The sequence below is a fragment of the Rhinopithecus bieti genome, unplaced genomic scaffold (genome assembly GCF_001698545.2).
Source record: "Rhinopithecus bieti isolate Rb0 unplaced genomic scaffold, ASM169854v2 scaffold_15368, whole genome shotgun sequence".
Lineage (NCBI taxonomy): Eukaryota > Metazoa > Chordata > Mammalia > Primates > Cercopithecidae > Rhinopithecus > Rhinopithecus bieti.
The window spans coordinates 107,747-177,439 of NW_016808463.1; the positions used below are offsets into that span (position 1 = coordinate 107,747).

Sequence of the window (69,693 nt, forward strand, 5' to 3'; positions counted from 1 at the left end):
ATATAAATTAATATATATTAGATATATAATTTAATATATCTAATATATATATGTATTTCCACTTTAATCTTCATTCTACCTTTGGGTGCCATGGCCAAACATTCAGTTTGCCAAGGGAGACGTTGTTTGGAGACTGCTGTTTTGGCTTGTAGTGGACTCTCGAACAACATAGGCATTAGGAGCACTGACCCCCGTGTAATTAAAAAATCTGTGTACAACTCTTGATTCCCTAAAACTTAACTACTAGTAGCCTACCTTTGACTAGAATCCTTACCTATAGCATATAGTTGATTGACATAAATTTTTATGTTATATGTATTATATACTGTATTCTTACAATAAGGTAAGATAGAAAAAAGAACATGTTATCAAGAAAATCATAAGGAAAAGAAAATATACTTACTATTTATTAAGGAGTAATGAATCACCATAAAGATTTTCTTCCTTGTCTTCATGTTGAGTAGGCTGAGGAGGAGAAGGAAGAGGAGGGGTTGGTGTTGATGTCTCAGGGGTGGCAGAGGTGAAGAGGTGAGGAGGTGGAAAGAGAGGCAGAAGAAGCAGGCACGATGTAACTTTATGGAAATAAATTATAATTTCTGTGTAACTTTTTTGCTTTTTCGTTTTTCTGAAAATTTTTATATATATGGTACCAATCATTCTTCCATCACTTGCTTTAGTTTCAGTGCCCATGTTGTAGAGGGGTCCATGTCCTAAAAGAAGCCAAAAGTAGTCTTGAATAATCAGAACTCTTCTGCCAGATTGTCTAATGCCAATTTGTTTTCTGGCACTGCTTCTCCTATGTTTTTCTTCCTCATTGTCTGGCACTGGTTCAGAAGCACTTATCTCTGTCAAGTCATCTTCTGTTAATGCCTCTGGTGTGGTGCCTATTAGCTCTTGAATTTCTCCAATATCTATATATTGAAACCTATTTCATTAAGTTGATCTTCAATCTCTGATATCCTTTCTTCCGCTTATCAGTTCAGCTCTTGACACTTGTGTATGCTTTGCGAAGTTCTGGTGCTGTGTTTTTCAGCTCCATCAGGTCATTTATGTTCTTCTCTAAACTAGTTTTTCTAGTTAGCAATTCCTCTTTTATCAAGGTTCTTAGCTTCCTCGCATTGGGTTAGAACATGCTCCTTTAGCTCGGAGGAGTTTGTTATTACCCACTTTCTGAAGCCTACTTCTGTCAATTCATCAAACTCATTCTCCATCCACTTTTGTTCGCTTGCTGGTGAGGAGTTGTGATCCTTTGGATGAGAAGAGGCATTCTGGTTTTGGAATTTTCAGCGTTTTGTGCTGGTTTTTCCTCATCTTCATGGATTGATTTACCTTTGGACTTTGCTTTTGGTGACCTTCAGATGGAGATTTTCGTGGTCATCCTTTTTGTTGATGTTGATACCATTGCTTTGTGTTTGTTAGTTTTCCTTCTAACAGTCAGTCTCCTCTTCTGCAGGTCTGCTGGAGTTTGCTGTGGGTCCACTCCAGACTCTGTTTCCCTGGGTATCACCAGTGAAGGCTGCAGAACACAAAGATTGCTGCCTGCTCCTTCCTCTGGAAGCTTCATCCCAGAGGGGCATCTGCCAGATGCCAGCTGGAGCTCTCCTGTATGAAATGTCTGTCAACCCCTGCTGGGAGGTGTCTCCCAATCAAGAAGCATGGGTGTCAGGTACCCACTTGAGGAGGCAGTCTGTCCCTTATCAGACCTCGAGCACTGTGCTGGGAGATCTGCTGCTCTCTTCAGAGCCGGCAGGCAGGAATATTTAAGTCTGCTGAAGCTGGGCCCACAGCTGCCCCTTCCCCCAGGTGCTCTGTCCCAGGGAGATGGGAGTTTTATCTATAAGCCCCTGACTGGGGACACTGCCTTTCTTTCAGAGATATCTTGCCCAGAGAGAAGGAATCAAGGGAGACAGTCTGGCTACAGCCGCTTTGAGGCATTGCAGTGGGCTCTGCCCAGTCCAAAATTCCAGGCAGCTTTGTTTACACTGTGAGGGGAAAACTGTCTACTGAAGCCTCAGTCATGGCAGATGCCCCTCCCCCCACCAAGCTTGAGTGTCCCAGTTTGACTTCAGACTGCTGTGCGGGCAGCAAGAATTTCAAGCTAGTGGATCTTAGCTTGCTGGCCTCTGTGTGGGTGGGATCCACTGAGCTAGACCACTTGGCTCCCTGGCTTCAGCCCCCTTTCTGGGGGAGTGAATGGTTCTGTCTCACTGGTGTTCCAGGCACCACTGGGGTACAAAAAAAAACTCCTGCAGCTAGCTCTGTGTCTGCCCAAATGGCTGCCCAGTTTTGTGTTTGAAACCCAGAGCCCTTGTGGTGTAAGCATCCAAGGGACTCTCCTGGTCTGTGGGTTGTGAAGACCATGGGAAAAGCATAGTATCTGGGTCAGATAGCACTGTCCCTCACAGCATGGTCCCTCATGGCTTCCTGGGAATCCCCCAACCCCTTGTGCTTCTCGGATGAGGCAACGCCCTACCCTGCTTCTTTTTGCCTTCCATGGTCTGCACCCACTGTCTAACCAATCCTAGTGAGATGAACTGGGTAGCTCAGTTGGAAATGCATAAATCACCCACCTTCTATGTTGGTCTCTCTGGGAGCTGCAGACCAAAGCTGTTCCTATTCCTACAGTAAGTTTTATTCTTTCATGTTTTTATGTTATTAACTAGAATCCTTTCATTCAGCTTGAAGAATTCCCTTTAGGATTTCTTGTAAGTAGGTCAAGTAGTGCCATCCTACCTCAGCTTTTGTTTGTCTGGGAAAGTTATTTTCCCTCATTTCTGAAGGTCAACTTTGTTGGGTAAAGTAATCTTGGTTGGCAAAAGAAACTTTTAAATATATTGAACTAAATGAAAATAACACAACTTAACAAAAATTTGTGGAATCCAGTGAAAGCAGTGTTTATAGGGAAATTTATAGCACTGAGTGCTATATTAGAAAAAAAGAAAGTTGTAAAAATTAATCATCTAAGCTTCTGCTTTAGGAAAGTAGAAAAATAAGAGCAAAGTAAATCCAAGGTAAGTAAGTAAGTAAGTAAGTAAGTAAGTAAGTAAGTAAGTAAGTAAATAAATAAATAAGTAAATAAATATTAGAATAGAAATCAAGAAAATTGAAGACAGTAAATCAATAGAGAAAATCAACATAAAAAAGCTGGTTCTTGAAAAGATAAATAAAATTGATAAGCATCTACCTAGGATAATTAAGAAAAAAAGAGGACACAGATTACTAACACCAAAAATAAAAGTGGGAACATCACTGCAAATTTTATAGGCATTGAAAGTGAATTAAAAGAATACTATGAACTATTCTATGCCTACAAATTTGATAACTAAGTAGAATGAACCAATTCCTTGAAAGACATAATCTGAAAAATGTAAAAAGAAGAAATAAACAATCTGAATAGCCTATATCTATTAAATAAATTGAATCAATAATTAATAATCTCCCAAAACAGGAAACACAATGCCCAGATGGGTTCACTAGTGAATTCTATCAAATATTTAAAGAAAAAAATTATACCAACTTTCTACAATATCCTTCAGAGATAGAAGCAGAGGGAATACTTCCTAAATCATTCAACTACGCCAGCATTACCTTAACACCAGAACTAAAAATGACATTACAAGAAAAGAAAACAACAGACCAATATCTCTCATGAACAAAGAGACAAACATTTTCAACAAAATATTAACAAAAAGAATCCAAGAATGCATCAAAAAATATACACCACAACCAAGTAGAATTTATTCCAGATACGCAAGGGTGGTTCAACATTTGAAAATCAATTAACGTAATTTGTCCCATCAACAGGTTAAAGAAGAAAATCACATGGTCATATTGATAGATACAGAAAAAGCATTTGACAAAATTTAATACCCATTCATGATGCCATCTCTCAGTAAACTAGGAATAGAAGAAAACTTCCTCAACTTGATTGTACCTTCCTCTCAATTTTGCTATGAACCTGAAACTGCTCTTAAAAAGTAAAGTCTTTCATTTAAAAAGAAAACAAAAAACATGGAGGAGAGTTAATGTATCTCATTTTAGACCAATCAGCCATGGACAGCTAGGCGACAGCACAGGTATCTGCTGTACTTTTGTTTCTGGCAATATTCCAGATTACTTTAAAAAAATTTTTAATTATAGACTTGTACTTAATGGTCAAGAAAAATATGAAAATGGCTTTGCCGTTTTAATGCTACTCTTTTTTTTAAAAAAAAACTAAAGGTCAAACTTCATTTACATTTCATTAATTTTTTAGCGACTGTTCTTTTTCTATTCTGGGATTTCATTCAGAATGCCACATTACATTTAATTCTCATGTCTCCTTGGGTTCCTCTTAGTTTTGACGGTTCCTCAGACTTTTCTTATTTTTGATGACCTTGATAGTTTTGAGGAGTACTGGTTAGATATAGGGTAATGGTTTTTAAAGTATATTTGTCATGACTTATACTGGGGTAAGGGTTTGGGGAAGAAGCCCATGGGGTAAAGTACTGTTCTTATCACATCATATCAAGGTTATATACTATCAATATTGCCATTGATGCTACTCAGACTTTTAATATTTTTCTAATTTAGTGTATATGCAGTGATAGTTCTCTGATTTCTGAGACTGAGTTTCTCATGTGTAATGATATTTAGAGTTTCTCTTTTGTCTGTTGAAATTTTTGTCTAGTTTTATTTTCTACTGATTTGTAAGACTTCTTTTTATAATCTGCATATTATAATTCTCTTTTCTGGAGTGTTACAAATATTTTCTGTCATTCTATGGCCTGAATTTTCTTAATGATTTTTTAATTTTAAAAATAAGTCTTAATATTCATACCATCTAATTAACAATCTTTTCTTTGTGGTTAGGACTTTAAGTCATAAGACATTTTTCTCTACACTGAAGTCATGATGGCATGCTTCTATATTATTTTCTAAAAGGTTTAAAGTTTTGCCTTCTCCATTTAGACTTATAATTCACTGGATTTTTTGTGTGTGTGCATATGGTATGACATATGGGTTCACTTTTTCTTTTACATATAAATATACAGTTATTTCCCTGTTTTTCTAAAAAAGCAAAAGATCATCATTTTCCCATTGTAAAATGCCATATTTTTTCATAAGTCATTTACATATATCAATGGGTCTTTTTCTGAGCTCTACTCTATTTTATCAGTCTCACTGTCTATCCCCACACATCTCATGCTTTGTTCTAAATCTTGATATTTAGTGGAACATTCTTTCCCATTTTGTTCTACAAGAATATTTTTGTTATTGTCTTTTGGACTTCTATATAAATTTTAGAATGAGGTTGGCAAGTTAACAAACAGCTTTTTTTGGGGGTGAACATATTGACTATAAATTTATGTGGAAAGAAAGTATACCTTCACAATATTAGGTCTTTTAGTTCATGAATATGGTATGTCTCTCTGTTTCTGCATTAACTTAGATATTCATTAATTTCTCCACAATTTGTAAGTTTATTTAGATCTTCATTCATTTAGATCTTCACTAACCTCTCATTTACAATTTGTAAGTTTTCTGAGTAACAGTCTTGTACTTCTTTGCCTAGATTTATTTCCAAGTAGATTATTTTTATACATTGTCTATGGTGTCATTTTAAAATGTAATTTTCGCTTTTTTGTTGCTAAAGAGAGATGATTGATTGTTAATATTGATCTTGTGCTTGGCGACCTTGCTGAATTCTAATCGTTTATCTATAAATTCTTTTGTATTTTGTATGTAAACAATTACATCATCTGCATATAATTTTTAAAATCTGACAAAGTCAACAAGAGATTGAAACAAGCTCTTCACAAAGAAAATATCCAAATGGTCAATAAACATATGAAAAGATGTTGAAACTTATTAATAATCAGAGAGATGCAAATTAAACTATAATGAAGTATTATTGTACAACAATAGAATGGCTGAAATTAAGACTGACAATATCAAAGTTGGCAAGAGTCTGATACAACCGGAACTTCTCAAATACTGATAGTAAGAATGTAAATTGGTACAAACATTTGGGAAGTCATTACAATATTATCTGCTAAATCTGAACATATACATATTCTATGATCCAGTTACTTCATTCTAGGCATATACTCAAGAGAAGTATGTACTAATGTGCAGTAAAAAATACAGACAAGGAATTTCATAGCAGCATTAATCATCATGGCAAATATTTTTAAAAATTATTAGTAGTAGAAGGGATAAAACATTGTGGTATACTTCTAAGACACATTAATGTAAATTAATAAACTATAAACACAAGATAGATGAATTTCACAGATACTCTATTGAGGGCAAAAAACCATTTATACAAAGCTCAGAAACAGGTAGAATATAGAATGTTAAAAGACTACATGGTAGTGATGTTGGGAGAAGAAAGTAGTGACGAGAGAGGAGAAAGAATAATGATTGCGAGGTGCTATAGTCTGAAGGTTTGTGTCCCTTAAATTTCACATGTTAAAACCTAATCCCCAATGCAATCATTTTAAGAAGTGGGTCCGTTAGTAGGTAATTAGGTAATGGGAGAGGAGCCCTAACAAATGGGATTGGTGCCTTATAAAAGAAGCCTAAGCCTGAGGGACCTTGTTTCCCCCTTCTACCATATGAGAATGCAATGAGAAGGTGCTGTATACAAAGCAAAGAGCAAGCCCTCATCAGACACTGAATCTGCTAGGGCCTTAATCTTGGCTTTTCCAGCTTCTAGAACTGTAAAAATAAATGCTTGTTGTTTATAAGACATTCAGTCTATGGTGTTTTGTTAGAGCAACCCAAAGAGACTAAGACGAGGGAATAAGAGGGCGATTTCTGTTGTGTTGATAATGTTTAGTTTGTGGTTACAAAAGAGTGCAGATGTTTTTATTTTATAATAATTCATTGAGCTATATACTTAAGATTTATGCATAATTTTCTATGTATATTATTGTTTTATAAGCTTTTTCTTAAAAGAGGAAATGGGAATTCTCCTGTTTATGTATTAATCTCTTATGAAAGAATTTGTTGGCCTCCCAAGATATTTCTGAAAGATTATTTTTGGCTTCATTTCTGTTCTGCCACTGTTTATGTACTTCTTAATAACTCTTCATCTTGTATAATTTATCATTCTTTGATAGGGACCCTCTTCCTTGAGAAATAACTGAAGATATGAGAAGGGAGAGAAGACAACTGAAATGTTCATTTCTAGATACATAATAGTCCTGTATAGATAATTATATTCAAAAGAGAAGGACAAATTTGTTCCTATCTCTGAAATTTATAGAAAAGCATTTCCAAATTAAAATGATTTCAAATGACTAGAAATGTCATTCAAGTTTTACTTTCTAAATGTCACTCTGTCTCTCCAAACCTCATTAACCACAAGGAACTGGTACAGGGACTGGAAGTAATTTTTTCATACAATGGAAAGTTAACCAGGGGAGGAGAGGATATGTACAAAAATAATGTCCACAGAAGGGACAAACAACAAAGGGAAAGACGGCCAGGCGCGGTGGTTTACGGCTATCATCCCAGCACTTTGGGAGGCCAAGGCGGGCGGATCACGAGGTCAGGAGATCGAGACCATCCTGGCTAACATGGTGAAACCCTGTCTCTACTAAAATACAGAAAATTAGCCGGGCATGGTGGCAGGCGCCTGTAGTCCCAACTACTCGGGAGGCTGAGGCAGGAGAATGGCGTGAACCCAGGAGGCTGAGCTTGCAGGGAGCCGAGATCGCACCACTGCATTCCAGCCTGGGCGACAGAGTGAGACTCCGTCTCAAAAAAGAAAAAAAAAAAAAAAAGGTGGGGGAGGGGAAGATGACAGGAAAGGGTTGGGGCATTAACCCTTACAGTGCAGATACACACTGGGCTGGTCTAAGAAATAGGTTTCCCTGGTAGACAGAAGGTTAAATAAATTTTCCTGGTTATTCTGATACAACTCCAATAAAAGAAGAGAAATGAAGCTAAAACTTAAAATGATGTCTTTAAAAGGAAGAAACTTTAACCCATTCGTAGGTGAGCTTCTGCCAAGATTATTACTAATCCTCAGGAGAAGGGGTAGAGGAGAAACTCCACAAAGGCAATGGGAAGTGGAATATTAGGAAGCGCCTCATGAACACAGGAAGTAGCTAGAGAACAAAGAAAAGAAACCAGAAAAAAAAATTCCCTTTTTATTTTTCTGTTTCCATTCCTTTTGCTGCATTTTCACAGCTATGGCCTTTGTTTCACCCTCCACAGCCATGAGAGCCTCTGGGCAGGACTTCTCCTCACATCTCCTGGTTCCGATCCCCTCTAACATTTCTGCCTATCGTTCTGCCCAGGGAAAAAACTCCAGTCTCTTCTTTGACAAAGACCTCTTGAATGAAGTCCAAATGCTACACTCTGGCATTCAAGACTGCACAGTACAGCTCAACCTCATTTTTCCACCCTTAGTCTCCTTGATTCCTAAAATGAAGCCTGTCCACAATTGAAGCTCCTTGTCTTTGCTCCTGCAAACTTGTTCATTCTCCTGGCTGTGCTTGTGCTGGTTTCTGTCTATCTAGAGCTGTGGATATCATGGTATCTATTGTCTATCGTGGTAGCCATTAACCACATGTGTCTGGTGAGCATTTTATATGGCACTAGTCCAAATTGAACTCCACCGTGAGTGTAAAAATATGCATCATGTTTTGAAGAATGTACACAAAATTAAATTATCTCATGAATAATTTTATATTGGCTACATGTTGAAATTATAATATTTTGGATATATTGTGCTAAATAAAACATATTATTAAAATTAACTTCACTTGTTTGTTTTACTCTTTCAATATGTCTACTAGAGCTTTGTAAATTGCATATGTGACTTTATTGGGCAGTACCAATTGAATGCCCTCGACCACGTCACCTCACCACAGCCATCTCTACCTGTAGCAATCACACCAATTCTTTAGGCACACTGCCTGCATTTAGGGCAATGAATACCTCCTCATCTTCTCCACAAGATGTAGTTTTTTTTTCTTTGAGAGCCATCATCACCACCATGGTTGACACCATGAACCTATCTGAAGATGTCAGCCATAGTCTGCTTGATGTTCTACAGGAAAGACCACAGTTTTAAATGCAATCTACCCATGTTATTAGCAGTGTGTATCTTGGGCACATTACGCAGCCTCTCTAAGCCTCATTTCCCTCCTATGTAAGATGGGGATGATAATAACCTATCTCAAATGTTTATTATGAGGATTATTCAAAGAATGGCAAATAGTAAGTGCTCAATAAATGATAACTAGTACTACTGCCACTACCGCTGTTTTTATTGTATTAGATTATGAACTCTCTAAGGACCATTTCAGGATAGAGGATCAGAGGCCATTTGATGTGGACAGTGATGAGGCCTTCGGTTGCACCTAGAAAGGTCAACTCTATACAAGCCTGCAAGTCATTCTGTAGGAGCAGGCCCCAGTGACCCGACTCTTTGGACTGTCTTCTCTTTCCTGAGAGGGACGGCCATCTCCAGGTTGACTAACCTCTGAAGATCCTTGCATTGGCTTTTGTGCTATGAGCCATGGATGATTCCAGGCTAATCTGAGAATGCTTTTCAAAACCCCAAGGAATTACTCAATCACTGACATAACAGACATTTTTGAGTGAAAGAGCCGAGATTTTTTTTGATATTCGAAAACTCATTGTTTATAAAATGCATGAGATGGCCAACATCTTGCTAAGAGCTGGCCTGCAAAGGCCAGAAGGCCAGAGAGAATGAAACCCATAGAGAGGCAGAATAACCAGAAAGGTTGGGACTCATTTATGTTATAATGTAAATTAGTCTATTATGAAATAATACTTGTTTACTGGTAGAAAATTGTAAAATACAAAGAACATAAGGAGGAAAAAAAATCACTCTTTAGTTTCACAAGCCAATCAGAGCCACTATTAAATATGGTGGTTTACTCCTTTTTTAATTTGTCTCTAATATTTTTTGTATGTCATATTTTATGTCAATTTTTTTTTTTTGTTTTTTTTTTTTTTTTTTTTTTTTTTTTTTTTTGGAGGCGGAGTCTCGCTCTGGTCGCCCCAGGGCTGCGGAGGCAGTGGCCCGGCATCTCACTCAGCTCACTCCAAGCCTCGTCCTCCCGGGTTCCGCCTATTCTCCTGTTCTCAGGGCCTCCCGGAGTAGGCTGGACTACAGGCCGCCCGCCAGCCTCGGCCCGGGTAGGATTTTTTGGTATTTTTTAGTAGAGGGATGGGGTTTCACTGTGTTAGCCAGGATGGTCTCGATCTCCTGACTCGTGATCCGGCCCGCTCTCGCCCTCCCAAAGTGCGTGGAATTATAGCTTGCAGCCACCGCGGGGCCCGGGCCTTGTATGTACAATTTTACATTCTATTTTTCAATATTAACTGGTATCTTTCAAATTTCCTAAGGACAAAAATAATATACACTCATAATAGAACATTTTAAATGCAAATAAAACAAAATAAGGTTAATATTTAGTAACATTTATTAAATTTTCTCAAAGTGCACTAAATTACCTAATAACCCTGTTTCCCAGACCTCTTCTTATTACAAGGAAAAACTCACATACAGATAGTTCTAAAGGCATGAAGTGAAAAGGTGAAGATTTTCCTTGCTGCTTCCTCACCCCATCAGCATTATTCTCTAGGGTAACTACTATTAATAGATAGTAATTCTACCCAAAGGAAAAAAAACATATGCATATAACAGCATCATATGTATACCTTTCTAGTAACTTACAAAACAAATGGTAATATCATATCATTTCTTATATGTATTGCTCTTTTCACTAAATGTATCTGTGATACGGGTCTGTATCAGCTGATTGTCCTTTTTGATGGCTGAATAATATTCCATCTTGTCCACATGATAGTATTACTTGACAAGCTCCCTACTGATGGACATTTGTCTTCTTTACTATGATAGTAATATAATAAACATTTATATATGTTTTGTATGTATCTATAATACCCACGCACATACACATGCATACTTCTGCAGGGATAGCCATAGGTAAATAACTAGTAATGGTATTGCAAGTTAAAGGAACAATTTCATTGCTTGAAATTTTCAATTCTGAAATACACTGCCAATTTTCATGGTCTCTCCTTGTCAGCTAGTTTGGGCTTTCTCACAGCACGACAGGCTCAGGGCAGTCAGACCATCCTGGCCAAAGGCTTCAAGAGCAGAGTGTCACAGACCACAACTTCTTCTAATCAGCCATCTTCCCAAAGCCTTCTCTTTTTTCTAGTAATAAATTTATATGAGATTCCATCTCAGTACTTTCCTGTTGTTTGGTCTTATAAGAGCTTATTTTTCCTGAACCAGGAAGTGGTTCAGGGTGGTTTTTCTAACTTCACAGAGCTCCCTCTTCTGTCAGCTTCTGTGAAATGGTCAAAAACATAGCAGCCTGCCTTCTGAGTTCTCCATCCCACCCTGGTTGGGGCTTCTCTATCCTTGTCTCTGTTGTTTATATCCTGCTGAAGTGTGATTCCACTTGTGGCAGTTTCTCCTCTGTGTAGGATCCTATCCAAAAAGGGCTGTGACTGGTTGATTTGAAAATTTCTTATACCCTAGACTATTCCAGTGCCTTTCAGAAGTTTCCAAGGCCCTCTCAGTAACCTATTATCATATTTGGCAAAACTCCTTCCAGTTTCAGCTACTATTCCCTGATTGACTTTTCAGTAAATCTAGGTATCTCTCAGTCTCTCAGTATCCAAAGAAGATTGGTTCTAGGATCACCATCCTGCTGTCTCAACAGAATCAGAGGATGCTCAATTTTCTTATAAAATGATGTAATATTTGCATAAAATCTGCACACGTATTTCTGTATATTTTAAATCATCCCTAGATTACTTATAATACCTGATACAATATAAATGCTATATAAATAGCTGTAATACTGTATCTTTAAAATTTACATTATTTTTTGTTGTTGTATTATTATTTTTATTGTATTTTTAAAAAATATTTTCCATCTACAGTTGGTAGAATCCACAGGTACAGAACCCATGGATAGGGAGGACCAACTGTATCTTTTGGCTGTTTTGAGGTTCTTGAATTCTCAGGTCATTTGCTTTCCTTTGCTTTCTCTCAAGTCTTTTTTCATAATTTGCTTTAGTCATTCACTGAAACTTTAAAAAACATTAGAAAATCTCACAGTTTGTATATCTTTTTTCCTAATATATATAACATAAGATAGGAGTTTAAATAAAGAGTTTTAGAAACTACTACAAATGCAAATGACATAGGAAAACTGAAAGGGAGAACTGAAAGTGGGAAATTCCTCTGAATAGAGAGAGGACCATGTCATATAAATAGGCCATACCCATGGAGAAAGGACATTCTAACTGCAAACTTTCGAAGCCTTCGCTCTGGCACAACAGGTAGTAGGCGACACTGTTCCTGTTGTCATCATGACCAACAAGTGTCTCCTCCAAATTGCTCTCCTGTTGTGCTTCTCCACTACGGCTCTTTCCATGAGCTACAACTTGCTTGGATTCCTACAAAGAAGCAGCAGTTTTCAGTGTCAGAAGCTCCTGTGGCAATTGAATGGAAGGCTTGAATATTGCCTCAAGGACAGGATGAACTTTGACATCCCTGAGGAAATTAAGCAGCCGCAGCAGTTCCAGAAGGAGGACGCTGCATTGACCATCTATGAGATGCTCCAGAACATCTTTGCTATTTTCAGACAAGATTTATCTAGCACTGGCTGGAATGAGACTATTGTTGAGAACCTCCTTGCTACTGTCTATCATCAGATAGACCATCTGAAGACAATCCTAGAAGAAAAACTGGAGAAAGAAGATTTCACCAGGGGGAAATTCATGAGCAGTCTGCACCTGAAAAGATACTATGGAAGGATTCTGCATTACCTGAAGGCCAAGGAGTACAGTCACTGTGCCTGGACCATAGTCAGAGTGGAAATCCTCAGGAATTTTTTCTTCATTAACAAACTTACAGGTTACCTCAGAAACTGAAGATCTCCTAGCCTCTGCCTCTGGGACTGGACAATTACTTCAAGCATTCTTCAACCAGCAGATGCTGTTTAAGTGACTGATGGCTAATGTACTGCATATGAAAGAACACTAGAAGACTTTAAAATTTTTATTAAATTATGAATTATTTTTATTTTTTATTTAAACTTTATTTTGGAAAATAAATTATTTTTGATGCAAAATTCAACATGGCAGTTTTAATTTCAGTTTGATTTATATAACCATCCATATTATAAAATTGCTGAGTACCTATTAGTTGTTCTTTTTAAAATATACCTGCAAAGTAGTACACTTTCTGGCCCCTGCCTTTAAGGAATTTAAAATTCAAGAAAGTCATGTGGAATATACAAGGTAAGAGACAATAAGGGGACCTGATCCTTATGGGGGAATAAATATGCATGAACTGCTATGGGATTAAGAGAGAAGAGGCAAGCAGGAGGGTCTGGAACTAAAGCTGGGCTTCCCATTGCTCCAACTGTGTGCTCCAGATTCTCTGCTCATAAAGTTAGAATTGAGCTGGCCATCAGGAATAGCCAGAGGAATATGTCAGCTTTTGTGTTCTCCCTAACCTCCCCATGTTATTTGGGGGATACTTTGCTCCTGGAAAGATTTTTAAATAATTATGTACTCCCCACCATCCCTGCAAGCTTAAGTGTGAGAAGTCCCACTTACTTCCATGACACTATTAAGCAGCAATCTCTTTATTCTGCTCTTCATGGGACAGCCAAGATGTGTGGGTATCTTAGGGGAGCATGGGTCTCTGTCTGCTGGCATGGCACAGGCATCAGAGGAAGAAGAACCCTTTTTATACCCTAGCCATGTGATTAGTTTTCTCCCCATTTTTTCAAAAAAGTAAGTCTGCTTCCGGTCCCCACTGCCTTGTTCATACAGAATTCCAGGAATGTCCTGTCCAGTTTTCTGTCACTCTGCATTGCAGACATCACATAGTCCCTAAAGCCAAATGAAAGGTGCAGCAGTTTAAGTCCAGCTTCAAACCAACCTAAAAGCCAGGGAACACAGGAGAAAGGGAAGTTTAGGTGGGATAGAGAGGGCATTAATTTTTCCCAGGGCTTACATCGGGAAAAAATCAAGCTTTTCTAGGAGCTCTTTGTGCACCTGGTCAGCATGGGCCGACTGGTTAGGTTTTTGTCTTTGTACCGAAACTCAGGAACTTGGGTTATAATGGCTATTACTGCCATTAACAGTTGCTGTTTACTGAGAGATTCTAATGAAATAGGCACTGTGCTGAGCTCCTATGTAGGTAATTGGACTTAATCTTCTCCACAAGCACCCCTCAGGTAGGCACAAGTACATTATTGCCATTTTACAGGAGAGGAAATTAAATCTCAAAGAAATTTAGTAATTGCCTATGGTCACATAGTGATTTCATTCACTCTCTAGTGAGTAGAGATTTTAAAAAGAAGTTCAAAGGGAAGGATCATAAAAGTCTTTATTTGTATCTAGGCATTTTTTCCTAGAGCAGTACAGAAATCCGAGTTCCTTTTAAAAGAAGCAGCTTTCAGGAGAAGTAATCTGTTCATAAGAGTTCCAGAGAAGCTACTATTGTATAGACAATGAACTCAAGTCTCCCCCTTCTGGTTCAAAGCGGGTAGCACACGGGCTATGCAAACAAGAAATATCCTGCGGGGCCCGCTGCCATTGACTCAAACCAGTCAAGCCCCCCTCAAGCTTCACTCCTCCCCCAGCTCTCCACACCTGCTCTGCCAAAAGCCCTTCTGTAGCTGAACTCCCCTTTTTCTAGGAGTCAAGGACAAGATGAGCAAGTAGCAATGCAGAGTCCAGGCAGTGTCTGGAGCAGCGAAGAGGAAGCTAAAGAAATCTCTCTCAGCAAGGGGCCCCTATTGTCTACTGCTTTCTCTGGGCTAAACTGCTAAACTGGCCCAGAAACTGGCAAGTTCTTGAAAAGACCTGCTGTACCTCCTTACGGGGACAAGAATGACAGGAGAGAGGCCACTTCTGCAGAATTAGAAATACTGTATCACAGCTTAGCATGTCAGCCCATCCAGAATGCCAAAAATATGTCCAGTAGAAGATAAAAAACAATTAAAATTAATTCCAATAAAAATGAAGGCGACTAGCCCAAAGGTGTACATTTGCAGGTGCTGAACCGATGACTACGCATGAGGAACAAAGTAAAATAATAATATTATTTTGGCTGGCACCAGAATATCTCATAAGAAAAACACTCTTTGTTTAGAAAAATATCTAATGAGTCTGTAGAAAACTATCTAATGAGGCTTCACTCAATATCTAGTGAGATCTTGAGGTTATGGCTGTGGCAACAGAAAAGACAGTAAAATACTAATAGCACGTTTTGTGTGTCAGCTTGCTTTTAAGGAGAAAGGAGACAGACAGAAATCCCCCAAAGCTCTGGAACTGTGACACTACTTGGAACAAGGCAGACAGTGAAAACCTCTGCTGGTAGGGATGAAAAAGACCTTTTCCAAACAGGGTAACTCATGTGCGGTGTGAAATTGTGTGCCCTGATGTGTTGAAAACCTGTCCACCATCATCTCCAAAACTTCAATAAAAATGGCTACCACGAAAAGTCTTTATGTGCGTAGAACTTCCGTGTACAAATCACAGAAAGTGCCCGGGCTCATGTTTGAAATAGTATGGGGTAACAAACATGGAGTGGCCAGACCTTCATAGATAAACCAAATTAGAAGAAACAGAAGGCAAAACAATGACAACAGAGCCACCTTACCCCTTCCCAAGTCACACCTTAGGAATCCACAGAGCTGGATTAGGAGAAGGAGCTGTCTTATTAGCTCTTGAGCAGTAAGATGGCACTGGTGAACATCTGGGTTCCATATAAATATTTGAATTTTGCTTAAAATTGCCATACAGATGCAGGGTAATATCAGCACACATTTGTATCATCTTTTTTGCCGTCAACAAAGTTGTTATTTAGGCATTTTAGGTGGCATTAAACACGTTCAAGTATTCAGGTAACATCTGATCAGGAATTTATTCATAAAATACTCTTAAGAAAATGAAAAGAACATGCCACAGACTGGGAGAAGGTATTTGCAAATCATATATCTGATAGAAGACTCGTCTCCAGAATGTATTTTTTAAAATCTCTTAAAACTCAATAATAACAAAACACTAATAAAATAATAAAATAAATAATAAATAAAATAATAAAAATGGATAATATATTGGAACAGATGCTTCATCAAAGACATGCAAATAGCAAATTAGTATGTTAACATGGTAAAAGCTTTCTCAAGGATTGTTGTTGGTGTAGGCCAGATAGCGAATGTGAAATGATTTGACTCCGGGGGAGCCCTTTCCACCATGAGGACCTGCCACAGCTTCTGTCCTTTCTGAGCAAAGTTCACCAGCCCTCTTGGACAAGTTCTATTTCTGATGCATGAGAGGTCTGCCAAGCAGAGACTGTGGGGGCCCTAATCAACATGGATTTCTTCTTGGCTGGTTTGGCTGTGAGACACACAGAGAGAGCCAGCAGCTGGTAACAGAGTCAGAAGATGAATGTCACCCAGAAGCATACCTTGTTGATTGCAAACATTTTCTCTAAACACATTGCATTGGTGCTTGTTGAGTCTAAAAAATGAACTGTTTTATGAATCCCTTTGTTCTTAACATTAATTGTTGCTTTTTAAACATTAGTTTAATTGCCTAAAATTTACTAGGATAGTTTAAGACAAACTCAAAAATTGGACTAGAAGTACCAGCACAAAATTATACTCTCCTAATTTAAAATCAAGTTAACAACTTAACTCATTAATTGACCTGATGGAGAGTACTCCAAAAACATGTTCACATCATAGTTATCACCAAATCAGACAATTATGTTTCAGTTGTTATTCTGTTTTGACATTCACGTGGAGGGTGTTCCTAGAAAACCTATAATACATTATTCAAATTATATCCCCCAACAATTAGCCTATGAATTTTTAAAAAATGGAGTCCACTTCAAAAGACTGTCTTAAGAGGATTAAAAGACATGTCACAGACTGAGAGAATATATTTGCAAGTCACCTCTCTGATAAAGAACTTATATTGATACATAAAGAATTCTCAAGATTCAATGATAAGAAAACAAATAACCCAATAAAAGACAGACAAAAGATTTCAACACATATTTTAGGAAAGAAGGTACAGAGATGGCAAGCAAGACAGGAAAAGACAAATATCTTAACCTTTAATAATGCAAATTAAACAACAATAAGACACTGCTACGTACTTATTAGAACAGCTGAAGTTAAAAGGACTCACCATATCAAGGATTGGCAAAGATGTGGAGCAACTATAACTTTCAAAAAATGGTTCGATGACTTTGGAAAACCATTTTTGCAGTTTATAAAAAAAGATAATCATATACCTATCATATGACCCAACCAGTAGACTCTCTAGTACTTATCTAAGAGAAAAGAAAGGATGTGTCTATACACAGACTTGTATATGAATGTTTGTGGGCACTTTATTTGTCCATCACAAATGAATGATTAAAGAAATTGTAGTATATCCATACAATGGAATATTATTCAACAATAAAAAGGAATGAATCATTGATACACACAACAACATGGATGAATCTCCAGAAAGAAAGTATGCTGAATATAAGAAAATAGGGTCAGGCACAGTGGCTCACGCCTGTAATCCCAGCACTTTAGAAGGCCGAGGCAGGCAGATCACCTGAGGTCAGGAGTTCAAGACCAGCCTGGACAACATGGTGAAACCCCATCTCTACAAAAATACAAATATTAGCCAGGCATGATAGTGATTGCCTGTAATCCGAGCTATTCGGGAGGCCAAGGCAGGAGAATCACTTGAACCCGGGAGGTGGAGGTTGTAGTGAGCAGAGATTGCACCACTGCACTCCAGTGTGGGTGACAGGGGAGACTCTGTCTCAAAAAACAGGGAAGGGAAGGGAAGGGGAGGGGAGGGAAGAGGAGGGGAGGGGAGGGAAGGGAAATAAATTTTGTATTGGCCTGTTTCTATAAAACTCTAGAAAGGAAAATTAATCTATAATGACAGAAAGCAGATTAGTGGTTACCTGGGGGTGGGGGCAGTTGTATTGAGGAATGAGATGGAGGGAGAGTTTACAAAGCAACACAAAAAAATTTTTGAGGGGACAAGGACATTTTCACTATCTTGATTGTGTTGATGGTATCCTGGGCGTATATACATGTTAAAACTTATCACAGTGTCCACTTGAAATGCGTACAGTTTATTACATGTCATTGTACTTCATTGAAACCTCTCACAAAATAAAAAAGTATATATTTACTGAAAAATAAATAAAATGGAGCTAAAGCATCTTGTTGTGTTCCTTTGTTAAACTCAACATACATCGTTTGATGTCTTAAGATCTCTTTTATGAGACTCCAAGATGAGATTAAATCAACAGGCTCTTAGAAATAAAAAGTTACCTTACAGTCTAAGTTCATTGTCAGTTAGAGGTTAGATTATTAAAGGTTTTTACTTATGGCACATTTGCAATACTCCATCATATTTTAAATGATAGTCCAAGGAGTGGATCGTGATCCCCGCATGCTAAAACTATGGGGGAAAAAGTCGAGAGCACTTCACACGTTGCATATCTGCACCAAGTGCAATACAAGTTACATATTACAAAGTCCAGTGTTTAAGGAAATGATTTTTCCCATTTTTATATTGTGGCAAAATATACATAAAATGTAGCATTTAAACCCTTTTTAAGTTACATTTTAAGTTCTGTAACATTAAGTACATCCATACTGTTGTACAACCATCACCACTCTTCATCTCCAGAACTTTTCATCTTTTTCAGTTGCAACTCTGAACCCATTAAACACCAACTCTTCATTTGTCCTTCTCCAAGCCCCTGGTAACCACCATTCTACTTTTTGTCTCTATGAATTTGACTACTTTAGGTACCTCATATGACTAATAATATAATCTGTGTCCTTTTATGACTGACTTATTCTACTTAGTACAATATAATGTCTTCAAGTTTCATCTGTGTTGTTGCATGTTTCAGAATTTCTTTGTTTTAAGGCTGTGTGTGTTTGTGTGTGTACCACATTTAGTTTATTCATCTGTCCATTGATGGATACTTAGTGTGCTTCCTTTTTTTTGGCTATTGTGAATAATGCTGCTATGAATACGGGTATACAAATATCTATTCACGTCCCAGCTTTCACTTCTTGGGCTGTGTACACAGATATAAAATTGCTGAATCATGCAGTAATTCCATATTTAATTTCATGAGAAATCATCAAGGCATCTATTTTTAACTTGTGTCTTCATAATGGAAATATTTGCAATGATAGTACAATGCAAACACAATAATAACAGCTACATTTCTTAAGGACTCACTTTCTGCAAGGGATCTGCTGAGGATGAACTAGCTATCTAGCTAGCTAGCTTGAAAGATGACAGAGAGATGGATGGATGGATAGATAGATAGATAGATGATAGATAGTCCATGTTATTCAATCATCCAGAGAACCCCTATGAGGAAAGTATTGTTCTCTCCTTTTTATACATAAGAAAACTGAGGCTCAGAAAGGTTGAGTAACTTGACCAAATCCATAGTAGGTAAAGAACAGAGACATATTTGGAACCGGGGATCATACTCTTAACTACTTGTAATCATCTACTACCACCCAAAATGCTATTTTTACCCCACTACATAGCACAAATATTGCAATTTAGAGAAGGAACAAGAAGCTCTACTGCCCGGCGGCTAATGTAGCAGCACAACAGCTCCTGGCTTTGTTCCAAGTAGGTGCACTAATGTCCAATGGCCTGTGGGGATCTTTTGCAGAAAGGGCTGCTGTCCTCACTCAAGCAGTTGGTCTCCTTCCATCCCCATGCAGAAGGAAACTCTCGATCTCTCTTCCTTTCTCTAAAGAGAAGAGCAGGAAATTCCCATCTGCTCCTTTGCCAGACTCTAGGGAGAATGTTTTCTCGAAAGGTTTTCGTAAGCAACTCGCTGAATCATGAGTCATCATTTTTCCCTTGGCAAGGCTGCATTTCCTTCTCTTGACCACTACATTTTTATCCATGTACTAGCAAGACAGCCCTGTGCGCAGTTTCCCTCTCAAGTCTGACACAAGCTGCTTTTGTTATCTCATAGGAATGTTTAAAAACTAAAATGGCATACATTATTTAATGAAAATACACAGAAAATTTCTCTTTCCTTTCACTTTTAATTTCTTGGCTCATTTTCTTTTATGAAAGTCCAGAGGTAAAACAAATAACTTTCAAAGCAGAAAATGATTTACTAATCTAGAAATGCATGAATTGAAAATCTGTGCATTGAAAGTACAAAGTTTTTTTGTTTGTTTGTTTTGTATTTTTAAAGTTTCCCATACTCTGATGGAAAAAACACAGGGCATGAAGTAATACAAACCTGAGAGCTACTGTGGGTTCTGCCACTTTGTACCTGTATGGTCTTGGGCAAGTTACATAAATTAGAAACATTCATACCCCAAACTCTTCAAGATTTCTATGAGAAGTAAATGCAAAAATGGGATGTATGACTTCGTCCAACACAGGGCCTTGTAAATACCACAGGATCTCACTTACATGTAAAATATAAAAAAGTTAATCCCATGGAAACAGAGCATGGAATGGTGGTTGCCAGAGCGGGGACAGTTGGGATGGGTAGGAGAGGGCTGGGGAGATGCTGGTCAAAAAATACAAAATTACAGTTATATAGGAGGAATAAGTTCAGAGGATCTATTGTACCAGCATGGTGACTATAGTTAATGATAATACATTATATTCTTGAAAAATGCTAAGAGAATGGGTGTTAAATGTTTTCACCACAAAAAAATAATAACTATGTGAGATAATGCACTTGTTAGATTTAACCATTTCACAATGTATATGTAGTTCAAAACCCCATGTTGTATGCAATAAATACATGCCATTTTTATCTGTCAATTTAAAAAAAAATTAAAATAATAAAATGCCACAGAAATCTTCAAGGGCTATTAAAATAACTTCTTCCATTATATTTGTTATAAGCCTTATAAATAGTTTAAAGTATGATATATTTTATATTTGGCGAACTGGGTTTAGACCAATTGGTGTCTGTCAGGCATATGTGGCACCTTAGCATCTATTAGGGAAGAGTAGGCCACACAAGGGAGAAAAGCAACATTCAATATAGCTTCCTCCCCTCCAGGCTGCAACAGGATCTCTCCTAAACTCCAACATACCTTTGAGTTCCACGGATTATTTTCCTACTATAAGCCACACCCCTGAAATAATAAAAGTGATATGCATGAAAAATTCATTTTCTTTCCATTTATCTAAATTTGTTCTTATTTCTTATGGTTTAATTGTGTTTATTAAGTCACGAGTGCTCAACTTCCCTGGGTTATATTATAAGACTTTCTGTAATAGTTGACAAAGAAGGGTTCACTTTCAAATTGTTTCATTCAAAACCCTCGACTTCATCCCAGGTTCCCATTGGCTTGGGAGGTATGTATGAAGAAGGAAGTGGGGGAGGTAAATAACCCTCTATGCACCTACTACCTGTGTAGGATTTGTCCAGAAAAACTCCTGGCATATAGTTATCAATAAACGGTAGCTTTTTCCCTCTTTGCAGGCAATTGTTATATATTATTCTCTTGCTGAAATATAGGAGCCTCTATTTTAAAGCATCCCATCCCTATCCACATTAAAATTTCACAAAATCTGTAGAAATTCCCAGATAGTTCAGACAAATATCTCTGTAATTAAAAACAACACCATGACACCATGATCATGTAATTGTCTGGTCAATAAGATAGAGCCTAACACAGAGTGCATGGGCATCTCAAATATATTCATATACTTAGAAAATGGCCTAGGCTCTTATTTTCTGATTGCATGTTCAATAAGCTTTCTGTCTTTCATTGCTCAGTTTCACAGATATTATTGCCGGAACTCAGCCTCCCACTTGAAATCTCATTAGCTTTGGTGCCCCACACTGGACTTCAAGACTGATCTCTCTCCCTTATCTCCTGGTAACCCAGACACATAAATGCAAAAATGAAAAGGATGACAGGAACAATGTTTCATCTGTTAGATGTCTTGTCACAGGGAGCTGTCACTCGTCCCTAATGAGCCTCTGTTCCCTATTCTGTTCTTACTTCCTTATCCAATCATTACTTGGGAATGGAAAAACACAGGCAACCCACCAGCGGAATAACGTGGGGACACTCAGACAGGGCCAAAAAACCTTCTAAAGGTTCTGAGAAGGGATTGTGGCTATAAAGCTGTGATAACTTCCAAGGAGACATCATCTTATTCAGCAGCAGCATTTTCACCAACAGTCTAAAACTCCCCTGATTTTCCTTCTCTCCCTCTTTTGATTTGCCAGAAGTGATAAATGATAATAAGCCAAAGGGAAAACAGTGGTGGAGGGAAGCAGTGAAAGAACTATTTACATTTCTGACATTTTGACCTTAATGAACTGCTGCCATCGATCAACTGGGAGAAGACTGACCTTGTGGAACCCACTGCCCAATTGCACATTGCTGTGATATGAAGTGGTCACCTACCTGGTTGCGTGTTAAACACAGTTTGTCTCCAGTAGAGAATAGCCTATCGACTAAACCAAAGTAGAAGGAAATAAATTTTCATTCTTTCCCCCAGGTCTGACCATACAGTAGTAAGGTCTGGAGGTGCTCCAAAACAATGATCTTCAACTAGTTGCAATACTATTTCCATCCTGGCCAAATAGTTAACCTAGAAGCACACTAGTCATAATGCCCTCTGCATGGATTATATCTTTCTCAATACAGCATTTGAATTTCAAAAAAAAAAAAATACACTTGTCAAAGTGCAGATTAGAGATCTGAGGACTGATAAATAATTTGCTTTAACTGGTGAGTAAATAGCAGAGGCAAGGTTCTAAGATATGCAAAACTTTGATTGGTTCAGGCCAATAGTACTATTTAGTAACTCTTTTCATTTATTAAGTGGAAAGACTGCATTTAGGACACATTCACATGAGTGACAATTGAGGAATTCTTAATTTTCTGTATATTTATTTATACACTATTCATTCTACACATGTGAGTTGGACAGCTTATAACATTCAAGGCATTAGAGCCATAAGGCCTGCTCTCAGGGAGCTCAGTCCTATTGCAGAAGATGAGCAGTTACAAGGCAAGATAAGTGTGTTCACAGAGGTTTTAGAGAGCTATTGAAGCAGAGAATGAAGATAGGTCCTTCTTGACACCCACTACTGGGTACCCTAGCTGGCAAAGCAGACACTCAGTCACAAATACCAATCTACTTTAACCATAGTGATGAACCTGCCTTCTCTCCCTCCACCTTCATTATTCTCACCCAACAATCCATATGCCCTCAAAGAAAAGAGGAGGATTTCAGCTGCCACCCTCAGGACCCTTTCAGCTGAAAGTGATGGAAACTCAACTCCAACCATAGTAAGTAAAAATGGGATCTGTTGCAAGAATAGAATTGCTCATAGCATCAAAGCAATTGTTGCAGGAAGGGCAGCTCAGGGGTCTTAGGAACAGGAACTAGAGATTTTCCTCTATCAGAAATCTTTTCTCCCCTCCTTTCTTTATACTTCTCCCTGAATGAGGCAGGGGGACTGGGCCACTCAGGAATCACACCTTTATTGCTCCATGATTAGAGAGGAGAGAGAGAGAGAGAGAGAGAATTTTACATATATTATTGCTAACCCTTGAGTTGCTATAAGATAGCACTTTCATTGCATTTGAAAGGAGGAAAGCAAGTAGTAAAGAATTAAGGAATTTGCTTCAAGTTCCAGGGTTGGTGAAGCGCAGGGGAAGTATTCAAGGACAGGTTGGTCTTTCTGATTCCACAACTAACTAATTGCACCACACCACCCGTCTATCAACATTTGTTGAATGAATGAATACTTGAATACATAACTCATAGATCTGCATGAAAGGTAAACCCTTTCCAAATCCCCCTTGGTTCCACCAGAGGCAATCTTCATCTTCTTCTAACCTACTGGCTGCCAATACTTCCATTTTACTATACACAATCCCCCAGAACGAAGACAGCTCCAGCCAAAATAAAATAAAATTCTGAAGCCTCCAATTGTTCTGGTTTTGATGAGTAGAGACTTTCTGCTCCCAGGAGTCATCAAGGGCTCCTCAAGAGGAAATGCACCATGAGAGATGGAAGAGTCTGGACTGGCAGCTGAGTATCATGCAAGAAGAGCAAAAGCATCTTCCAGGCACTTCATGTGACTGACAACACATCTCTCTTGATCCAGTCATTTTTGGAATGTGCTTTGAAAATAATGGATAAATGTGAACATACACTTGAAAACTCCAGCAATGCAAGTCCAGGTCTGTAGTAGCACAGGGTCATAATAGCTAACAAAGATCATTGTAGTGTGGGGCATCTTGCTATCCATGCTTTGGCAGAAACACTGGCTTTTTGGAGCATCTGAGCTATATGACAGAATGAAAGTACCCCAGAGGAAAGGGGAAAATATTCTAGGTCATGTGAAGCTTGAGCCAATTAAGTATACAAAAGAGATGGATATTCCTAGTTCAAGATGGCAAATAATCTCTCTTTAACCTCTTCCTCATTCCAGCATCTCTTTGAATATAACAGTAAACACATGATTAAAGAGTGGAATCAGTCATAAGATGTTGTCTAATGAGGATAAAACAAGAAATGAGAGATTTAAGTGTATCATTATACTCATATGTATTCCCACACTATATTATTTTATTATACTTATAAAGTTACCAATGACGAACCAATGAAGAATGAAAACAATATAACTATTTCTGTTAGGAATGCATCCAGCTACAGCTACAACTAACAAACAGCCTTTTTAGCAGTAAACTAAAGGGGTTTATCTACTCTACCTACAAAAGATCTAGACGGAGGCAGTTAGAGCAGGCCGGCTTTCTAACAATGTGCCTGGAAATTGGGCACTCTTTTTCTGCTCCATTATTTGTACCATGTCACTGTTTTATTTGTCAACTCATGGCTATAACATGACGGTTGTACCTGCAAGCATTGCCTCCACATTTCATCAAGAAGTAAGAGGCGTGTTATCTGAATTAGGAAGTGGACGATCTCTCAGAGTTCCTGATCTTTCAAATGGAGCCTTGGAAAGTGAGTGTTTATAGCTGGACACATTGCCTCTGTTAATAAGGAAAACAAAGAAATAGAGAATGGGTAATAGTTATAAAAATAATTGTAGCAACATCCAACAAAATCTGAGAGAAAAGAGGAGAGGTGGACATTGATATAAATAAACTATAGTTAGAACATGAAGTCATTAAATTGAAACACAAACACTAAATTGGTAAATCGATAAAGATTTTGGTACATCATATAGATTTACACGGTATATAGTAAATGGCAAAAGAAAAGAAACGAAATGAAAAACAAGTTGCTTCTGTAGATTGGAAGTAGGGATGGAAAAGTGAGAAAGAATGTTTTTTCATTTAATTGCATTGTATAAATCTTTTTTACACTGTGTGCATATGATGCAGTAATAACTCCAGAGAGAAAAATGTGAGCTTGTTTTTGTACTTTAAGCAGGTGAAACAGGATAGACTTGTTATAAGTGTACCTAACATCAGTATTGAACACATAGTATTTGTGAATAAAATATTTATTTATAAAACTATTTTTAATAAAAGTAAAACTAAATATCTGCAAACTCCCCCCCCCAAAAAAAGAGAAGAAGAATCACAAAAAGTGATCAATCTTAGAATATCTGGCACTCTTCCATTTGATGAGAGCCAGTCACTACTTTTGATCAGTGCCTGGTCTAGGTTGGAAAGAAAAAAATAATTTCTCTTGAGTCAATAAAGTCAGTTCCTTTAATGTCCTTTCTTCTCAGTTTTCCCATCTGTAAATGAGAATAAGAATATCCCTTATAAATTTATTTTAGAGAGATTGCTTTTTAGAAAAGTGTAGGAATCTGTGTCAAACATCAATTAGACTCGAAAAGCAACCAATAGTCATTGACTCCATGCTTTAGAAATAACAAGTACCCAATATTAGTATAAAAAGTATCCATTGAGTCTCTACTAAAAAATACAAAAAACTAGGGCGAGGTGGCGGGCGCCTGTAATCCCAGCTACTTGGGAGGCTGAGGCAGGAGAATGGCGTAAACCCGGGACGAGGAGCTTGCAGTGAGCAGAGATCCAGCCACTGCACTCCAGCCTGGGCGACAGAGCGAGACTCCGTCTCAAAAAAAAAAAAAAAAAAAAAAAAAAAAAAAAAAAAAAAAACATTGAATACAAAATAATATAATTTTCAGATTATATTACTCTAGATATTCAAATATTTAGCAATTGGTATGATAGTGGAGGGCAGCAGAAAATAAGGCTGCCAAAAGCTTTAAAACTATATTCCCTTTGATTCAGCAAGTCATTTTCTATAATTTTGTCCTAAGGAAATAATTAGACAAATTTTCAAAAGGTGTTATACAAGGGTGTTTATTGGTTCAGACTTTGTAAATATTCCAAATTTAGGAGAAAACATAAATTTCTAACTATCAAAACTAAAATTACGCTAATAAAATTATGCTAATTAAGAACAGTTATGCTAGATTTCTGTGTGTTGACTCAGAAAGTATTCCATAGCCAACATATTGTTAAGTGACAGAGGTACATTCTAAACAATATGCATACTATAACCCCATTTTGTGGGAAAATCCATACATATATGAATAGAAAAGAGCCTAGAATTTAACATATAAAAATAGTAAGGTAAAAATCTCTGATAAATTTGTGAATGAATTTTCTTCTTTGTATTTTTTCTGAATATTTAACACATTCAGTAGCAGGTAATGATTTTTATAATCATGTAGTAATAATAAAGCTATCTCAGTTTTGAGGACTGAAATATATTGTCTCCAATCCTATCACAATCCTAATGAGTCATTTACTCTAGTTGTCTCCTGACAGTCCATTTACTACACAATGTCCCTGACAACAAGATAACTGAGAACACGAGCATAAGTTCTATTTGATATAGTTATAAGCCCAAACTTAATTTTTAAAAATCACATAATGATACTACTTCATACCTTGATGTAATTTTAAAATATAATTACTCACTCATAAGCCTACATCGTTAGTAGAAAATGCACCAGATTGGGATTTAGGAGGCTTCAGTACCTTTCCCTTCTTTGCCGCTGGCTCATTTGGGCAAATCGCTCTACAGGATTTCTTAGGGATCCATTGGGGATTTCAGAGGCTTAAGCCTATGTGATTTTTACTTCTATGACTCAAAGTTTTAATGTTTTATCTGGTTTCTATCTCTCTTTAAGATTATAAGTGAAGGTAAAGGACTTTTCCTGCTGGGTTTTATAGATCTAAAACAGAAGGCCTGGATTAAAAAACATTTATGTTTGAATTTTCGCTTCAACATTTATAAATTGTGTGACTTGGACAAATTTCTTAATCTCTCTGAGGTCCAGCTTCATTACCTTAAAAACTGGCGAATTAATGATCCACATCTGAACATTTAAGGAACGAGATATTACATCTAAATCCTTTGGCACAGTTTCTGATACATAAGATAAGGAGTGCTTAACAAATGTTAGTTGTTATTATTGGCTATGCAGGTAACTCACCTCTACTCAAAGATTAATAAGAGAACATAAAGGATTTAGAAGAGGAAAACCGAAATTTTGTTAAATACAAACAGACTTTCATGTTGATGATAAGTAGGAATTTATTAAATTGATGGAAAAAAGAAGAGAAGATTCTACACCCAGAATTTCCTGGGTACCACTAAAGGAGTTAATACACAAGAACTCGAGAGTCATTTTTTATTATAATTAGTAAAACAATTTGTTTTAAAATGTTTAACAGCAACTACAACTTAGAAAGTACTAATGAAATCAGGTCTTTATTTCATAATAGCTAAACGATGATTTAATTAAAGTTTTTATTTCAATAGACTCTCCATTTCCATTCAAAAGTCTTCTCAAAAAATTGCATTTAAACAGTTTTAATACCTAGGCTCCTATAAAGATTGCCTGTGATTTCAGATAAACCAGACTTTTTTTTTTATTTTTATTTTTTTTTTATTATACTTTAAGTTCTAGGGTACATGTGCATAACGGCAGGTTTGTTACCCCATTATTTTGTTTATACTATGCCATGTTGGTGTTGCTGCACCCATCAACTCGTCAGCACCCATCAATCATCATTTTATATTCATGTATAAACTCCCCAAGCAATCCCTCCCTCCTCCCCCCTCCCCTCCCATGGATAGGCCCCAGTGCGTGATGTTCCCCTTCCGAGTCCAAGTGATCTCATTTTTCAGTTCCCACCTATGAGTGAGAACATGCGGTGTTTGGTTTTCTGTTCTTGTGATAGTTTGCTAAGAATGATTGAAAGCGCTCTTGTAATTTAACCCCTGAATTCCGAATTTCAAATGGAGAGTAGAGGATTTACCAAATATGTGATGCAGAATCGTGTTTTCATGTTCTTCCATTTTGGCAGGAACTCTTGTTTCAATTGAAAACATTCCCTTACCATTACAGAAACCCAGAGGGCAATCATGAGTTAAGACCTGGAAAATAAAACTGAGAGAAAAGACTGGAACAACATATGGTTGTCATTTTCAGGGCCACAGAGAGGGGAAGTGGTTTTCCACCGCTAGCTAAGCAAAGGCAAGCACACATAGCACATTAACGTGGAGGGCAGGCAGTAAAAATACAAAGAGATGGTGGTTCGCCTTTTTCTTTTATGGTGAAGCAGGTGCTGACTGGCCCTGCAGTTAGGACTGCATAGTTTAGGATTTTGATGCCATTTCATATTTGAGATAATAGCTTTTAATTTCCATTCATGACCTCCCACAAGCACTCTGAGAGATGTGACCATCTTGCATGCTCAGGCTCGTCTTCCATAAAGATGAACGTTGGTAGGCTATGGGACTTCCCCATGAGCACAGTTAGACGTTCAATTATAAATCACTATCCCTGAATTTTCCGGCACACCAACATGGCACAAGTATACATATGTAACAAACCTGCACGTTATGCACATGTACCCTAGAACTTAAAGTATAATAATAAAAAATAAAAAATAAATAAATAAAAGAAATTGTCTGTCCATGACAAAAAAAAGAAAAGAAAGAAAAGAAAAAAGTGGTGTTTCTTGTTTTCTAATATCAGACTGTAAAAACAGGATTAGCCTATAGAAATCACTACCATTTTTTCAGTTTCCTTCATAGTTTGTGGTCTGGTCACCTTTTCTATATTGGCTGTATAATTTCCCCTTATTCACTCCAAACTTACATCCTGTTTCATTCATGCTCAAGCAAACAAGACACATATATAAGATAGCTTAACATTTACATGGGGATGGCAGCTTGAAGGGGGGCGGCCTCACCCCACAGCAAACAGTGCTAGCGGGTTACAGCACTCTTTTCACCTAGCCCAAATGAAGCCCTCTGAATCCTTCTCACTCCCTAAGACTAGCACCAATTGATTTGGGATTAAACCTCTTTGTCATCTCCAATTTTGAGCACAGTCCCTCTAATCTTTACCCAATCTTAGCAGGTAAGATTGAGTTTCTGAGATTCAGGTTCCTCTCTCGTAAAATGAGGATCGTATAATTGCTACCCATTTAGTCCATAATGAGAATTTATATAAAAATACTCTTCAGCATATAGGATGATTGTTATTGTCTTTAATATCATATGATGGTTTTTTATTCCACTCATTTTAGTTATTCTCATGATGACTAGTTTTTCCCTTCAGACAATTCTGGCCTGCTTTGTATACAGTAGCACATCATCTAGCACAGTGCCCACACATAATTTATTCTCAATAAATGTCACCCCCTCACCTCATTCCTTTCTCTTGGTAATATTACTCATTGATCAACTGTTGGTGTTCACAGTGCATTCAACACTACAATCTGCCCTAGTTAAATCAATTACAAAGCATAAAATCTCAAAGGATTTTAAAACAGCATCTTGACTGGCTTCAGTACTCATTCATCCACAAGTCTCTGCAACATTCTTGCCCTTACAGAGCAAAAACCCCAGACAGAAGTGTGTCAGTGGCAGGGGCAGCTAGGCCTTCTTCTCCCTAAGAGGATGATGGTGATTGTGGTCATTATGGTAATAAGCATTGATTGAGCACTTCCTCCGTGTCAATCATCAGTCACCAATCTTGCTAACAACCATCTGTGATAATATTTTCCTCACCTTAGACATCAGGAAGTTGGCAAAGAGGTTAAACAATGTGCCATGTTTGAAGGGCTTTGAAATACAAGTTTATGATAAAATACAGTTAGCTAAAACAAAGCCTTGAAAACCATGCCAAATATCTAAACAAGCATTTCACCCAGAGTCATCCTTGATTGGAACAAGAACAAGCGTAAGTAGATGAAGGCAAGCCAGTACAGTCTATGCATGAAAATGCAAATTAAGGCAATGATATCCACTGCTTTTTTATGTAACTGATGGTTGATCTTTCACAGAAGATAGTTTATATCCATCACAATTATAAAAGTAAATGTGTGTATTGCTGTCTAGTGATGCTACAAAGTTTTTGTTTATGATTGGAAAATAGTAAATGAAAAGTGGCAAAGACCATATGAAAGTACCAGTAGAGGTATCCTGAAATACCATGCAAGAACAAAGCTCCCTCAGATATATAAATGTGGAGATGTGGAGCCTGCAGTCAGAGCTGATCTATACCCGCGCTCTCTTACAGGAAGGAGCAGCAGTGTGAAGGAGCTCAACATGACTAGTCAATGCTTGCTGGATTGAGCCTTGGTACTACTTCTCACCACTACTGCATTCTCTCTGGACTGTCACTTTCAAAGGTGCAAGGGCAACTGGGAGATTTTACAACATTTAAAAAACCTAGGAGAAAAATTTCCTCTGCAATGTCTAAAGGAAAGGAGCACCTTCAGATTCTACCAGGTTTCTAAAAGTAACCTGTTTTCAAAGGGAAGTGCCCTCATTGCCAAATAAGAAATGTTACAGCAGCTATTCAACACTTTCAGCCTGAATGTCTGCCTATCTTTTTGGAATGAAAGCAGCTTGGAGAGACTCCTAAGCAGATTTTATCAGCAAATAGAGAAGACAGAGGTGTGTTTGGAGCAGGAAACCAGGAAGGAGGGCCATTCACTCTTGCAAAGGGGGAATATCATACTTAGACTAAAAAATTATTTTCAAGGGATTCATGACTACTTATAACACCAAAATTATAGCAACTGTGCATGGGAGGTCATCCATGTTGAAATCCAAAGGTGTGTTTTATTTATTGAACAGCTCACAAAAGACTCCAGTACCAAGAAACAGTTTATTTACATAAATAACTAATTTGGAGTTGGTTACTAGTATCACTTTAAGATGTCTCCGGAAATCTGATATTTTTAAGCAACTTTTAATTCGGTTTCTGTGACTTAATATTTTCAATTTTCTGGATTAATAAAATTATTTGAATCACAAATACTAATTTATCAAAAGATTTATCATATTAAATAGTATTAAAACATTAATATATTAGAGGATTTTATATTTATATATTTATATTATAAAATATTTTTTTAATTATATTAAATTATATTCTTTTTCTTTTAATTTGGTTATATACATTATCTTATAATTCTTTTTTTATTATTATACTTTAAGTTCTAGGGTACATTCTGTCATAACGTTGCAAGTTTGTTACATATTATATCTTATTGCCTATTGTTGGTGTGTTGTCATTCCTCATCAAACTTCGCCAGCACCCATCACTCGTCCATTTACATCAGTATAACTCCCCAATGCAATCCCCCCTCTCCTCCCTCCCCCCTCCCCACTAATAGGCCTCAGGTGTGTGATGTTCCCTTCCCGAGTCCAAGTGATCTCATCTGTTCAGTTCCCACCTATGAGTGGAGAACATGCCGGTGTTTGGTTTTCTGTTCTTGCAATAGTTTGCTGAGAATGATGGTTGTCCAGCCGCTGCATCCATGTCCCTAACAAAAGGGGCACAAACTCATCCTTTTTTATGGCTGCAATAGTACTCCATGGTGTATATGTGCCACCATTTTCTTAATCCAGTCTTTCACTATGGACATTTGGGTTGATTCCAGGTCTTTTGCTATTGTGAAGTAGTGCCACAGTGAACATATGGTGTGCATGTGTCTTTATAGCAGCATGATTTATAATCCCTTTGGGTGATAATACCAGTAATGGATAGCTCGGGTCATTGGTATTTCTAGTTCTAAGATCCTTAGAGGAATCGACACACTGTTTCCACAATGGTTGAACTGGTTTACAGTCCCACCAAGTAGTGTAAAAAGTGTCCTATTTCTCCCACATCCTCTCCAGCACCTGTTGTTTTTCCTCGACTTTTTAATGATTGCCATTCTAACTTGTGTGAGATGGTACTCTCATTGGTGGTTTTGATTTGCATGTCTCTGATGGCGAGGATGATTGAGCATTTTTTCATGTGTCTGTTGGCTGTATAAATGTTTCGTTTGGAAGTGTCTGTTCATGATCTTTGGCACACTTTTTAATGGGGTTGTTTGTTCTTTTCTTGTAAATTCTGATTTTGAGTTCCTTCGTAGGTTCCTGGACATACTTAGTCATCAAAAATTGTCAGATGAGTAGATTGCGCAAAAATTTTCTCGCCCATTCTGTGGCGTTGCCTGTTCACTGCTGACGCGGCTAGTTTCTTTTGCTGTGCAGACAGCTCTTTAGTTTAATGAATCCCATTCGTCAACTTTTGGCTTTTGTTGCAGTTGCTTTTGGTGTTTTAGAACATGAAGTCCACTTGCCCATGCCTACATCCTGAATGGTATTACCCTACGTTTTCTTCTACGGCATTTTATGGCTTTTTAGGTCAACATCCGTTAATCTCCTAATCCATCTTGAATTAAATTTTCATATCAAGGCGTAAGGAAAGGATCCATTTCAAGCTTTCTACTTATGGCTAGCCCAATTTTCCCCATCACCATTTAATTAAATAGGGAATCCTTTAACCCCATTTCTTTTTCTCTCAGGTTTGTCAAAGATCAGATGGCTGTAGATTGTTGGTATTACTTCCTGAGGACCTCTGTTCTGTTCATTGGTCTATATCTCCTGTTTTGGTACCATACCATGCTGTTTTGAATTACAGTAGCCTTGTAGTATAGTATAGTTTGAAAGTCAAGGGAGCGTGATGCCCTCCAACTTTGCTTCCTTTTGACTTAGGATTGTCTTGGCCAATGCGGCCGCTCTTTTTTGGTTCCATATGAACTTTAAAGTTTTTTAATTTCATGGGTACATGTACAGGATGTGCATGTTTGTTACACAGGTAAACATGCGCCATGGTGGTTTGCTGCACAGATCACTCCATCACCTGGGTATTAAGCCCAGCATCCACTGGCTATTCTTCCTGGTGCTCTCCCTCCTTCTCTCTACCCTCCACAGCCCCCAGTGTGTGTTATTCTCCCCAATGTGTCCATGAGTTCTCATCATTCAGCTCCCACTTATAAGTGAAAACATGCAGTATTTGGTTTTCTGTCCCTATGTTAGTTTGCTAAGGATAATGGCCTCCAGCTCCATCCATGTCCCTGCAAAGGACATGATCTCATTCCTTTTTATGACTGCATAGTATTCCATGGTGTATATGTACCACATTTTCGTTATCCAGTCTATCACTGATGGGCATTTAGGTTGATTCCATGTCTTTGCTATTGTGAATAGTGCTGCAATGAACATATGCATGCATGTATCTTTAAATAGACTGTATAATCAATATCTTTTAAGCTCAGTATTCTTATAACTTTGTTCAAAGAATAATCTTCAGACTGCTTCATTTGATACAGAAAATATTAAACTATTTTTAGGATTATCACTGTCCAGAAGGAAAGGCTATCTTTTTTTTTTTTTTTAATGAGATGGAGTTTCGCTCTTGTTCCCCAACTGGAGTGCAATGGCATGATCTCGGCTCACTGCAACCTCTGCCTCCCAGGTTCAAGCGATTCTCCTGCCTCAGCCTCCCAAGTAGCTGGGATTACAGGCACGTGCCACCACGCCCAGCTATTTTTTTTGTATTTTTAGTAGAAACGGGGTTTCACCATGTTAGCCAGGCTGGTCTCAAACTCCTGACCTCAGGTAATCTGCCCACCTCAGCCTCCCAAAATGCTGGGATTACAGGCATGAGCCACTGTGCCCTGCTTGGAAAGGCTATCTTTTAAATGCAGACAGATGATAGGACTATCAGCCTAATAAAGAAGATTGTGACTATGATTAAAAACTTGGCAGTTTCTGTTCTCAATAAATCCTAAACTTGAGCTAGGGAAGCGGGAACAAGTCTTCTACCTGGAACCATCCCCATCCTCAGCATGCCCATTTGAAATTCTGGATGTTTTATGTGGTTTCCTAGAAGAATGAGAATAAAGAAAGGCATGGGATAAAGGTGATGGCAGATATGGAAAACAGAGGGAAAAGGAGTGTCTTAGTTCGGACTGCTATAACAAATTATCATAAATGGGGTAGCTTATAAACAACAGAAATTTCTCACAGTTCTGAAGGGCTGGAAAGTCCAAGAGGAAGGTGCGAGCAGATTCCGCATCTGGTGAAGGCTGGCTTTCTGACTCATAGACAGCTGTCTTTTCACTACCTCCTCATGTGGTGAAAAGAGCAAACAAATTCCCTTTGGTCTTTTTCATAAGGGCACTAATCCCATTCATGAAGGCTCCACCCTCATGACTTAATCACCTCCCAAGAGGCCCCACCTCCCAATATGTCTGGAATTGGTGGGTTCTTGGTCTCACTGACTTTAAGAATGAAGCTGCAGACCCTCGTGGTGAGTGTTACAGTTCTTAAAGATGGGGTGTCCGGAGTTTGTTCCTTCAGACGTTCAGATGTGTCTGGAGCTTCTTCCTTCTGATGGGTTCGTGGTCTCGCTGTCAGGAGTGAAGCTGCAGATCTTTGCGGTGAGTGTTACAGCTCTTAAAGGCAGCACGTCTGGAGCTGTTCATTGTTCCCGGTTGGTTCGTGGTCTCACTGGCTTCAGGAGTGAAGCTGCAGACCTTCGCTGTGACTGTTACAGCTCATAAAAGCAGCGTGGACCCAAAGAGTGAGCAGCAGCAAGATTTATTGCAAAGAGCGAAAGAACCAAGCTTCCACACCGTGGAAGGGGAACTGAATGGGTTGCCACTGCTGGCTCAGGCAGCCTGCTTTTATTCCCTTATCTGGCTCCACCCACATCCTGCTGATTGGTCCATTTTACAGAGAGCTGATTGGTCCAATTTGACAGAGTATTGATTGGTACCTTTACAATCCTTGAGCCAGACACAGAGTCACAGAGTGCTAATCCTCCAAGTCTCCACTAGGTTAGCTACATACGGAGTACCAATTGGTGTATTCACAACCCTGAACTAGACACAGAGTGCTGATTGGTGTATTTACAAACCCCGAGCTAGACACAGAGTGCTGATTCATGCATTTACAATCCTTGAGCTAGACACAGAGTCACAGAGTGCTGCTCCTCCAAGTCTCCTCCACTAGGTTTAAGCTAGATACCAGATAACCGATTTAGTGTATTCACCCAAACCATGGAGCTAGACACAGAGTGCTGATTGGTATATTTTACAATCTCCCAGCGTAGACATAAAAGTTCTCCTCAAAGTGCCGCGCCATCCGTTCAGCGAGGCCCGAGCCGTGGCGTTGCACGCCAGTGGATCCTGCAGCCAGGTGCTTGCCTGCCCTCCCGTCCTGAGCCGCGCCTGGCCTGCACTCTTCAGCCCTTGGGCTGTCAATGGGACCCGGCCCCACGGAGCAGGGGACGGCACCCATCGGGGAGGCTCTGGTCCCGCGGGAGCCCACCGCAGGGGGAGGAGCTCAGATTTGGCGGGCTGCAGGTCCCGAGCCCTGCCCCGCCAGGAGGCAGCCAAACCCAGTGAGAATGTGCGTGCAGTGCCGGAAGACCGGCACTGCTGGGGGACCCGGCGCAGCTGCTGGCCAGGGTGCTAAGCCCGTCACTGCCCTGGGCCGGTGGTGCCGGCCAGCCGCTCCCTGTGCGGGGCCAGCCAAGCCCTCGCCCGCCGGAACTCACACTGGCCCGCGAGCGCAGCGCGCTCAGCCCTGGTTCCCGCCCGGGCCTCTCCCCCTACACCTCCCGGCAAGCAGAAGGAGGGGCCTCTGGCCTCAGCCAGCCCAGAGAGGGGATCCCACGGTGCCGCGGCATGCTGAAGGCACCCTCAAGTGCCGCCAGAGTGGATGCTGAGGCCGAGGAGACGCGGAGAGTGAGGGCTGCTAGCACTTTGACACCTACCACTAATACTATCACTTTAGGGGTTAAGATTTTAAGATACGAATTTTGGGAGGACACATTCAGACCCCAGCAGGGAGAAAGATGAGGCAGAAATTATCAAGATGCACTCCTAAAAGCCTTCTCTCTCACACTAAGTAGAGACACCCTAGAAGAGGCCCCTCCCTGTTCTCAGACTTCCTGTTATCTCCTCCCCACTTCAATCCCCCACCTAAGTCCACTAACAATCATAAATTATCAACATGGTTTACTTAGTATTGTCTTCAAGTCTCTGTGAAGCTTGGGACTACATTCTCAGTATCAATTTATTCTGTGTTTTTGTTTTTATTTTCATGTTTCTAGGTGGAATTGACAACTAACTTCAGTTTTAAAAACAGTGAAAAGATTCTCTTCGCTGGTGAGTGACTGAATGAGGAACAAAATGATTGCTTAGCTAACAAGATACCTTCCTTTGCACAAGAAACCAATTATTTACAAATAGTTCATAAATAACAATTGTCAAATTGTAAACTAATTATTTACAGTTTACAATTGGGCATGTACATTTCTCTGGGTGAGGTTGAAATTAAATGTACTAATTAACATCATTATTTTTTAAACTCTACAATAACTCCTTTTAGAAAGAAATATTTCTAAAATGTTGCTACTTATTTTCTATGTTATGTTTCATTAAATCTTAGTCACATGTATTTCCTTAAAGAAGGGAACTCCTTTAATCAGCAGTTGAAACAAGGTCATTGTGCCGATTGTTAAGCCATTTTCCTTGTCTAAGATACTGTCCCACTTCATTCAAGAGCAGCTCTAACCAACAGGACTTTCTGCAATAATGGAAAGGTTCTCTTTGCTGTCCAATATAGTAGACATTAGGCCTGTGGCTTTTAAGCACTAGAAGTACAGCTAGTGTGACTGAGAAATTGATTTTGAAGTTTTATTTAATTTTATTAATTTAAATTTAAGTAGCACATGGACTGGTGGCTATCACACTGGACAGCCCAGTTCTGGATTCCCAAGGATTCTTGGGTGAAAAGGAGGACATAGGAGAAGGCAACTTCTTGAATCTGTCTTGGTTCCTTCTTGATGTAAAACACAATGTCCATAATATAGCATGTCTCAAATTACTTAGTCTAGAATGGCACTCAAGCAATCCCTGATCACTTTATATAACTATAACCCTCTACACCCCATCACTGTTTATCCTGTGTGCCTGCTTTATTTCCATCTGATAAAAAAATAAATTCTAATTATTTGTTTACTGCCTATCTTCTCCCAATTGAACATAAGCTCCATGAAGACAGGCATTTTTGTCTACTTTGTTCAGTTATGCATATGTACACACACACATACATACGTCATACCAGACCCCTATTAACATCAGTAGGGATGGGAGTAGGTTCATGATGCCAAAGAAGAAACCCAGAGCCAGAAAACAAGACATAGGGGTTTGGGGGTTGGTTTTTGTGTGTTTGTTTGTCTATTTGTTTTTCTGTTCCCAGAGACATAGGGTTTTATTAGCAGGAAACTTACATACAGGGATGACCCAGTAGTGGCAGGCTGGCCAGAGAAAAACACGCAGTTTATATAGCATTTTCACTTAGCACTCTCCCCGTAACAGCCTCTACCTGGCAATCTTCATTTAACCCAAAACAAATGGCCTCGTTGCCCTGTATTGCCCATGTTCCACAGGACAGGCCAGGGATTTAGATGCTCCTCATAGACAAGGAATGAATTTTCAGATTAGCCATTCCTGGATTCCTTAGCTCAGAACTCCAAACACATATTCAGGTGCATCTGCCATACAGGGCATTCTCAGGGTGTGCTTAAGTTATCACTATCAGGTGCATCTACCATACAGCATACACATAACAAATGGATGGCCATGCCCAGCGAGCCTACATCCCTGTTGTATGACTATTGATCCGGCTGCCTTAGTAAAGGATAGTCTGTATCATCAGCAAATTATGACAGGATGATTGAGTGGATCTATCATGTTTTTAGGGCCTCTGGGCCTCAGGAAAGGATTCTTTAATTTGGACTTTGGGAAATAAAGAATTAATAGAACCAAAAATCCCCACTACAGTTGCTCTCTGAGGCTTACTAAACAGCTACTATAGACACATTACATGGACATGTACAGTCTACTATAGAGCAATTTATATTCTGCATCAAACATCTATGGCTTAATTTAATCATCAATTAATTCCTTCTCCCTGAGGTAAAGGGGTCCCAAGAGGGCTATGCATTAGAACCCACTGTGGAGTTTCCAAAATGTCTAGATCTCCAGAATTTCCAGAGGTGAGGTCCAGACATGCAGAGTTCTGTGAAGCCAGAAATGAAAACCCCTTCCCTAAATGAAAAAAATTCTTCTCAAATGGCAATTGTGGGTCCCGTACTTGGTGTCCATTTTTTACAACCACGAACTATTTCCCCATCATCTGAGGTATTCTCTGACCTCCATTGCCTCTGTGCCCAAATACCATGACATGAATTTTCTGGACTTGAGCAATGGCGTCCCACTTACCCTGTGCCGGATTGGCTTCTCCTCATAGTTCCTTATGTGTGATGCCTTCCACACCTATGCTCGGGCAAGTGTTTCTCTTTGCCACCTGCCTTTCTGTGATAGTTCTGGAGTTTTTTCTTCACATCAGTGGTTGTATTAGCCCATTTTCATATTGCTATAAATAGCTACCTGAGGCTGGGCGGTTATGAAGAAAAGAAGTTTAATTGACTCACAGTTCCACAGGCTTAACAGGAAGCATGACTGGGAGGCCTCAGGAAACTTGGAATCATGGCATAAGGTGAAGCGGAAGCAAGGACCTTCTTCACATGGTGGCAGGAGAGAAAGAGAGAGAAAGGAGAAGTTACACACTTGTAAAATATCAGGTCTCACGAGAGCTCACTCACTATGATGAGAAGAGCAAGGGGAGATCCCCCATGATCCAATCACCAACTACCAGGCCCCTTCTCCAATTCCACATGAGATGTGGGCAGGGACACAAATTCAAACCATATCAGCGGTTCAAAAATTTAAGTGTGTAAGAACTACCTGGGGAGTTTGTTGCACAAGTTTCCTGGAGCCTATGCCCAGAGATTCTGGGTTACCAAAATGGGAGAGAACCCATGACTTTGCCTTTTTTTTTTTTTTTTTTTTTTGAGATAGACTCTCGCTCTGTCATCAGGGCTAGAGTGCTGTGGCATGATCTTGGCTCACTGCAACCTTTGCCTCCTGGGTTCAAGTGATTCTCCTGCCACAGCCTCCTGAATAGCTAGGATTACAGGTGCATGCTACTGTGCCTGGCTATTTATGTATTTTTAGTAGAGAAGGGTTTCACCATCTTGGCCAAGCTGGTCTTGAACTCCTGACCTCAGGTGATCTGCCAACCTCGGACCCCCAAAGTGCTGAGATTATAGGTATGAGCCACCGCTCCCAGCCCTGACTTTGCATTTCTAACAAGCTCACAGGTGTTAAAGGAAACCAAATATGGCCTGAGAAGGACTTGTATATTTGGCTTCTTGTGGATAACTGTAACCTAGCTTAATAGACAAAATTGAAAACCTAACTTAGGAGTAAGTTAATTTAACCATCAATTATTTCTCCCTAAGGCAAAGGGGTCTCACTATGGCTATGCATTAGAACCCACTGTAGAGCTTCCAAAAGATCTAGATCTCCAGAATTTCCAGGGGTGAGGCCTAGTCATGCAGAGTTCTGTGAAGCCAGAAATGAAAACGCCTGCCCTAAACGAAAAACTTTTTCAATGCATCTATAACAATAACTGAGTCCTGGCCAATCCCAGTGGCCATACTTCAATCACTCATAGACTGCTGAGTGTTCAGACTGTGTTCAAATAAGGCAAACACCACCCTGTAACCAATCCACCTGTTTCTGTACCTCACTGCCAGTTTCTGTATGTCAATTCCTTTTTTTTTGTCTGTAAGTCTTCTTCCACCACATGGCTGCACTGGAGTCTCTGCGAATCTGCTGTGATTCTGGGGGCTGCCCGACTCACAAATAGTTCATTGCTCAATTAAACTCCTTTAAATTTAATTCAGCTGAAGTTTTTCTTTTATCACAGGTGAAACCCACACTTTGTGAACTTCTGTTCTTAGGCGGTGCTCAGCCCAATTTGATGTGGATACAAATCACCTGGGGATCTTGTTAACGTACAGGTTCTGATTCAGTACATCTGGAATGGGGCTTGAAATTCTGTATATTGAATTAAGGCTCAGGTAATGTTTGATACTGCTGGTCTGGAGAACACCTTTTGAGTATCCAGGATTCCAGGGGTTTCACCCATGGTCACTTGGCAGCATGGTGAATAGAACTGGTCACATTTTCTTTCTGCTCTGTCAATGTTGGGGGTTGAATTCTGTCCCCAAAAAAGATATGTTAAAGTCCTAACCCCGGGTACCTTATTTAGAAAAAAGGTATTTGCAAATATAATCAAGTTAAAATGAAGTCATGCTGGATTAGGGTATACCTTAGTCTAATGACTGAGGTTCTTATAAGAAAAGGGAAATCTGGATGCAGACACACAGAGGAGAATGCCATGTGAAGCCACAGGCAGAAATTGGAATGAAGCATGTATAAATGAAGTGACACCAAGGGCTGCCATGAGCCATTAGAAGCTAGGCAGAAGCAAGGAAGATCACCTGATAAAGTCTTCAGAGAGACTGTGGCTCTGCCAACACCTTGCTTTGGGACTTCTGGCCTCTGGAACTGGAAGACAAAGAAGTTCTGTTGTTTTAAGCCACCCAGCTCCCTAGAAAACAAATATAGTCACACAGCTTAGCGACCACATACTGACCCAACCCACCTCAGGACCAGCAGTGAGCTTGCATGGATCACGACATTCTCCCACAGTCCCATAGTCTTCCATATTCCCACAGTCAGGTTTTCTTTTTTTAATTTGCTGATCTTTCTCACTGCACTGCAAAAGAAGACACATCTTCTTGACCTTGTTTTGAATGAAGAGAAAAAGAGCATTTCTAAGAAAAGCCCACCTACGGGGAGATGGTACTCCTGGCAGGAATCAATTTTTTTAATGTGCGATCTTTTAGTGTTTCCACATTTCAAATGTTTTCTTTGCTAGAGGCCTTCAGAAACATCTCATAGAGTTTTCAAAATCTTCAAAAGCTTTTGTTTCTCAGTAAGTTTAATAAAAAATATATGCCATATATAATTTATAATATTTAAGAATTAGGCTGTAATAAAACACAGTAGTAAAAGTGACAATAACTTGATTTTTTAAAATGTTTCAGAAAGTATTTTCAAATTTTACCTATGGTAACTGAGGATACATACCCTAGAAATTAATTTTCACAAAAATATAAATGCATCCATAGCAATAGTCAGAAATTCATAGTTAAATATTGCATAGCAAAGAATGCACAGTATTTCAGAAGTTTTTCCCGTATAATTAAGAGAGCTAATCAAAATCCAGGAGCATGTGCTTAAATATATTAGGTGAGTGCAAAAGTAATTGCGGTTTCTGCATTGTTGGAATTTGCCATTTGATATAGGAATACATTCTTAAATAAATGTGGTTATGTTATACATCATTTTAATGGGCATTTCTCACTCTAGTGTTTTTGCTAATGATTTACTACTCATTGTTTATTTTATGTTTATTTTAGATTACGAAAATGATGTTGGACAAAAATCAAGTTCAAGCAATTTTCTTATTCAAGTACAAAATGGGTCGTAAAGCAGTGGTGTTTGCAACATCGATAATGCATTTGACCCAGGAACTGCTAATGAATGTAGTGCAGTGGTGGTTCAAGAAGTTTTGCAAAAGGGAGGAGAACCTTGAAGGTGAGGAGCGTAGTGGCCAGTCATGGGAAGCTGACGACAAATTGAGAGCACTCATTGAAGCTGATCCTCTTACAACTACACAAGAAGTTGCCGAAGAACTCAATGTCAGCCATTCTACAGTCATTCACCATCTGAAGCAAACCGGAAAGGTCACAGGGTTCAATAAGTGGGTGCCTCATGAGCTGACCAAAAATTTTTAAAAATCATCATTTTGAAGTGTCATCTTCTTATTCTATGCAACAACAATGAACCATTTCTCAACTGGATTGTAACATGCAATGAAAAGTGGGTTGTATATGACAACTAGCAACAATCAGATCAGTGGCTGACCCAGAAGAAGCTTCAAAGCACTTCCCAAAGCCAAATTTGCACCAAAAAAAGTCGCTGTTTGGTGGTCTGCTGCCCATCTGATCCACTACAGCTTTCTGAATCCCAGTGAAACCATTACATCTGAGAAGTATGCTCAGCAAATCAGTGAGATGCACCAAAAACTGCAGTGCCTGCAGCTGGCACGGGTCAACAGAAAGGGCCCAATTCTTCACAACAACACGTGAACACATGTCCCACAACCAGCGCTTCAAAAGTTGAGTGAATTGGACTAAGAAGTTTTGCGTCATCCGTCATATTCACCTGACTTCTTGCCAACCGACTACCATTTCTTCGAGCATCTCAACAACTTTTTGTAGGCAAAACGCTTCCACAAGCAACAGGATGCAGAAAATGCTTTCCAAGAGTTTGCCAAATCCTGAAGCATGGATTTTTAAGCTACATGAATAAACTTATTTTCACTGGCAAAAATGTGTTGATTGTAATGGTTCCTATTTTGATTAATAAAGATGTGTTTGAGCCTAGCTGTAACAATTTAAAATTCATGGTCCAACTGCGATTACTTTTGTACCAACCTAATACTTAAGTTCCTTAGTTTTGAATCCAGTGTTTGATAACTACAACAAGGAGAGGCAGTGTGAGAAGTAATGAGTACATGACTTGGGTCAGAAAATCTGGCTTGCAGTATGCACCAGGTATGGACAGCTATATATTATGTGACTAGACAGTCAATCCCTGTGAGGCTCCAGTTTTCTTAAGTCTGAAACTAGACTAATAATATTTACCTTTCCTACTCATTAGGAAGATCAAGTGAGATACAGCATATAAAAGTACTTGGGAAAATGTTAAATAAAATGTGAAATCTACTACCAAAATACATTTTAATTAAATCTCCTACCAAAAAGTACATTTAAAGATAATTCAAGAAACTTATCGCATTATTTGCCACTTAAATATTTTAAACCATAACAAAGCCTAATCTACTGCGACATATTTATTTAAGTAGCAAGTTACTGGTTTATTAAGAAGGACAATTTTGTTCTACTGTAACTACTATGAGGATGAGGTGATACCTGTTTTATTAAGAAAAAGTTAACATGTCAATTTCTATTGATTAGCAGCAAAAATATTTTGGCACCAAAGTGAGTGTGCCATCCTTGCAGATTATATAGTTTAATAAATAATGTATTAAATTTTAGCTACAATGAGCCAAGCACCATGCTACCACCACACACACACACACACACACACACACACACACACACAGACACACAGAGTGATGCGTGATTTGGGGTGTCAACTTGACTTAATCAAGGGATACCCGGATAGCTGGTAAAGGATTATTTACTCTCAATCATTGCATTAATCACCCTCAATGCTTCAGTGAGCACTTCTGTTGAAAAGGGAACCAGGTGGTTTGGCATTTGATTAGAATGCTTGGGCTGCCCCAGGTGTGTCTGTGAGGGTGTTTTTCAGAGGAGACTGGTATGTGAGTCTGCAGACAGTGGGAAAGATCTGCCCTCAATGTAGACAGGCACCATCCAATCAGCTGGGTCCCCAGATGGAACAAAAAGGTGGAGGAAGGGCAAATTCTTGTTCTCTCTTCCAGAGCTGGGACACCTTTTTTCTCCTGCTGTTGGAAATCGGAACTCCAGGTTCTCCAGCTTTTGGACTCTGGGAGTCACACCAGCAGTCTCCCAGCCCCGCAGCTCTCTGGCCTCGGATTGAGAGTTGCATCATTGACTTGCCTGGCTCAGAGGTTCAGGCTTGGAAGAACCACACCCTTGGCTTCCCTGGTTCTCCAGCCTACAGACAGCCTATCACCAGACTTCTCAGCCTCCATAATTAAGTGAGAATTTCCCCCTAACCAGCCCCTTCCCATGTATTTCTCTACATGTCCTATTGTTTCCTGGAAGAACTCTAACACACCAAACAAAATATGACTTCTTCCCCACCACAATGCTGTGAAGTTAGAACAAATACTTCACAGACAACGAGACTAGGGCTTAAAGGGATGAATGAGTACCTCACTCAAGGCCTCTTAGGCACTACCTCTAACTTGATCATTATATTCATATTGTTTTTAAAAAGACTTTAACATTTTTGACAATAAATCATTATGGCTTAGTTATCATCTTAAAGATTTTTCTCCTCAGTTTATCATCCATCAATGTTATCTTCTTCTAAATTATGCTGTAACACCTGTGAGGACTGCATCCTCAAGATCTCTACAACACCCCAACACTGGTGTTGTGTATATTTTCCCATATACATATAAAGGGCAGGTCCATCCAGCACTACCAAGCCCATTTAGAGGCCTGTACACTGAGCTCGGGAAGCTAGGCTTACACAGCCCTGCACTCAGCCTCTCAGCCTGTGTGTACAACTCAAGTTTGTACCTTGATGAAATCACAAACATCTTGAAGGTATCTCTCAAATCAAAGCCAAACAAGCTAATTGCCTAATCACCAAAGATCTTCAACACAGTATCCTTCTAGGTGAGCTAACAATTTTCCTATTAGAAAATTTCTAATGTTCAAAGAAACTCTTGAAGACATTCCTTCTCTAACAGAGAAGGAACCTTAGTTCAGGAAGAGCAGAGCCAAGAAGGTGAGGACACATCCCTCTCCTGTGCATTCCTTGGCATCCTTCCCTCACCCTCTCTCATGATAATATCCTGTCTTTATTTCGTAAGCAAATTTAATCACTTACTCTCCACAGCATTCTTTTGCTGGGTCTTCAAACATGCATAGCTTCCCAAATGTGGAGAACAACTTTGATAGTAATATCCACAATTTTCCTGGAACAGGATTCTTTAGCATCCCCAAGGAGTCGTTATGAGGTTACCTGACAGCATTCTCAATAGTAACTGTTTCAAACAACATTAAACCCCAGTTCATGAGGCTGCTCTGCACCTAGTATCGTGCTGGGTGGGGGTGAGGATGCAAAGGTTCCCGTACTCAGAAAGCTGGAAGGGTGGTAAGGAGGCACACATACAATCAGTACAGGTTATGGCAAATGGAAAGCCTGAAATGAAAATGAGGACCCAAGAGGGAGAAGCAGATAGGGTAGTGGACAGCAGTAGAGCACTGAGGGCTCAAAAGCAGGAAGTGGTTAACAACTGGCAGAAAAGCCAGGAAGATGAGGTCTGAAAAGCATGCCATGCTTGGCTGTAAATGGAAAGACAGAGATAAGGCAACAGCTGGAGCAGAAGGCACAGATAAGGGAAAGAGCCTTTAGTTGCATCTTAACCTGCCTTAAGGATGATAGATTCAATTGCTTTAATATGAAGATCTTCCCCTATGGCTGACAGCTGCCACGGAAAATGAAGTGGTGATGGATGGGTATCTGAATAGCTTCAGATATAATTAAGTTGCAGGGGGGAACATCCTATGGGACACAGACTGGAATTTTAGATTAGTGTAAAGACAAGCCAAACATTCTGTTTAGTTAATAACTGCCTTCTAGAGTTCTGAAGCAAATTTTAATTCAGCATTTGTAAAACAGTACATATGTGAAAGCACTGTTCAATCATTTGAGTAGGCCTGAGTTAAAATACTAGCTTTACCATTTGCTATCAGTGCTAACCCTGGGTAACTCAAATTGTGTTCCAGTTTCCTTATCTGTAAAATGGAAACAATAAATAGTACTCCCATTGCAGCTTTGCTGGAGGAACAAATTAGTTAATCCACATAAAGTGTTCAGAATAGTGACTAGCAAGAGTCAACCCTCAATCTATTTAGCTATAACTGGCATTATAATGATTACTATTTGCTCTTGATCAGTTTCTATCAAAGTCAGACTACTTACCTCATTTTACAGATGAGGCAAATTGGCTTCACATGAGTAAATGATTTTCTTTGAGCCCTATCCCAAGCCAGAATTACAGCAAAATTTGCAAACTTTCACTCATACACAGCCTAGTCTCTGTTAAATATGAACAAACCTTTACATGAAGGGCATTACAATTGCAAAGCAGTCTAATTATTTTTACGTAAGAATTGAAGCAATAAAAAAATTAGGCTCAGGTTCATTTCATCATACCTGCCTGGATCACAAGGTCTACAAAAGTTAAATTAATTGTATTGGAAAAAATAACAGTAAAAGAAATTAAAAGGAAGAAATGTTGATATCTGATAAAATATCCAACCTGGTATCATTCATAAGCAGCCCTAAGTTCTGTGGGGCCTTGAAAGGGCTCTGATATGAATATAAACAGAACAGCAAATCAGCCCTAAGTTTTTATGTAAGAAACACACCAAGGAAGCTGTTTTCATGATTTTCCATTTTGTAGGGAGTCACAACACTCCTCTCCATCCTTGAAATGCCAGCACTTAGCACCTCACTTGGCATGAAATTGGTATGTGACAATGTGGGTTTGAATTGGGTGGAAAAGTAAGTTAAAGAGTTGAAAACAATCTAAATTTCCTTTGAAAATGGACAGAAGTATACCATCCATTATAATACAGAAAATAAAATGGAAACATTCAATGATTCTTAATCTGTAACAATAGAGGAGATGATTCTAAAGGGATAAAGCAAAAATCAGGTATATTAAGCATTGGAATGCACCAAATAATTATAACTTATAGATTTATTTTTATGCTATGCATAAACTAAGACAGGAATAATTTAGTTTTCCAAAGGTCAAATGGTGGGAAAAGGTAGGGGGAATGAAGAGAGACAGGGAACAACACTCACATGGATGTGGGTCCTACACAAAATATAGTAACGGTTCATAAATGTTAAGTTCCCATTTCATGAGCTCTTGAGGGGATCCATGCAGAATAAGGTTTATTTATAACTGTGACTAAGTTCTTGATAAAGGAGTAAATAGTATTAGTGTTTCATTTTGAAAATCAGAAAAATGTATACTATATTTTACAACTTCTATAAGAAATCTTTACTTTTTTAAGATTCCCGTGATTGAAGTTTAAGTGTCAGTTATCTAGAGAGTTCACCTGTATAATGATTCTGGACTGGATAGAATAATTGGTATCACACTTTAAATGATGATAGAACTTAACAATAAATCAACTCTATAAATCTTTCAGGCACTGGACAAGAAAGAGTCCATGGCTGTGGTCCCTGAGAGAAGGGTAACACCAGCTTTCTGCCTAGGGGAACTTTCCAAGTCATGGCACAGGGAAGTGAATTCCTATTGGAAAGCAGTAGTCTCGCTGGAGAGAGAAAACAAATATTGGAGTTTAAGGAGGCTGAAGAGGCTAGAAGTGTGCTGTTAGAAACAGCCATACAGTGAGGGATCTCCAGATGTCTTCATAGGTGTCCCCTTGTGTCTTTTGCCAAATGCTAACCTATACAATCACAAGGCAGGGATCTGCAATGCCTGGCTGACAGCAGCTACTAGAAGCTGAGAGCCAAACAGAGACTCCAGAAGCTTTTCCACAGAAAAAGGTGTGGCAGTTCCAATCAGCCAGAGAAGAAAGACTTTACTGAAGACCCTGCTTATTTAGTTAAGACCTGAGACAGGTCATGTTTTAGAAGGGCTACTCTAACCCTAGGCTAATGGCTGCTCTAGATCTGCCCTAAGCAAAAACAAGCTTGGACAGGATCAAGCTGCCTGCCAGTAAATCAACTGCCTGCTAGCACAAAACCCAATATTTTTAAAAGGATAACAAAATACAGAAATGGTATGAGATGAAAAGAGAATCTATGTGACAGAATGAAGAATTTCAGAAAAGGTACACATGGGGGTAAAGATTTCCTCCTATTTAAAAATTTATATAAAAGGCAATTGACTTTCTAAAACAAAATAAAATGTATTGTGGGACTTATATGCAGAAGCAAAATGTATGACAGAATATAGAAATAGCAGAAATTATGAAAGTGAACAAATGGAATTTTGTTGTAAGTTTCTTACACTATAGCGTATGTGATGTGCTATAATATTCAGTGTATGATTATGATACATCTGATAATTCCTAGAGAGATCACTAAAAGAATCAAACTTATAGCTAAAAAGCCAATAGAGGAAACAAAATGGGATTCCCAAAAATACTTGATAATTCCAAAAATGTCAGGCAAGGAGGGAAAAAAATTAAGGCAAATAGAAAATAAATAGCAAAATGGTAGATATTAACCCAATCATAGCAATAATTGCCTTAAGTATAAACTAAATAATTAAAAGGCAGAGATTGGCAACTAGATTTAAAAAAATAAAACCCAGCTGTGTGCTGTTTATAAGAGACACAGGCAAAATGTTAGAAAAAGGCTAAAAGTAAAGGAATGGGATGAGATATAACATGCAGTCACTTGTCATAAGAAAAATTTAGAGTAACTATTAGTATCAAACAAAGTAGACTTCAAGCCTAATATACTGGCAAACAAATCTATCAACACATGAAAATGATGACACATCTTGACTAAGTGTGAGGCTCGACCCAGTAATGCAAGCTTGCTTCATCACATTAACAAATACAATCTCAACAGATGCAGAAAAGTCCTTTGATGAAATTCCATACCTAGTCCTGATTAAAAACAAAAAACTCTCAGCAAACTAAGAATAGAGGAAAATCTCCTTAATCTAACAGAATATCTACAAGACATCAATTGCTAACCTCATACTTAATGAAGAAAAAGACTTAATGATTTCTCCCTAGGAACAGAAATAAGGCAAGGATGTCCACTCTTACTACTTTTATTCAGCATTTTATTTGGACTGTAGCCAGCGTAATAAGCATGTAAAAGAAATAAAAGGCATAAAGATCTGGAAGAAAGAAATAAAACTAACTTTATTCACAGATGGCATAACCTCATTCTAAGGAATTTAACAAAATTAAGTACTAGAACTAGTAGAATTTTAGCAGAATACAAGGTCAATATCCAAATTGTCCTCTAAAAGAAAAAAACAGGCAAATATTTTTGTCAATCTTAGGGTAGGTAAATATTTCTTAGAGATGACACAGAAAATGCTAATCATTAAGAAAAATCAAACTTTATCAAAATTAAAACTTCTGTTCATCAAAAGACACCATTAAGAAAATGAATCTGTCAGAATCTGAGTTAAAAACTGAATAGTTGTATATTATAATATATGCACAATACATACATCTGACAAAGGCCTTGTATTCATATTATACAAATTCCTATATTTCAATCAATAAGACATGCAACCCTATAAAATGGAGAAAACACTTGAAGAGACACTGCACAAAAGAACATATATAAATGGTTAAATAAGCACATGAAACTGCACTTAACATCCTTCACCAGGGAAATGAAATTAAAATTGCAATTGTATACTATTATGTACCCACAGAATGGCTAAAATTAAAAACACTGACTACATAAATTACCAAGGACATGGAACTCTCATTCATCACTAGTGGGTATGTAAGTGATTCGATTACTCGGGAAAACTATTTGGCAGTTTCTTATTAAATACTATATATATATAATATATATACACACACACACACACACACACACACACACACATATACACACACCCTATAATCCAACAATTCCATTCCTAAATATTTACCTAAGAGAAATGAAAACAAATTTCTACAAGTAGACTTGTACAAGGATGTCACTAGCTTTCTTCATAATATTTTCAAATTGAGAACAATCCAACTGTCTATCAAGAGAATGGAGAAACAAATTGTGCTATATTCATAAAATGGAATACTACTCACCAAGAAAATGAACCACTGATACATGCAGCAGCTTGAAGGAATCTCAAAAACATTATGCTCAACAAAAGCCAAATATGAAAGAGTACATAATGAGCCCACTTATAGGTTTTAGAACAGACAAAACAAATCTGTAGTGATAGAAATAAGTCACAAGGAAGGGACATGAGACAGGAACCAGTCAACTGAGAAGACATGAAAGAACTTTCTGGGGCAACGGAAATGTTCTATATATTCATGAGGAGTGAGTTATCTTGGGTATACGGTTTTTTGCAAAACTTATTGAATTTTATATTCAAGATTTTTACATTTTACTATATGGAAATGATGCTAAATTTGAAAAGGAAAAAACATTAAATGGGCCAACTTATTCCCTGAAGATGGCCTACTGTCAATAGTATATGAAACCGTGATATTTATTTTGTGACTAAGGACCATCTTGCAACTGTTTGTGTATATTTCTTGTGGTGTGTAAATCAGTGTTTTATAAAAATGGGATGGGATGGTCTGATGCATATACTCTACCTGGTCATATCTTGTTTTCCTCTTTCAGGAATACATAGCAGAAATTTCACCAAATGCGCTGGATTGGCACTAACTCATTTTGTCCCTATTAGCAGGAAGTGTTACAGCTTCTTAAATTTTTTGCCAACCTGATGGATCTAAAATATGCTATTGTTACTTCAATGTTTATTTCCTTGACTATTAAAGAGTCAAGCATCTTTCCATATATTTAACATAAATTTGGATTCTTGGCTGGGCACCATGGCTCACGCCTATTATCCCAGCATTTTGGGAAGCCAAGGTGAGCGGATCACTTGAGGTCAGGAGTTTGAGATCAGCCTGACAAACATGGTGAAACCCCATCTCTACTAAAAATACAAAAATTAGCCAGGTGTGGTGGTATGTGCCTGTAATTCCAGCTACTTGGGAGGCTGAGGCAGGAGAATCATTTGAACCCAGGAGGCAGAGGTTGCAGTGAGCTGAGATCGTGCCACGGCACTCAGCCTGGGCAACAGAGTAAGACTCTGTTTCAAAAAAAAAAAAAAAAATTTTGTATTATCTTTTCTGTGAATTGCTTATTTATCTTCTTTGCCTATTCTTTTGCATTAAAAAATCTATAATCCTAACTTGGTTGAACAGCTCTTTCTAACACATAGGTTGTCCAAATAATCATCTAAATTTTATAAAATGTTTTATTGCCTTTGTCTTTACCTGTAATTCTTTAATTTTATGTGGCGTGTGGTAACTTTCCAAATTTACTTTCCTCCAGATGGATTAACTAGGTGTAAAAGCCGTTTCTCAGATAATAATCTTTTATTCAGTATCTTCTTTATTTCTAGGGATCTTACAGTTTTGTTAGTATTGTGAATGGAATTTATAATTCTATTTTTTTTTAACTGGTTATGGCTTTTATAGAGGAAGGATTTATCAAAAAAAATTTTTTTGATTAAAGCCCATATCTAGAGCCTTTTGGAAAAGTGAGAGGAGATTATCCCATCACATAAAGGCAAGTCTGAGCCAACAAGATCATCAATCAGGATTCAACAGAACTAGTCCCATTTTCTTCTAAATCTCTGTCTCCTGATGGCTTCCTTACCTGGCTGCTCTCTGATTTGGGCACCTATTTTGCAGTTCTTTTCTGTTCTTCCTTAACTAAATTCTACTGGCCCTCTATTCAATGCCTTAGCTGCTCATCAGGCTGGTCTGAGAGGATGCCTGCTGCTTCCCAGGGGCTGAGGCCAGCACATCTATGGATTTGTCCTCTCAGACAATACAGTAGACACCACTAAAGCAATCTCCAGCTATAGAGAATACAACTTTATATGAGCAATGTAAAACAAGTAACCATCTGCACTGTGGTCTTAAAAGTTTTATATGCAGTAAAGATTAATCCTAATGAGGAGATAAGAAACCATTACAATCTTGAAGAGTGGACATTTAAATGTAGTTATATTGAGCTAATAAACCTTAAAAATTAACTGACTAAATCTCAAAGCAGGGTTAACCTGCATTGAGTAGGCCAAGCTTAAGTAGCCCACTACTAGTGTTAAACAGGGGAAGTTTTCTTTCTCTTCCCTTGACCCTGGTATCTAATGTGTAGAGATGCTATCTAGCTATCTAGCCATCCTCTGATACACCCTACGGAGATCCAGTCTCTATCTACCTTCAACACACCTAGCCAGAGACAGTGAAACCAGTTTTCTATCTGCCTAATAGGCAAATACAGGCATACTTTGCCTATGACATCTCTCTGCCTCCTCTTCCTGCTTTTGCCTAGTCAATCCTTAGTTAGAAAACCAGCCCAGATATTCCTATCTGGGTTCAGCCTTGACTTTTTGATTCATTACAGAAGCCTCCATTTCTGAATCCATCTCGTCTCTTTCCTTTGTCGTGCTGCCCCTGATCTGATCTGCTCATTACCTCCTCTTCTATAATATGACTCCTTCTCAATACAGAAAATGTATTGAGGTCTAAGCTCTTGAATTTCATTTGTGATGATAATTCCTTTGTCTACCATGGCTTGACCCCTACTTTTCTGTCTTCTACGGGGCTCCACATAATTTGACAGGCAGCATCCAGGGCTCTACCTTCAAACTTGCTTCAGGCAGGTTGTTTGCTGGGCTTGCCAGGACCTTGGCCTCCATATCATTTGAACTCTGACAGTTACCTCAGTTAGTTCTCACATGGGAAGTAGAATAGGGTCTGTAACAGCATTACTTTCACTTTAAAAATAGAGGAGCTGGGGCTCAAGAGAGGCTTTAATACTTGTCCAGCATCACAGAGAAGTGAAAGCTACACTTGAACCCAGGTCTCTCGAATAGGTCTCCTGACTGAAAATTCCTTGCTTCCTGTAACTGTTTATTTCTGCCTCTGAGAATAATTTAATAAAAATATCTGGCCTTTTATTAAACTGTAATCTTCTTAAGGATGGAAGCCAGGTCTTTTTGCCTTTACATTTATTATCTCCCAAACATCCAATAAGGGCCCAGGTCTTACACAATATTTTTGATAAACAATTCTGTGGAAAGTATACACAAACAGCAGAGTGAAAATGTAAAACCAAAGCATGAATGAAGAAGTACAAACATTAACAACATTTACAGCTGATGGCTTTTCTAGGAACAGCTTTTATAGAAAGTGTATATTTGAGAAATTGAATGAATCATGGCATTTTAGAGTATTAGAACCAGATCATAAAAATCTTTATGATCTTCTTATCTAATCCCTCTGAATTGAGAGAATAGCCAACATTTAGGAGGCAATATGGAATAAAAGAGTCTGAGGAGTAAATCTTTTTTCTTGATCTCAGAAACCCATTATTCAAGGAAGAATTTTTTCTGGTCATATTTTTATTGGGACCAGCATTTCCTAGCATTGTTAAGTTTATATAAGTATATAATATGAGCTATGTTCATCTACTTAAACATCCAGTGAGTTGATAACTTTTTTTTCTTTCTAAAGAGGTTGGTCTTGAACTCCAGGGCTCAAGCAATCCTCCCACCTCAGCCTCCACAGTTGCTGGGATTACAGGCATAAGCAGCAATGCCTGGCTTTCAATAACTTTTAGACAAATTAATTTTAAATGCTTAGATCATGTCTTTTAATGTTACCTCTTTGTTTTTTAACTTTCCTTATTCAAAAATAGATTACAAAAGATGTTGCAGGGGCCAGTCATAGTGACTCATGCCTGTAATCCCAGTTACTCAGGAGGCTGAGGTGGGAGGATTGCTTGAGACCAGGAGTTCAAGACCAGCCTGAGCAACATAGTAAGACTCGGTCTCTACTAGGAAAAAAAAAAAAAAAAAGTTGCCATTTGCTTCTTGACTCTGTGTATATCAAACAATTACAAACTCTTAAATTCTTACAGGCTCATTCATTTCAAAAAACCTCTTACCTTAGACTACCAAAAAGCAATGCTGCCTTTAATAATGACCAGAATATAACACAAATGATTGTATCTGAGATACTATAAAAGTTATCTTCTTTTGAAACTATTTATATCTACAACCCAAATAATGTTCCCATTACCAAAAAACTAAACTCTAAAGAATTAGCATACCAGTTGGTTTTCTCTGAGTGATTCCGCTAAGCAGTTTATAAAGTGAGTTAACCTAAGAAAAGTCATTCTCAGTAATCATAGACAATGATGTTGAACAAGAATATATAGAAATGAAAATTGTGAATTTAAATAAAACTTGAACTACATATAACAGGAATAACAGTTTTTAAACATATTACAGTTGGCTCTCCATATCCGGGAGTTCTGTAACTGCAGATGGAAAATACTTGGGAAAAAATACAAATTAAAAAATATATCACAACTATTTATATAACATGTACATGGTATTCAATATTACAAGTAATCTAGATTGAAAGCATATGGGAGAATGTGTGTAGGTTATATGCAATTATGTCATCTTCTATAAGGGACTTGAGAATCCTGGACTGTGGTATCTTGGAGTGGGTCACGTAGCTTGTCCTGGAACCAATCCCCCATGGATACCAAGGGATGACCGTAAAATGATTTTCTTTTTGCATTTCTTTGCATGACCTTCCTAGCCTGCCAGAATCATCCTTTCTGCCTCAGGAAATTTGGCTTGTGGGAGGAAGAATGTAAAGGAATGAAATGGGTTCATGCTGGGTTTTTACCTTTCAAAGTGGGCTCTTGCAGTCCCCAGTGAAGCAATGGTTTTGAGTAAGAGGAATTTCTCAGTTCCCCCAAAGGACTTTTCTTAGGATAGCAAAGCTTAGAGAGCTGTGGACTGAGTTTTACAATAAGCCACAGGGAACAAAAACCTAGGATATGAAAATACAGGAAGACACACCTGCCTAGGGAATTAGTAGCAAGGCTTCTAGGATAGGAGGAAAGAGATTCTAAAAAGGGAAGCATGGAAAAATGGAATGTAGAATTTTAAAAAAACATATAGAATGGAAAGATCTACATAGCAAAGCCCCTATTCCTTCTCCCCAGCTCCCCACCCCAGGACTAAACCAAAACCACAAATCAGGGCAGGGACTTAGTGAGAACAGGAGATGCCTAAGTTGCAAAATTTAAGCAGGCATCCCCTCTCGGTACTGCAAGCTTGAATGGGAGCTCCTCCTCAAAGTCCGTACCCTAGGTGCCTTGCTAGCCTCATCTACCCCAGTCCTGCTATAAAAACAGAGATGTGGTAATAGAAATATCCTAAGTCAAGAGGAAGAATCACACGCCATAGGTTTAGTGTCCTTTCTCAGGCAGATGCAGGGAAACCTGTGAGCACTTAGGGCAGCACCAAATTCAGGGCACAATGTGGGAGAGAGAAGGCAGTGCCTGCACAGAAGTTTCCTAATGAACTGCCAGGGGGATGAGGAGATGCAGAGAGAATGAAGAACGAACAGAGGCCTGGGGATGGAAAAGAAGACTGTCAAGGGAAAGACAGAAGACAGGAAGTGATGGGGGGTCTTTAATCGGTAGTAAGTGGGCCTAGGTTACTATTAACACATTGAGTGAGGATACATCTAGTGTACAGACACCAGTGCAAGCAAGCCCCTCAAGAAGCTATCATGAACCAAAAGACAACCCAGGGGCCTATGTGTACAGGTCTGAGACCCAGTCTTCACCAACTACAGGTTGTATAAATGTCATATGCTAAGGTGCCTTGGGGAGAAGGGCAACAAATCAAAGAGTCTGCCCTGGAGGATATTGCGTTTCTTTTTATTGACAAATTTTGTTTTGTATTGTTTACTTTTCCCTTGAAAAGTATAGGATGTTATATCATAAGTAATAATAAAAGTTATTCTAAACAAAAAAACCCTACATTTCTCTTTATAATATACTTCGCCTATTTTTGGGGGGTTTATTGTCTTCCAATTATTGAGTTTTGAGAGTTCTGTATATATTTGCACACCCATTCTTTATTAGTTGTGTGATTTTCAAATATTTTCTTCTGCTATATAGCTTCTCTTCACTCACTTGAAAGTGTCTTTTGAAGGCTTGAAGTAACTAAGAAATGCTTGCTTAGCTATCTAAGAAGGCTTCTAAGAAGTATCTATGAAATACCTAAGAAATCTCTGCCTAACCCAAGGTCACAAAGAGTTTTATCCTGTGTTTTCTTTGAGAATTTTTATAGCAGGGAGAGGCGTGACCTCTGAAAACTCAAAGGTGCTGAAAATTTTTAAAAGAATTTCTTTTGTAGCCAGTCTGTTACTGCCATGAAATATATTTCAAGGTTTTAGCCTCCCAGTTGGTGCTCTTTGGAATGAAAACAAATTGAAACATTTGCCCAAGGAAAACAAAATTGACATGTTCAAATAATTTTAAAATTTCTTCTAAAGATTAGAATATATTAATTCAGTTATTATCTTGGACTCTGACTTCGGTACCAATGGATAACTGGAAGTTGAATATACATAGTTCAGTAATGGAACTATCACTGAACGTTTTGTTTTGGTTAAAATTATGGAAAACTCCAGAAAACTCATACTGGATTTAATTCATTCATCCGACATGTTTATGGATACCTACTATGCCAAGCACTGTACTAGGGGCTTATTTTCATCTATATATTTTCTTATTTGATCCTTCTAATAACTATGTGCTTTGGGCAAAAGAAACTTCATTTTTAAAGGTTAAAAGTTGTCAAATTCTCACTGTTAGTGAAAGAGAAGCTTCTGAGAATCTATAATCTAGTTTAATAGTCAAGTACCTTGACAACAACAATACCCTAAGATAAATGTCATGACAGACATACATTAGCCTCTGTGGCTCCCAGAGGGAACATCTGGGAAGGCTTTTAAAGAATAGAATTTTGACAGGTAAATACTGGGCTTTGATAAGGGGAGGAGGTAGAATAGAAAAGTTATAGGGGAAATTTTTCACAGAGGCGCATTGGCCTGAGAATGCCTGGTGTGGTCATGGAACAGCAAGTTGCTGTGATTTTTGGTAAGGGGATAGGATGGTAGGAGATGTCAGCATGTGACAGGTTTGGGGGCAAGAAGAGATACACTGTAGCAGGCAACAGGGAGTCAGCAAAGGATTTAGATCAGGAGAATGGCTACATCAGAACTGTGTTTCAAGAAATATTTTTGCCATCCTTAACTAATCGATGGCAGTCTGTGTAGAAGGAGGAAAGAGATAGGAGGCAGGGAGGCTGGGGGAGGCCATCTTGGTAATGCTGGCAGGATGTGGGAAGGACTGGGAACTGACCAGGGGAAAGGGAGAATTTCACTTTTCATCCAAAATGTTCTCTTCTAAGCTCTTTTTGTACTCTTTCCTTGGGAAATAACGTAGAATCAGCTAACAGCTTGATTTGAAAGGATTTTTTTTTTTATTTTTTGATTGACTGGCTTGTTCTTTATTTGACAACTAAAAAGGGCAGCAGAAAGATATAACCCAAGATGCTCCAGGAAAGTCAACTGAGTTATGATGTAAAGAAAGGATGTGAGGGATGAGGGAGGCCAATTACTCCTCACCCAGGTACTGGAAAATAAAGAATGGACACAGAACACTACTGATCAGTAGGAGATCTGGAAAGGATGGGATCAATTGAATTTGATTGGATGGGGGTGCTTAATGATGACTCCCCAATTTTAAAACCAAGTGGCTAGAAAAATGGTGGTCTTTCTGTGGGAAATAACACAATGATTTAGGAAGAGAGATAGTGTGCTTATTTTAAATAGGTTGAATTGGAAGACGTTCCTATTCAAAAGATAGTCCAAATGATAGGACTTTCATGAGGAAATATCCAAAAGCTATTCATAGGCCAGAGATAGTGTTCATAAAAGAAGAAAGGGCTGAAAATAATAGTCAAAAGTTGTCCACATGGAGATAAAGCCATGTGTGGTTGTCTGTGCTGAGAGATAACATGGTGACAAATAGATGGTGACTAAGGGAAGACTTTTGAGGAAATTCAGCAGGAGAAGAAGACCCATCCAGAGAGACAGAAAGGACATAAGGCAAGAGACGCAGAATATGTAGAACTTCAGGGGTAAATGGAAGACAGGCAGAATTGGTAAAACGCAGCAGACCTGTCAGTGAGCATGTGGATGCAGGGGCTGTGTTTGGTGATAAAGGATCAATTCTTCTGGGCAGGCTTTCCACCTTCTCCCTCCTGCCCCACTCCAGGCCATCTGGGTCTTTACTTTCTCTCTTGTTGCGTAACCTGAGCAGAGACAACACTGATAATGGGTTAGCCACCAGTTTACCCTTTGGATCAAATGTTCTCTAAAAGCAAGGACTGTGGGGCCTCATCCCGCAAGGTGATACAGGATGGGAATTTGGGGAAAAATAAACATAATCCCTGATGGAGCAGTGTCAGGAGAGTCAAACTGTAAGGTATTATGGAACAGGAAGATGGTAGGAAATGAAAGAAGCACTTGATTATAAAAGGCAGGCAGGGAATTATGAGAAGATTCCATTGAGAGAGAAACAGAAAGAATAAAATGTTTAATTATATGGTAAGAGAGAGTTGTCTATGTCCCTAAACTGCAGTGAAAGCCAATGGAAAGGAGGAGATGATGATGCAGGAAATGGCAATGTCTAACTACTGATGGAGTGATTCTGAGAAGGGACTGGTAAACACAAGGGTGGGGTTAACCTCTGACTGACGGCAGGGTATGAGAGAAGATGCAGAGATGTAGAGGTGAGAGGTAGGCATACTGAATGGAATGGACTATGAAAAAAGGAAGCCATGGCCTAATGGGAAACAAACAAGAAATCCCCCCAACCTTGAAGTTCTGATACTGCCATTTTATCAGTTGTGTGACCTGTGGTAAGTGACTTAACATTTTTTAAATGCCTCAACTTCCCTTTTGGTAAAAATGGGAGCGCTAACTTCCAACTCCAAAACCAGGCGCCATTGTCCCACTTACTTGCAAGTGCCCTCTTAGATGTTTCTCTGTTTTTGTTTTAACGTTTCCTTTTCTGGGCAGAGGAGCTGGAAGATGGGCTGGATCTTATTAGCAAAGCAGGAGGTTGGGTCATCTGAGTACGGAGACAGTGATGCCATAAGCCTGAGAGATCACGAAGAGGTTTTAGTAGTGCTGGGCATAGGTTAGAGAAATTAACACAACGTGAATAAAGATTTGCAGGCACCAGTGAGGACCCAAGGGAGATTAGAGGGCAGGGAGGCCTGATAGAAGAGGAATCAGGCCCCTAGCTGAAGAAGTTTTGGGGAGGTGTGCTACAAACTTCGTTTTATTTTTATTTATTTTTGAGACAGGGTCTCGCTCTGTCACCCAGGCTGGAGTGTAGTCGCCCGATCTTGGCTCATTGCAGCCTCTACCTCCCAGGCTCAAGCGATCCTCCCACCTCAGCCTCCGGAGTAGCTGGGACCACAGGCCCACGTCACCATGCCCGAATAATTTTTATATATTTAGTAGAGACGCGTTTTCGCTATGTTGCCCAGGCTGGTCTCGAACTCCTGGGCTCAAGCGATCTTCCCGCCTCGGTCTCCCAAAGTGCTGGGATTACAGGCATTAGCCACCGCGCCCGGAACAAGCTTCGTGTCTGAACCTGGCTCACAGGTGGGCGTTGAGCGGAGGCCACCCTGGAATCCACACATCTCGGGAGGCTTGGGGATGGGCTTCAGCGAGTTCGGAGGCCCCGGAAATCGCCCAGATGCATTAATTTCCACAAGGCTTGCAACGGGTTCTCAACACAACGATTAGGAACCTGTAATTAGAGCTTGGTAAGCCCTCCGGGAACGCAAGCCGCCTCCCAGCCTTTCGCCCTGACGCGCTCTAGCAGCGCTGCAGAAACTTCAGGAACTTCGTTTTCATCTCTTCCCCGACGCACGACCTCGGGCTTTTTCTTTTTGTAAACTGCTGAGTGTGGAGAGGCCCCGCCCTTCCGCGCCCAGCCGCAGGGCCGCCCCTGCCTCCTCCCCGGTGCTCCTTCCCGGACGGCGTTGGAAGCCCTGGCGGCGGCGGCCCATGGGGCCCTTGGCGCTGCCCGCCTGGCTGCAGCCCAGGTAGGGCGCTCGGCCGAATCCCGAGGGGAGGGGGCCTGGGTGGAAGGCCTGGGGGCGGGAGCTCCCCTCTGCGGCGGGCGGGCGGGCGGCACCGACCAGGAAGGCACAGCGCTACCGTGCCCAGGCACCCCTTGGAGCTCGTGCAGGTATTTGCTTACTTACCCCTCTTGACCACCCTAGGAAGCAGGCTCTGTTATTTTCTCCATTTTACAGATGAAGAAATGGGAAGGACAGGCTGCATGGCTACCCCTGGCCTTGTGAGCCCTCTGCCAGTACTTCCCTCCCTCACCAGGGGCCCTTCTCTTGACTTTCTCAGATGCAGAGTTGCGGGGTGATTTTTAGATCTAACAGCGGTGGAAACACTTATCACAAGTATGGATTTCAGGGCCCTGTTGCGGGGGGGAACAGATTCAGTCATATAGCGGTAGGGCTTGGGGGGGTGTATATGTTTAACCCACAGACCAGGTGATCCTGATACAAGCTGAAGGAGGATTTCCTCTTCCCAAACTCTTTAGCAGTTCCTGCCTTATGGGGGATGTCCCCAGATAAAATCATTCTGTCTCCCAGCTTATTTTCCTTGTTTCTCGGAGGTTTTACATCTCCAAGGAGGAGTAAATCTTGACCACACTGGCAGGGCCACTCCCGTCACTCTTCTGAACACCCAGGGAACATTTCAAACAGTGCTTTTTCCTAACTCCCTCAAACCATGTATCTGTCAATCTTCTCTTAGTCATCTCCCCAGCAACTCACAACACATTGTTAAACCAAACTTGACTTCCCTTTTCTGGTATGAGCAACTAAATTGCTTTCTATGTGTATCTGATGAAGGAAACTATCTACCCTTGCAAAATATTAATAGGCAGTGGCAAGATGTTAATACTAACCCCAGTCACATAATGTGTTCAAAAGTCAGGTGTGTCCAGTTACTGAATTATCCAACATTTGGATTGCTCCCATCCCTACCCGCCTTCAGAACTAAAACACTTGTGTCTCAAGTTTCGCACTTAGCAAGCTGAGCTACTGGAACACATAGTGACACGTCAACCCCTCTGCACACATGGATTTTTTGTTGTTGTTTAATTTTTTATTTATTTTTGAGACAGAGTCTTGCTCTGTTGCCCAGGCTGGAGTGCAGTGGCACTATCTCAGCTCACTGCAGCTTCTGCCTCCCGGGTTCAAGTGATTGTCTTGCCTCAGCCTCCTGAGTAGCTAGGTAAGCTGGGATTACAGGCATATGCCACCACATCCTGCTTTTTTCTTTTTTTATTTTTGTAGATATGAGTTTTTGCCACGTTGGCCAGGCTGGTCTTGAACTTCTGGCCTCAAGTGATCCAACCCGCCTTGGCCTGCCAAAGTGTTGGGATTACATGTGTGAGCCACTGCACCCAGCTGGTTTTTTTTTTTTTTTTTTTTAAAGAATATTCAAAGCCGCCTTCGCAGTGGTTTCTTTTATTCCTTGGTGAGCAGCAAGGTTAGAACTTTATCAAAGATGAAAGCAGATTTTGAAAAAGCACTATATTTGGTTTTAAGCAAACTCACTCTACAGATGGTCCATGACTCACATTTTTTTAAACTTTGTGATGGTGTGAAAATGATATGTATTCATTAGAAACCGTACTTCAAATTTTGATTTTTAATCTTTCCCCAGGCTAGCGATGTGAGGGTATGATACTCTTTCATGATGCTGGGCCGCAGCATTGGGCCACAGCTCCCGGTTGGCCGCATGATCAGGAAGGTAAACAAGCAGTACTCCACAGTGCACTGTGTTGCCAGATGATTCCGCCCAATTGTAAGCTAATGTAGGTGTTCTGAGCAAGTTTAAGGTAGACTAGGCTGAGCTGTGATGTTCTGTAGGTCAGCTGTATTACATGCATTTTCAACTTATGATATTTTCAGTTTACAATATTTTCAGCTGATGGGATGTATCAGGACGTAACTTCATCGTAAGTGAAGAAGCATCTGTACTTACTTTAGCAGGTAGCGTAGGCTATGGCTCCCTTCAAAATCTGATATGCACTTGGGGATAACCCAATAAAGGACTGATATGGAACAGTTTTCTTTTGCTTTCTCAGGTTGGCCAGTACATTAAAGGACATGTGTACAGTGATGAAAGGATGATTATAAAAGAAGTGTTTAATGGTATTTTCCTGTATTTCTAGGTATAGGAAGAATGCCTATCTTTTCATCTATTACTTAATCCAGTTCTGTGGCCACTCTTGGATATTTACAAATATGACAGTCAGATTCTTTTCATTTGGAAAAGGTAAAACTCCAAAACAGTTTTTTTATTTTAACTTTTAATTCTTGTTTTCGCCTCATCCTGCTTAAATTTCTATACATCTCAACCTAATATCCTTCTCTAAAATGTTTATTTTTCAGCAACCATGTTTATTGCAAAACCTTCTTGGAGAAGGGGGAAGGTGGGATATGTAAGGGAAAGGGATTTGGCTTCCCTCTGAGTAGGCAGTTTGCCTGAAAACAGAGATGGATGGCACTGGGGTGGCATCATTTCATTGTTCCTTTTCCATTCTGCACCAAACCTTAGCAGATTTCTTGTGTTTTGAGGAAATCTCAGCATAACATTTTATGCAGAGAAATCAGGAATGAATCAAATTCTTCCAGTGTTTGTATTATTCCCCAGGTTTGAGGTAACTGGAGACTACTAGTAAGTGAAATACAAATTTTATGTTCCCCAGGCCTCTATTTGGTCCCTTGAAGAAGTTATATGTAAATGACACACACTGTAGATGGCTAACCACTTACATAGTAGTCAGCATTAATGGTTCAAGTCATAAACTTCCTCTAGTTTCCTGAAAAGTAAAGTCACTGTTGGGTGACTAAATGACTATCAAAATAACATTCTTTTCATGTTCCATCCGCACATGGGTAAGTGTCATCACAGTTTACAACTGTTGAGTGACTTGACAATCTAAGCAACTGCTGGCTTCAGCTAAAAACAAATGTTTAGAATGTAGCTGGGAAAAGTCATGCTGTGCTCATCATTTCAGATGTGTGTATCATAAGAAGTTATTCTACTTGCAAGGTCCCATAGCTATTTTATGTTACTTTTTCTTACTGAAAATCTACAGATATATTCTCACCTTTGTTAAGGCCCTCCAAAGATATAACCTAAAGCTTGAGTTTCAACTACAAATGTTGAGAGTTTTCAAGCAGAGGAAAACACAGGTGATGGGAAAACTTCTTTTATATTTTTATTAAAAAGCCATCACTTCTTGCCCTTTGAGGTTTGCTGAGGCAGTGTAGGCATATTACATGTCATTTGCAACACAAGCCATGGACTCTTCTTACGCTGCCTCGCCTTTCCAGTGAGAAAAGTTGCCTTAGCGAGTATTTCTTTTTCTTTTCTTTTCTTTTCTTTTCTTTTTTTTTTTGAGATGGAGTTTCCCTCTTGTCCAGCCTGGAGTGCAATGGTATGATGTCACCTCACTACAACCTCTGTCTCCCAGGTTCAAGTAATTCTCCTGCTTCAGCTTCCTGAGTAGCTGGGATTACAGGTGCCTGCCACCATGCCCGGCTAATTTTTGTATTTTCAGTAGACATGGGGTTTCACCACGTTAGCCAGGCTGAACTCCTGACCTCAGGTGATCCACCCACCTCGGGCTCCCAGAGTGCTGGGATTATGGGTGTGAGCCACCGTGCCTGGCTCGGCACATTTCTTTCTCAATTATTACCCTGCCATTATAATTGTAGAAGCTACTTATTATTAAAGAAACACAACTGATTCATTCAGGAGACAGACTGAAAACAACCAAGTGTGGATTCGGTATAATTTTTGAATCAATGTATACATTACGTAAGTAGCTCAACAGAAACCTGAAACCCTGAACATGTTATACCTGCTACCTTCTTCCTTCACAGAGCTGTGTAATTCCTAGTGCTCTGGTACAGCGAATGCAGAGCAGTGGATAAGAGCATGGACTGTGTGCTTCGGGAACCATCTCTGAAATGGGGATGATGATAATAGTGTCCATCTCGTGGGGCTGCTGAGAAGAGAAATCCTTAGTGCTCAATAAATTATCATTGTGTGAATTACCACTGGGCAGTAAAGAGAGCAAAATCTTCCCTACGAGTTTCTAAACATGGCAGGATTTCATTTTAAAACTTAAAGCAACACATTTATCCTATGTAGAGGAACATTTGTTTCCCTTCCATTTCAGCTCCCTCTAAGTGCACAGCATTTCATTTGAACCCTCTGCAATGCAGACCCCAAACGTCCTGATCGGAGGCCCAAGTTCCAGTGTTTAACAAAATCCAGAAAAGCACTAACCAAATATGTATAGAAACAAAATCCTAGATACATATGTTATTTGATATCATGGCATTATTAGTGTCATTTCCATAAAGTTTCTCTGAAATCATATTTTTTCTCATTTTTGTCATTTCCTTGTCAGTGGAGGAGCTGTGAGCACAGTGTCTTTAACAAGTTTGCTTCTATCTACACTTGAGGTGGTCTAGATTCTAGGAGGTTACTCTTATGTGGGAATCGCTTTATAATCTTAGAAGTGGGGAATAAATGCTACATGTACGTTTGCCCATGAAATCCTTCTCAAGTTTCTACTTCTTTTGTAACAGAAGCAATTAAAATACACTACAGTATGGGGTGCTTTTTTGGTGTGCATTGTATTCTTAATAATTTAGTAGCTACTTAAGGAATTTTTCACATATACAATGAAAAAGGAAGTGAATACTCTCCATTTGATTTCAAAGTGCTGCATAAATTTGGGTTATAATCCAGTTTTACTTACTATATCTGCATTTTTAACCCATGGGACACAGATTCAATGGTTGACACTTTTTATGCTATTGGACTTGTGATGCGACTTTGCCAGTCCGTTTCTCTCCTGGAATTGCTGCACATATATGTTGGCATTGAGTCAAACCATCTTCTCCCAAGGTTTTTGCAGGTAGGTTTGAATCACATTATTATTATAGAATCTGTTTCATATTTACATTTTTTCTATGTACAGCTTCTCCTGACTTTTTGGCAGTTAGAAAGCCAACCCTTGTCTTAGGTCACTGATAAGGACAATTAATTTCATGGAAGGACAACCTTATTCTAAAACTGCACAATTAGAACAACCAGTTGGAAACATTCAGGGCAGTGATGCTTGCTGATCTTGCAGCACTGCATTGGTCCTATCCTGGCAGGAGATTTCATAGCCACTTGCTACTCTCACTATATCACTGCCTGGGGTAGTAGAAGACAATGATAAGGCATAGGATTGGAGACTTGGGTTTGAGGCCTGGCTTTTCTGCTTAACACTATGGGATCATACCACCCACAACCATTGGGCTGTTGAGGTAAAGGACACCACAAATAATACCTGGCAAAGAGTAGATGATTAAAAAACAAAAAGCTTCCTTCATCTACATCCAGAGAATAGAGTACTCCTAGGCCATACTTGCTCATTCCCTCTTTTTTACTAAACATCAATGGAAAGGGGAGATCATTTGTGTTTATCTAATACAGCATCTAAGCATAGACTTGGGGAACACACAGACCTGGATTCAAATCCCAGTTCTACTTTGCACTAGTTGTATACCTTTAAACAAGTCATTTAATCATTCTGAACTTCATTTTCTCATGTGATATGAAAATAACATGTATCTTATGAAGTAACTGAGAAAATGGATAAGTTCCTGGCACTTAGTTAAGAATACAATACTTGGTAGCTGTTACTACTATTTTCTTAACTATTCTTTGTTCCCTCTTCCATGCCTCTAGCCCTAGATTACCATGTTCTTTGTAAAGGCAGGTTGAAGGAAGATGGGAAATTTACTAGTAGTGACTCCATGTAGAAAATCATTGCTGGATAAAGGCAAATAAAAATAAAGATTTTCTGTAGATTTTATATAGTTCATACAGTTGTCCCTTTCTTGTGGGACGGTAAAGGTTAGGCAACTATAAGAACATGAGTTTAAAGTCTACAGAAATAGGTATCTACATGAGTATAATTTTAGGATCCTCAACATAAATTTGAAAAATTGATAATTTTGACAATTTCACATTGTAAAACTAATTAAAATATGTCAGAATTCTATTGTGTTGCCAGCATCTAGCAAAGTGCTTAGAATGTAAATGTATACTTTAAATTTTGTTAAAGAGTGGCATAGATCCTTTTATTAAAATTTGTCTAAAATATCATGAAAGTTTAAAAGATATAAATAATATAATCCTAAGGAGCCTTTTAACAACTGAGCATTACAAGTTTATGGAATATTTTAAATTTTACTTATTAAATAAGAGTAGGGAAATAGTATCCGTTAGGATAAAGACATTTAAAATGTTGAAATATCAAATGTAAAATAAAAATTAGGGTAATGGTGCATAAACTAATAACATAGTAGTCAGTTAACTAGCTAAGACCTAGATGGAATTCCCTTTAACATAGTTCCTTACAAAATCAACGGGGATACAGATCTGTGTCAACAGCAACATAGTATCTGGGAGCATGATTTATTGGTGTTTATTACTTATTTACAATGTGGTGTACCTCGAAACAACCAAAATACATATAGTACCAGCATCCCATAATGCTAATCTTGGAAAATAAAATTAACAACTAACATTAAATAAAAGTTGTATTCTATCATCTGGAATGATTTTGCTTGGAGTATGACTAAATTCATCTAAAATCTCAGTTATGTTTTCTATTGGTATTTTTTTAAAGGACTTTTACCCTTTTAGGCTAAGTGGCTACTCCTAGTTTCATGGTAAACATTTTCAAAATTAAGAGTAGTGTTATTTTAGTTATTGCCAGTGTACAGAATGCACCTAGAGGGAATAGATAATTTTGTAAGGAAGAAAACTCACTGAGCAGCTTGAATGTGCCTAGAAAATGTGCACATATGTACTTTACAAAATTAGGCTTGTTTAGTAATAGAAATTATTATATAACTTAGAAATCTGATTTCTTGGAGTTCCAGGAATTCCACAATATACACCTGATTTTAATCACTGCTAATTAAAACTTTAAGGGCTTATAGAAATATAACTGTAACCAAAGAACCAAATCTTGGTTTGGCAATTTAAACATAGTGACAAATATACATTGACACCTTTTATTCAAAGGCGAGTTTGCAAAGTCTGATGTTAGCAGAGTGCAAATGATTTTTAAGTCTTCAGTTACTGGGAGAGATAAGTCAGAGATCACTGGGTTAGGGAAGAAAATTATTCTCATCCTGAGTATTATCAATTTTTGTTGTGGTTGTTTGGCTTCCTCTTTTTATCTCTTTTGAGATTTTATTTGGCCCCTATTTCTTTTATTAATTTATCATCCTTTTTGTGGTTCCCACAATGGAAATGGTGTTGGATAAAGGTTCAGAAACATGCCATTGTTTCCAAAGTTTCATTTTCTACCTCCTTCTTGTATTAGAGTTATGCAGACAATTAGAATTCCCTCATTATGGGATGGCACTGAGGCCTCTGCTTTAAAATAATGAAACAAAACTCTCAGATTGTGTAATCATTCTTGGTTTTCCTGTTTCCCCATTTTTAAATGAAGAAACTGTAGTTAAGAGAGTGGCTGCTTTTAAGTAAGCTGAAAAACCATGTCTATACAGTTGTCATGTGATTTTGATATTACCATCAAGAGATTGTTAAGTGGGCCGGGCGCAGTGGCTCAAGCCTGTAATCCCAGCACTTTGGGAGGCCGAGGCAGTCGGATCATGAGGTCAAGAGATTGAGATCATCCTGGCTGACATGGTGAAACCCCATCTCTACTAAAAATACAAAAAATATTAGCTGGACATGGTGGTGCGTGCCTGTAATCCCAGCTACTGGGGAGGCTGAGGCAGGAGAATGGCTTGAACCCTGGAGGCGGAAGTTGCAGTGAGCCGAGATCGTGTCACTGCACTCCAGCCTGGGCGACAGAGCAAGACTCCGTCTCAAAAAAAAGGAGATTGTTAAGTGACAACTGAATTATTCTTGGGGGGAACTAGTCCTCCAAAATATCTAGAGAAATAATTCCAACCAACAGTAGGAACTGATTACCTAGTTGAGCAATTAGCATTACAGGTATCAAGTAGTGGTGGTGTGTCCACAGGAGATAGGTTTGTTTTTATACTGTGTTTCTGTTTCTTGTGCTTTTGTTTCCTGTGCATTTATTTTTTTATTTTTTTTATTATGCCTTAAGTTCTAGGGTACATGTGTACAATGTGCAGTTTTGTTACATATGTATACATGTGCCATGTTGGTGTGCTGCATCCATTAACTCGTCATTTACATTAGGTATATCTCCTAATGCTATCCCTCCCCCCAACCCCCAACCCACGACAGGCCCCAGTATGTAGTGTTCCCCACTCTGTGTCCAAGTGTTCTCATTGTTCAATTCCCACCTATGAGTGAGAACATGTGGTGTTCGGTTTTCTATCCTTGCAATAGTTTGCTTAGAATGAGGGTTTACAACTTCATCCATGTCCCTACAAAGGACATGAACTCATCCTTTTTTATGGATGTATAGTATTCCATGGTGTATATGTGCCACATTTTCTTAATCCAGTCTGTCATTGATGGGCATTTGGGTTGGTTCCAAGTCTTTGCTATCGTGAATAGTGCCTCAACAAACATACGTGTGCATGTGTCTTTATAGCAGCATGATTTATAATCCTTTGGGTATATACCCAGTAATGGGATTGCTGGGTCAAGTGGTATTTCTAGTTCTAGATCCTTGAGGAATCACCACACTGTCTTCCACAATGGTTGAACTAGTTTACAGTCCCACCAGCAGTGTAGAAGTGTTTCTATTTCTCCACATCCTCTCCAGCACCTGTTGTTTCCTGACTTTAATGATCGCCATTCTAACTGGTGTGAGATGGTATCTCATTGTGGTTTTGATTTGCATTTTTCTGATGGCCAGTGATGATGAGCATTTTTTCATATGTCTTTTGGCTGCATAAATGTGTTCTTTTGAGAAGTGTCCATTCATATCCTTCACCCACTTTTCGATGGGGTTTTTTTCTTGTAAATTTGTTCTTTGTAGATTCTAGATATTAGCCCTTTGTCAGGTGCGTAGATTGTAAAAATTTTCTCCCATTCTGTAGGTTGCCTGTTCACTCTGATAGAAGTTTCTTTTGCTGTAGAGAAGCTCTTTAGTTTAATTAGATCGCATTTGTCAATTTTGGCTTTTGTTGCCATTGCTTTTGGTGTTTTAGTCATGAAGTCCTTGCCCACGCCTGAGTGGTATTGCCTAGGTGTTCTTCTAGGATTTTTTATGGTTTTACGTGTAACATTTGAGTCTTTAATCCATCTTGAATTAATTTTTGTTTAAGGTGTAAGGAAGGGATCCAGTTTCAGCTTTCTACATATGGCTAGCCAGTTTACCCAGCACCATTTATTAAATAGGGAATCCTTTCCCAATTTCTTGTTTTTGTCAGGCTTATCAAGGATCAGATGGTTGTAGATGTGTGATATTATTTCTGAGGGCTCTGTTCTGTTCCATTGGTCTATATCTCTGTTTTGGTACCAACCATGCTGTTTTGGTTACTGTAGCCTTGTAGTATAGTTTGAAGTCAGGTAGCATGATGCCTCCAGCTTTGTTCTTTTGGCTTAGGATTGTCTTGATAACGCGGGCTCTTTTTTTGGTTCCATGTAAACTTTAAAGTAGTTTTTTCCAATTCTGTGAAGAAAGTCATTGGTAGCTTGATGGTGATGGCATTGAATCTATAAATTACCTTGGGCAGTATGGCCATTTTCACGATATTGATTCTTCCTATCCATGAGCATGGAATGTTCTT

The 69,693-nt window shown here is 39.0% G+C and overlaps 2 protein-coding genes across 4 annotated transcripts in view; both read left to right on the top strand.

The window, feature by feature from the left end:
• The first annotated feature begins 12,293 nt into the window (after nucleotides 1–12,293).
• On the top strand, nucleotides 12,294–13,143 carry IFNB1 (interferon beta 1). Its single transcript, XM_017886728.1, has one exon. The coding sequence runs from the start codon at nucleotides 12,382–12,384 to the stop codon at nucleotides 12,943–12,945; it is 564 nt and encodes a 187-aa protein (XP_017742217.1). The 5' UTR covers nucleotides 12,294–12,381; the 3' UTR covers nucleotides 12,946–13,143.
• A 45,426-nt stretch (nucleotides 13,144–58,569) lies between these two features.
• Nucleotides 58,570–69,693, top strand: part of HACD4 (3-hydroxyacyl-CoA dehydratase 4) — a 26,570-nt gene continuing 15,446 nt past the window's right edge. Inside the window, exons 1-3 of one of the 3 annotated variants that reach the window (XM_017886729.1) lie at nucleotides 58,570–58,737; nucleotides 62,097–62,200; nucleotides 64,735–64,862. In XM_017886729.1, the coding sequence (XP_017742218.1) occupies nucleotides 58,634–58,737; nucleotides 62,097–62,200; nucleotides 64,735–64,862 (336 nt within the window). In that variant the 5' untranslated portion in view covers nucleotides 58,570–58,633. Of the gene's footprint in view, nucleotides 58,738–59,653; nucleotides 60,084–62,096; nucleotides 62,201–64,734; nucleotides 64,863–69,693 lie in introns of those variants that run through there. The other 2 variants (XM_017886730.1, XM_017886731.1) reach the window with 2 other exon arrangements.

Bases quoted from the DNA above. Each gene is read 5' to 3' on its own strand.
- IFNB1 (XM_017886728.1), top strand. From the start codon at position 12,382: ATGACCAACAAGTGTCTCCTCCAAATTGCTCTCCTGTTGTGCTTCTCC.